Source organism: Sparus aurata, chromosome 12, assembly GCF_900880675.1.
Source record: "Sparus aurata chromosome 12, fSpaAur1.1, whole genome shotgun sequence".
Classification (NCBI taxonomy): Eukaryota; Metazoa; Chordata; class Actinopteri; order Spariformes; family Sparidae; genus Sparus; species Sparus aurata.
Genome location: NC_044198.1, coordinates 20,035,675 through 20,107,763, shown reverse-complemented (window position 1 = coordinate 20,107,763; position 72,089 = coordinate 20,035,675). Strand labels below are relative to the sequence as shown.

Genomic DNA, 72,089 nt, shown 5'->3' with positions numbered 1-72,089 from the left:
CAAGAGTGTATAGGCCAACCCTGTGATGCCGTGACACAGAGAACAATTACACTTCTTTAGATTATCGTCTTAGCAGAAGGTCTCTGCTTCCCTTCCACCTTCTACTTTTAGCTTTGGAGGGCTAAATGTCAGCGTTCATCCATTCCTTTATTCTGCTCAGCAGGTCCGAGGCAATTAAAGAGCCAGATTAAGGGTCATATATGGACAGAAATGGAAAATAATCTCATTATTATGTTTTCATCTGTATATAATCACCTGAAACTAAGGATCGTTGTGTCAACGTTAACTTAGAATGAGCCTTTTATATCTACAGTTGGAGCAGGGCCTTTCTTATGGAGTCCACCATTTTGCACCGCCATGTTTTACGGTAGCCCAGAACGGATAAACCAAATACTGACTCTAGCGAGGATTACAAAAAAAACTACAGAACGGATTTCCACAAAACTCGGATGGAAGATGGGTCTTGGTGGAGGTATGCGCTCTACAGAGTGCCGCTCTAGTTTTCTATTTCACACCTCTTGTCTAATATCACTCTTGTGTTTACCCTATTTCGGTACCTTTTACTACTTCATGCTTAGGATCTAGTGTTTAAGTGACATTTAAGTTTCACCACTCACCTTTTTCTGTGTGTTATAAATCAACTCTGTAAAATCTGCCCTCTGGGTGACCGCCTCCTCACACAGCTCATCGCACTACTTCAGTGTGCAATACTGGTCGGTGGTACTGGTAGGTGTTATCAGTGGATGTGGCAGTTTACCAGGATGCGTCACGGTCTATTCACACTAGTCCAGCCCAGTTCTGACAGGAGCATGTTGTTATGAACTAGGTGCGGAGTGAGACAGTCTGGTCTGTGGGTGTCACGCTTAAGTTTATGCCAGCTCCTGGGTGAGGGGGTTACCGTACCGCTGGCCTCGAAAAGTCCGGCAACATGGCTCGACCGCCTCTCTATCCAACTTACAATCCACACCAGGGCCATTTAACAGGATAAGTGATTAAGGCTGTGAGTAATTGAATTAGGATTGTGCGGCCTGGAGCTAAAGCTGCCTAGCAGATACTTGGATGGAATAAGATGAGGAGGTTCGTGGGTAGAGTAGAAAAGGTGAGACGAGCCCACACATGATCTAACCCACAGCCATGACCCATGTTTACAGATTTGAGTCATTAATCAAAGTCACTTTGAAACTTTTGAAACTGTCAAAAGTACATTTCACAGTTCTTTGAAGTATTGAATGTCTCTGTGTATATGTACAATGTGTGTGTGAGTTCAGAAATACATGAGGAGCTACAGTCTTTTCAGTGTCAGTGTAGAAGTGCCTTACGCCTACATTCTTTCTGATGGCCAGTTGGGAGAAACTCTGCTGGTTTCAAAAAGAATTTTAATTGTATGTGAGCTTATGAGAAAATGACCCCATTTCTCACTTGATTTATTAGCTCGTGAGCTTAAGGTCTCAATCAAGGCATCTTCAACACAGCGTTGATTTAGTCAACAATGGTCCCGGTTAGAGTAAAAGAGATGAAAAAACATGGTATCCTTTGGGGCAGGACTACCTTATGATTGACAAGTCACCATGGCGTGTCCTTGGGTTCTCAGTCACATCCAATCCCAACCCTCTGGCTCCAAAAAACAAGATGGGTGACGTCACAGTGGGGTTCCACTTGATCCCATTTCTATATGATTGAGTTTGTAGTTTGCTCGAACTGGAAACATGACAGAATTATACTCAAAGATGACCAGTTTGCACCCTAAAGTCATTTGAGCATCGAGTCAGCTGGCGATAGATGTGCTCACAGTTGTTATTCTACATGGCGGTGAAAACACAATTGAATGTTTGAACAAAACAAAACAAAAAAACAACAAAAAAACATTTTGCTTTCTCTTTGTTAACTTTCCAGATTTGAAATTGTTAGCAGCAATCCAGAAATCTGGGTCTGATGGATGTTTGCTGGCGCAGGGTTTGTATCATTGTTAGCGCAAAGCAGCAAAGTGCGTGCGTTTCTTGAACATTTCCTGCCAAAACTTTTATACTCTGAGATTTAGTACATTTTGAAAATTGCATTAGCACATAGTGTGGAAATGGGACACAGTTTAAGTCAGGTCTAATCGCTCGCACTGCCTCGAAAAAAAAAACGTAGTGACAGGCCATTATTAATGTAGAACTGCCCTACTTACCTACACACACACACATGCAAACACACACAAATGTGCATGCAGTTGAACCGCTCACTGGCAATCTTAACGTTTCACCGAATTACTTTGACACAAGTTTTGTTTCTCGGGACAAAAAAACAAAACAAAAAACAAACAAAACAGACTGCTGTCTTTTCTTCTTTCCTTCCAGGCTAATAATAAAGGGGAAGGAGCGGATCCTAAACCAGCACACTCTGCAGAAGGCAGGGAGAGCCCTGGACATGTTGCCAGTCTATCACAGAGCTAACACAGATTGACAGATAAACACACACACGCTCCCATTTCGCTCCTGTGGGAAATTTAGAAGCTCTAAACCACCTGATTGTATGTCTGTGGGCTGTGGGAAGAAGTCCAGGCCTCTCGAAGAAACCCATATGTACAGATGGAGAATACACAGAATGCACCAGTGGCTGCGGATCAAACACGGGACCTTGGAGCTGCGAGGTCAAAGTGTCACGCTCTCATTGACCCGTTGTCATTGATTCCTGCGGGTTAAATCACCTTTTCACTTGACCTTTTTTAACCTCGATGAGAGTTTTTTCAAATATAATGTATACCCTGGGTCTACCCACCCAGTAAGGAAAGGATTTATGGCACGGAGTAGGGTGCATGCCTACATCAAGGCCCAACAGTTTCTTTTTGCACTTACTCTTAGATACCATTCACCTAAATACGGCTGATTTTTCTTTTCTTATTCCCTGAGAAATGAGTGCAAAAAAGGCTTATCTTGCAATGTTAAAAGGAGAGAGAAAAAAGTTGGATCGACACCAAAGGTTAATGGGGTCTATTCTGGGCCGGGATCCATCCAAGTTTCGTGGAAATCTGTTCAGTAGTTGTTGTTTAATTTTGCTGACAAACCAACAAACTGATGGACATGGGTGAAAAGGACCTTCTTGTCTCTGTAATTTGCTTTGGTCCAGCTCGACTCAACTCGGCAGGTTCAAACAGGAAGAGTGGCACAATTTAACCGGGCGCGGTCACAGGTGGCAGTGGACATGCCGTTTTAGAGTCTTTCAACACATTTGTTTTGGTTTTCCAGACTGCACCTTTATTTTTATTTTTTGTCCACCCTCAGCAGTTTCATCATCGTTGTTTGCAGCAGCAACAGGCAGCTGTTTTCACCCTCAACAACAGACAGAAGTCAGCAGCAAGCTAGTTTAGGAGCTAATTCAACTATTTCAACACTCTTTAACAGTACACCACAAACATTTTCGAAGATGATAGATACGTTTCCAAACCTTAACCACATGATTTTTTTTTTTGCCTGAACCTAACCTGACAATAAGCGCAGCGTTGTTCAAAATTAATTGAAATAAAAAAAAATTCATCAGTGTCCTATGAAGCCAAAGATAATCATAATACTGAGGTGCATCAAAAGGCTCATGTATAACGTACACATACACAAACGTGCAGTGATCCTGTCAGGTTTTTAATGTGTCACCGCAAAAGGAGGACATGGACGTGAGGACAAAAAGACAGCACGCCCCACTCATTATCTTTCTCCCCGTCAGTCTGCGAACACTCAACACCGAAGCGAAAAGAAAAAAGGCGACTATAACAGACAAGAAGAAGAGAAGCGGCACTTCTGCCAGAGCTGTGTTGACAACTTTCCAGGAGCTGATTTAGCGACGGAAGCTGCATCTGTTGAGCTCCAACGACAGCCATTGGGGCGTTTTGCGCTGCTTTAGCTCTGATGTGCTGCAATCAACTTTTTTTTTTTTTTTTCATGTAGACGGAGTAACCTAGTTTGCTCTGCACACCGCGAGAGATAGAAAGCAACCTGGAAGCCCGCAGCCCCTCAGCTCAGGCACTGTGACGGATATTAGCGCCTGTTTAATTGGCAAAAAAACAAAAATCCTGCGCCGAAACATCCCGCTCTCCTGCAGCAGAGCGGCTGAGGAGAGTGTACTCAAGAAAAACACACCGAATCAGATAGACATGCATATCAGTTCCTGTCTCCCGCTCCCACTCAGCCTCAGCCCCTCTGAAGTATAAATCAGTAGAGTGCTGCTTTTTTAAAAGAAGCCAGGTACCGCGCGAAGGCAGAAAACACAGACGCAGGCCTTCAAAGGCAAGAAGTGTTTGGACAGCTTGTGAGAGCAAAAACGCTTGCTCCAGGGAACGGGTCACTGCGCTGTTCTGGTACGTTTATGACACGAACGAGGGGACATGTATGAGCCGAGAGGCTGCCTGTGCATGTGGAGTGCAGGTGTGTCATGTATAATGTATACGTGCAGAGGAGGTCACCGCGGAGTGACGCTGTCTGTCACACACCGTCCCTTATGGTTCATCCGCCGTAGACTGGCTTCCCGCTCGGTGCATTTTCTCACACGTCAGCTCTCGTCACGTGTGATACGGACACTATAAGCTTAGAGAAATAGTAAAGGTTCGAAAGGCTGTAAATACTGTATGTCGCCGTGTTCCCCAGCCTGCGCACTGAGGGAGAACAGAGGTGCGGCGTCCGATCGATTCCACTGCACTGTTCGACGTGGATGCTCGCCACCAGACACCTGCTCGTCACCTGCCTCTGTGCCTGTCTGAGTTCACTCATTCATTGATGTCGGTGAATGGACGCGTGTGTGTGTTTACGCCCACGCGCGCTCGCAGGTTTGTTTGTCAGGAAAAAGGGGTTGAAGCAGGAAGCGCTTTGTTAGTCCCGCTCTCTTCAGCTGATCAAATTCCCACTTGGCAGCTAGTCCGAGGCCGAGGGGAGCTGGCATCCACTGTGCAGGTGAAAAAAAAAGCGGTCAGGAAACACATCAGAAGGGAACTCCACCCATTTTAAACATCAAATTGAGTATCGGCCTGTGAAAAAAAAAGTTGTAAAACATCTTATGTGGCTTTGGAAGAGCTTTGTTGGGTCTCAGGAAATAACTCACATCATGTCATCAGGGTTACTTTATCTCATCTTGGAGAGTTTTTTTTTGTTTGCACAAGAGCTGTGTTGCAAACTGTGTCATAAGCCAGCAATGTGAACCCAAATGCAGACACAGACACGGGGGAACGATGCAGTTGGAATGTTTATTAGAATACCGGAGATGGGGGTGAAGAGGTAGGGCAGATGAGGTGATCCTGAAGCACATGGGAAACGCTTGTTTAACAAAAACAAAGCACAAGGAAGATCATTAAAAGTGTAGACTTGGAGACAGAGAGGCAAGAGCCGACGGGATGCAGGTAGATGACGGGTTGATTGTAGGTTGGTAACCATGACTGGGAGCCAGTGGGGGGTGGGAAGTAGGAGTCACAGCAGAGACAGGGAACGGGAAAAGACATGAAAGAACACAGAAAAACACTGGAGCACGACCATGACAGTGACAAACTGGGGATGTAGATTCAAACTTGCAGGGGAGGAAGGTCCAATCAAGAGATTCTGCAGTTGGTAAGTAAGCCCATAACATGGACAAGAATACTAGAAAAGCCCAAAGAGCAGTCCATTTTCTGCTTTTTAATGGTTCATCAGACATCGGGACATTTTCCAGTCATGTTAGTGGCGATACCACTGCCATCGGGGGCTGCCGTTGCCATGAGGGGGCGTGTACTTGGTCCAAAATGGTGTTCGGATGGGTTGTGTGTGTTTCCAGTGGCATCCACATGAATGCCTGGACCCAAAGTTTCCCAGCATGACACTGCATCGTAGTGATGAGATCAACGTTATTCACATCAGCTGTCGCTGGTTTTAATGCCGTGGCTGATCGGCGTATGCTCGGCTTTGTCGCATCATAAAATTGAAAACTGAAGATAAATAAACATAAAGCTGCAACGTAAGGAAACATCATTTTTCAACATATCGCTGGTTTGCAGTTACTGTAGTAACTCATTTATATCAATAAAGAGAAGCTAAATAACAGAAACATCTCTCAACTATAACTTTATTGTGTTTATATATCGCGCCTTTCATGCAAAATTGCAATACAAGGTGCTTAACAATAAAATGATTGATAAAAAATACAATAAAATTAAATAATACAAATAAAATACAGTTAAAATAAATGGTAGATATGAGAGTAGTAATATGGGAAACGCGAGAGAAATACTCCTCCTCCTCCACCTCCATAAAGTTAGTCTTTATTGTAGGAAGGTTGTGTTAGAGATGAATAAAATTGTGCGCTGTGTTATCTCATTCGAACACTCGTCGGTGGGACATTTGACGTTTCTCTGCTTGCTGTCTTTCTTCCATTGTTGCTGTTTTGATGTAAAAGATGTCACATAATGAAGCTTCACAACTGAGCTGGGAGGTCGCCAACCGATCGAAACACAACCACTGACCTTGCAGAAAAGCAGGTACTCAGGTAAATGTGCAATAATATACAAATGAAGAAATAACCCTAATGCCATTCCAACATTTGACAATATATCACACGGAGCATTTCAACGGCCTTTTAACTTTACAATACTGTGTAAAATCAGCACAGCCTCCACATTTGTGTCTAATGTGGACAAGGTTAAAGCTGCTCATTTGCTCGAAACTTGTGAATGCGCTTTTCATGTGCAGGCCAGCATTTGTTGGAAACAGGCATTCAGTTCAGAGAGCTCTTAGTGCACGGCCGCTGATGGATGTCACCAGAATGGCAGCATTACAGAGGAAAGTTGTGGTGCGATCTGGATGCAGATCACCTCCAGTGAGAGCCAAAATAGCCGTGTGAGTGATAAATAGATGGAAATAGCCCACAGTGTCCAGTTCACAGGCCGGCTGCCCCACTCTTTGATCTGCGGTCCTAATGAGCTTTCAGAACAGAGCCAGAGATGAGAAGACGGGCCTTTTCAAATGGACCCCTTGATTCTGGGGGAAACCTGGGGTAAGAAGTGCTATAAGCAGGCCTAAGATGTTGCCTCAACTAACATTAGTATTCCCTTAAGTATTCCTCGGCTGCATTAGTAAAACCTGCCCACCCAACTCTCCAGAGCAAGGTCACTTTCATCATTACAAGCTAAGTTATAGCCTACAGAGGGCTTACAGGGATTGGAACCATACATCTGTTTATGATACAAAATGCTTTTTTTTTCTCCTTCTGTAAACATGAAGCTTAATAATGTCAATAATTCCCTTTGTAGAGATGGCAGCTCCCCGCCCACCCCTGGGTGAGTCGAGTAGTTGAATTTGTTGTGAAGGATTAAGTGCTAAACCACCGGTGGGCTGAGACATTGCCAGGGGAAAAATATTTGTTAAACTGCAAAGTGCTTGTGTATAGCACATTCGGTTAAAAGCAAAATCCCTGTGTGAGAATATGCAGCTGGATATGCAATCAAAAAGAATATTTAATGTCTTTCCCCCCTCGTTCAAATTCCGCATGCAGTGCACTCTGGAATGCTCTTGCTCTCCTCTTTGCCGGTGACAGGCATATATTAGCTCTCCACATATTAGCCTCGCATCACTCACATAGGACGGATACCTGAGCGCCGCCGCGGGGCCGCGTGCCGGACATGGCTGCAAGGAGGAGGAGGCGGCGGGAAAAACACAAAAAAAGATTCTCCAACAATGCTAAAAGAATCATTTGGCTAATCACAAGGCCGGTTATTTATGGACAAACACATGAAATTAAAGTCGGTGATTGAAGTTCCCGCTTGAAGGCGAGGCAGACTCCTTTTTTTTTCCACCGATGATGAAAAAAACTTTAGGTATCCAGTCATCTCTTCCCTACGTGGGACTCATTGGGAGTGCTTAATGATTCCCGAGCCCCTCTCAAAGGCTACAGAAGCGGCAGGACATCAAAGGGGCGGTTGACAGACAGACGGATTCGGGGTTGCATGTTAAGAGTCCGTTCCTCTTTTAAAATGAAAATAAAACTGAAACACGCGCACAGATCAACCGGCCCCTCCTCGCAAAAAAAAAAAAAGATCCCATCATCCTCCTCATCTCTCAGTGGAGAAATACTACATCCACCTGAAGACATACACGTTGCTACATCCATCTTCAAGTCTTTTTTATTTCATTTTTTTTTTTTTTTTTTTTTACATTTTTTTATCTTGTGCTCTTCAAACGGCCCGCGCGCAGGCATAGCCAGGCGTGTTTTTTGCATCATTAGAGCTGGTGGGTGTATTTGAAGACAGCCTAATGACAGCTCGGCTCTCCGGCTCAAACGAGAGCCATTGCTCATTTACCCGGATAGATACATAGATAGATGGGGGGGGGGGGGGGGGGGGGGGGGGGGGTCTGTAATGATGTAGCCTTATCAGATATGCCCCCAACACGAGCCAAATGACATGACATCAGACTTGCGCCATTTAGATTACAGCCACGGATGCGGTATGTGACAACTGTTAGGCATGCTAATGTGTATTTTTCCGAACAGTAAATCAATTGGACGTCGGCGCGTACATGCTGCCATCTCGCAGGATGAATGGTCGGAACGATCAAGAGGAGCAGTGAAATAGAATGAGGAGTGTTTGTACGCAGTGATGTGATAAATTTACTGGCGTTTCCGTGATTCACAATGGACGGCCTCAGAGATGCGCCGTTCCTCCCTGAGCTTGAGATTCTGGCACAGCGCTCCGCGATTCCGCCTTTCTCTCCATTTATCTCTCCCCAATCTGCCTCCCTGTCTGCCTCTGTTCTCCGTCCAAACTCCGATGCAGATCGCACACCAACGCAAACTCAGGAACACGCTACATGAGAGCTTCGATATGGACTCCGGCCAGGAATCAACACTCCTCTCTCTGTTCTTACCCACTTCTCGCCGCTTTAATGTATCTCCCCCCCCCCCCCCGCCTTCAGGTCACATCCTATTTACTCGGCCGGTCGAGGTGCCCACATAATGTGTTTCCTTGTTTGGAAGTAGACACCGCAGTGTCTGCGCTGACCCGGCCTGTTATAGAGTATTAACAACCAAAATGCAGTGGCCCTGTTTTCCTTGGCTAGCACCGGTTGAAATCACAACTTGTTGACACTTCATAAGGTCCCCCTAAACCCCTGCGTCTGCGGCAGCCCATGGGCGATACAGATTAGACCGTAATGTGGATTGATCCCTGCTCCCTCTCCCTCCCACCTCTCATCTTCACACATACCGGATGTGTGGGTGTGCCTATGTGTGCCGCGGAATTTGTGTACAATTTGTGAGCGGACCCCGGCTGCCCCCACATTCGCCGAACACGCAGCCTGTTTTTTCCCGCACCCTCCCCAACCTTCTTTTTCAGTTTATTTCCCCCTCCCCGCTTTTATTCTGGCTCTTTCTGTGAGATTAATTCCTCTCTCCCCATCTTTGGGCTGTCAGCTCGGGGTATGGAGTCATTTTTTAAAGGCCGCCTTTCCCGAGGACGGGAGACTGATTGAGTTGTGGCCTTTTTCTGAGTGGGTAAAGCACAGGATTAATGCGCAACTCCTGGAACGAACACATTGGGGGGAGAAAAAAAAGGTGAGGAAAAAATGGGAGAGTTGAATAATGAAAGTTTATGAACAAGGGTATTATGTACTATATTATTAATTCTTCATGAAAGACACGCGTGAGCTGTTCATGGGACGACAAGTGCTTGAAAAGGAGCTGTTTTTTTTGACGAGTAATGAAGGTGTTTAACAACCTTTTAAGTGCTCAGTAGAACAAAGCAAAGCCAAACTACTTACCTGTGTAAATGATCATTCTCTAAGCCCCTCCCCTGTAATGCAAGTGTCCAATCATAGCTTGGCAATTGTAACTATCAAGCTTTTGATTTCTCTACATGCTGAAGTGATGGGGTGGGACTGTAGTAAGAAGAGTAAGGAACAGTTAATCTGCTGTAACATGAGCTGCATCATGGCTGACAGGTTTCTACAGTAGCTACCCAGGCCATGCAAAAACTCAAGTAGGTTGTGGGTTGAAAGGTTGTATAAAAAAAAGAAAATCCAGTTCAATTAAAAGTAAGATGGAAGTACTAATAAATGGTACAATCTACTGTTTTCACAGCTGTTCATTCGTGAAGCAGCCATCTTGGTTTTTTGAGGTCGGGGTTGGTAAGGTGCGTCTGATTTTCGGGGGGCGCTACTGTTGGAAGTGCAGACCCGGAGCTCTGAACTCCCGACTTCCGACTCCAAATGGACCGCACCCTAACTTATTCACCGGGCAGATGTAACCACCGTAGCAGGTAACTACATAAACCACATATCTCCATGGAAGCTGGTCCCCGGGGGCGATGGTTAACCAGCGCCAACTGGGCCCTCGGGATGGGTTCAGCGCAGAGTCGTGGTTTCACTATGTTGTACTTTGTATCATATTCAAGTCCTCCTTTATTCATGTTATATAAAAAGTTCATTTTGATCAATTCATGGATAACATTAGCTGAAAACAGTTAGCTACCTATTGCAAAAAAAAGTCTTGCAAGGGAGAAATTAGAAAATTCGGCATTGTCTGTCCCTATGCTGAAATCAAGGGCAGGTAGTTGGAAGAAATTGGATGGTAAATTTGTCACCACCGGTATCAATTTAAATTTCACAAGTGCTGCGGCAGAACAGAGAGCTTACCGGAAAAAGTAAAAGTAATGTACGGGGTTAACTATTGGCTCAATGTTATTATATCAGGAATTTTGTGTAACGGATCATCTAAAGCAAAAATCTAGACAGACAGCTTGATGCATTTTGCCGAATGGAAACGGACAAAACGTGAACACAAGCCTGTCGTGTTTGTTTTTTTTTTTTGTATTTTTAACGGCCAAACTCCGGCTAAAACACCCGTTTGTTGTCTGCGACAGCGCGTCAATCCCGGCAGACGTATTAGATCATGTCTTATATCTCAACAGTAACAACTCATGACGTCCCCATCTTTCACACCGCATATCATTAAATTATTTTTTTTCCAAGCAGCTGCTCATTCAGAAACCCACCAACACGCCGGCTGCTCCACTGTCTGAGGGAAAGTGAATCTGCATTCACCGAGGGGTTTCTGAGAACCAATGTTCTCAACAAAGGGAGTGAATCAGAGGTTGGGCCTGCACTTTCTCATGAACTCCTCCCAACAGTCTCTCGCCGCTCCCTCGCCGCTCCCCTCCTCTCCTCTCCTTCCCGTGGCCACTCAGAGCTGAATAGCTGATTAAGCACACATTGATTAGTGCAGACTCATTAGCATCCTGTTTGCGTTGACCCCCCCCCTCCATCCCAACTCCAACATTTCCAAGCAGCGCATACGCACACACACACACACACACACTCAGGCAAACACAGACTGTGCCTCTTTCACTGAGCCTGGTTGCTGCTCTGACTCAAATGGATTAACAAGCACAATATTTCTGCCGGGGACAGGAAATCACTGAACACTTGTCAGGAAGCCTGCGATCGATGGAATTCACATCATTGACCCCCTCTCACCGCATGCGCCCCCTTACCCACCCCTGCAACCCCCCCACAGTGTCCCCGACCTTTTCCACGCAACCCACAGCCACTCCTTCGCATCTCCTGATCCTCATCGCCCCGTTTTATATTTGCATTTCTTCACATATCCAATCAGGCGGATGTCGAACTCCTACATAACCTCCTCACTCACGCAGAGACACACACACACACACACACACACACAGACGAACACCTGCCTGCACACATTCATGCACACACACACACGCGCGCCAAAAAATGAGCTCATCTTCCTCTGAAGTTAAACTGCTCGCATGTATTTTTTTTCCCTCAGTCTTCTCATCTTCTCATTTCCTGCAGAGTTTAAGGCGTCGCTGCCAGCTCATAGCTCGAGCACCATAGGGTGTCTCCAAGGTTAGCTTAATACATTACAAGAGAAGTAGAGCACCGAGCGCTGAGGCTGTGTTTGTGTGTGTGTGTGTGTGTGATTATGCATCGGTTTGCATATTTTTTTCTATTCACACAAAAATAAAATCTTAAAAAACTTGTTGGTGAAAGAGCGACTTATTCCCAAAGGCACGCGCACTCAGTTCAGCGGATGATGTAAGATGAAAATATCTCCGCTGGAACAGATTCAATATATACCAAAATATGTGTGTTCGGGTAGCCGTCCAATTATGACACAGTTTTGTTGAAATAAAGAACAGAGAAAATAAACGTGTTGCTGATTTCTCCATCTGCCATCTGTTGCTGGAAGATTCACACAGAGCGAGAACGAGAGAGGGAGGGCTGCCTCGACTATTGAGCTCAATGCATTTTGCACCTGTTGTATTCGATTGTGCAAATCTCTACTGGATTCTGAATTGGCCACATTTGATTTTTGATTTTTGATTTTTTTCGTGGAATTTAGTACTTTACAAAAGACAGCCATGAAGTACGAGCGAGCATGCCGGGAGTCCAGGAGCAGGAGAAACGGAACATTAGAGGCTCACCCCGGGCGATACAAATGACGCTGAAAGGTATAACAACAGCAACAATAAAGCGACATGATTCCAGTGTTCTCGTTGTAAAAAGGTGGCGCCTTTTTTCGCCCCTTATCGGCTTAAGAGGCTGCGCTCTGTGCTGTGTGAGCTCTCGCCCCTTTCATGGAGGTTTCTTTTCTGGCTGCTGTGAGCTTTCTGGAGTGTGACAAATAACCCAGCAGGCCCGGAGCCCACAGCTCAGTAAGCATTCCAACAATGCCATATTACTGCATTAATATTTAAGGTCTAATGTTTCCCTAACTGGCATTCAGACTGCTGGCTGAGAGCCTCGCTCTAAAAGCATGTCAAGCCCGGCGCTCAGTGGAATGTCATGTATGTTGTTGGCGTGTAAAAAATACAAGGAAAAATGACTTCATTGTGGAGAGTATCTCCTTTGTAATTGCCATGATGAATGTGTGAAGCTAGTCAGAGATTGTTCTTACATACACAGATTTGCATTGCATAATTATGATTTTTTTTTTTGTTGAGTAAATTAGTGTTTTTCAAGACTCATGACATGTCTAACTTTCTAAAGAAGACGCACCTGAATCTTACTTCCATAAATGAAAAGTTAATTGCTGCTGTCTTGATGCGCTCAGCTTCTGATATTCTCATAACTGTATCGCATGGAAACAAATATAAATAAACATACATTTGCATTTCTGTCTGCCGATTGGAATGGATTTGAAAGGTTTTTATCGCAAAAGTAAAAGCAGGATGGAAACACACGATAGCTCAAACGGAAGCATGTTTGTCTATTTTCTGTTTGTGGTCCCAGTCAAGATGATGTCTGTAATGCATGATATCAAAGTAACCTTGAGAACAAAGAAAAAAATCTCCAACGGCTGCTGCAAAACTTAACCGTCTCACTTTAAAGTCTCGGCTTTCTCTTGTCCTAAAGGAGAGAAAAGAGACATGGGGGGGGGAGAGGTGGAGTAGATCTCCACGTAATTAGAGGTGGAAGCTGGTGATAGGTGGAGTTCAGGTGTGGCTGGCCTCCTGTATGAACTGCACGCCTTCCTTCCACAGCTCAAAGACATCGACTCCAAACTCTGATGGTGAAACGAGTCATTTCGCAGCGGTTGTGATGCTCAAAAACACAACAAGCTTCACAATGTAAGCTTGTTGGAAGAAGTGTTTTTGGGCCTGTGGGCATCGCTGTGTAACACAATTTGGCCACTGTGTCCAATTGCAGCCCAGTCGCTAGGACATAATGTTAGCAGTTTTGCAAACCACGTAAACGTCCAGGGTTGACATTTATACACATGTTCACATTATATGCTTATTAGCCACCTTCCAAATAAGGAGGTGGGGAGGACGTCCTGGGGGCACCTGGGGACATTTCCAGAGCTTTTTTATTCTGACCAAAAGTGGCAATTTTTCAGGGCAAGTCGGACCAGTTCCATTCATGATTGCGGCGACCAAAACAGGTATTTTAAGCCAAAACCATGATGTTTCCTAAACCTAACCAGGCGTTTTTTCTGCGTAAATCTAACCAGATCATAAGCGTTTTGAGATTCAGTTTTAAGTTATCTGGAGGATTGCAGAAACAAACTTAGCCAACATTTATTCTGCCGATTGGGCTGCGCTCTTCCCGTGGGGCAGTCCAGTACAACACACCCACTTTGGTTCCTACTTTGGGAAAACCTGCTATTCACAGTTCCACGTGAACCAACTTTTCAGGTTCAGAATAATTTCTAGTTAAAATGCTCTGAACAAGTTTACTATTAAGTGTGAATGAAACCACTTCTACGCTGGTGAAAAGCGGGTATTTGTTGAATCAGTAACAGTGTGACAACCTGTTGAGGGGATATGTCCCTGCTGTCCACACAAGGTGGACAATAAACAAATGACTCACCACTTCACTACAACATCATTGAGCGTTTTCCCCTCAGATAAAGATGTTTAAGGCATGCGATCATAAGCACTCCGAGGTGCAAAAACAGAAGAAAAAACATCTTGTACTCTGCCTCCATCTGACCTTGACTCACCAACAGCCTTTTGAACGTGACTCCGATGCCACCTTCCCAATCCTGTCATTATCGCCCTGAGTGCTGCATGTGTGTTCACAGGTTTATTACCAGGCTGATTATGAAAACATTTATGATTTGTGAAAAAAAAAGAAAAACTCTCCAGAGACATGTATCAGTCACAGAAACACATCATCCTCCGGCATACATTACAGACCTTATGGCAACATGTTTTTTTCGCGCTGTTTACAACCTCGCCAGTTTTCTTTTTTTCTTTTTTCCCCCCCTTCAGGCTTCTGTCTCTCAGTCTGTGGATCTACCTGCACGTATACCCTCCACACAGGTGACAACCGAGCAATTACACACCTGGTGCCAAGACTGGTTCATAGCAGAGGTCGCGACCATCGACAAGCATGTGTGGGAGGGGTCTAATATTATGTAGGATTACACAAACAGGCAGGCAGGAGAGCTTCGGAAAGAGAATGACACAAAACAGGAGCGGGAGCTGGTGTGATCGAGTCGAACCTTGGAGGCTAATTTTGTGGGATGGGGAGGAGGAGGAATTTTTGGGGGAAGAGCTGCCGGTGCACTGCAGCTGAACCCGGAGCTGCAGATTCGCAGGGGGCAGTCTCTGACGTATGTGTGTGTATGCGAACCGCCCGTGTATATTTTTGTGCGCGCGCATGTGTGTACAGGAACGTTTGCCATAGCTGCGATGGAAGGAACAGATGGGCGGGGGAAGTGGACTCCTGTGCCTGAGGACTACTGTGGCGCTTAGGATCAGAGTGCCGCCTACGTTCCACCCTGGGCCCCAGTTACCCACTACAGCACATGGAGCCCGTCCAGCACCAGCCCATCATGGACCAGCCCCCCACGCCATCTGTCTCCTAGGACAGACAACCCCCCCCTCTCCTTCCTCCTCCTTCTCAGCGCTGTGTCCTCGCCAGCCCCGCTCCTCCGCCACACCACCCCCATCCCGCAACCACGAAAACAGGCCCGACAGCTACACGGGCGTTACGTGTTGCTTTTTGGATCTCTGGGAAGACAGAAGGAATTTGGAGAGATGACTCAAGGAGAGGAGACGGAGAGCCAAGCGCATTTAAAACCCATACATTAAGTAGACGGAGTGATGATTTATTTGTGACAAGCTCGCTCCTACACAAATCGCCTCGGATAATTTAGTCTTACAGCATCTTTGGAAGTGTTTGCAGGTGGCACGGGGGAGAGAAAAGACAGAATTTAAACAAGTTAACATAAGCTGTGTCCTTTCACTTTGCATGCCTAATAACCACAGGTTAAAGCTAAGATCCAATTACATAATCAGATTTTTTTTGTCCAGCACACCTCACCGTCAAGTTGCCTCCCGGTGTCACCTCGGCACCATCTGTTAATATGATATGAACCTGATGAATTAATTCAGTGTCATGGGCGTCATTCGGTACAAGCAAAAGCCAAATTGATGAATTTGCATCTAAATTTGGTCTGTTATAAAAACCGGGGGCTTCTGTTGACAACACGGGCCTGACTGAAGAAAAGACAGAGACAGCAAAGCGCTCGCAAAATCAACCAGACACTGTCATTTTTGTAAACACTGAGACTACTCTTCACATGAAGCAAATCCAAATAAGAACATCTATTTTTACTTCTTCTATCTTTAGATCAGTATTTGTTCACATAATACAATAACATTAAGAATGTGCACATGTGGGATGAAAAAACCCTGAGGGCCCGCAACACTGAAATTAAAGAAAGCGGTATATGCTCGCCACAGAATTACAGTAAGTAAAGTAAGAGAGCGAGAATACGTTTTTTAAACAAGAAATACTAGAAACCAAAAGACCAAGGCAGAAGGCAAAAATAGAAACAAAGCATAACAACAGCTTTAATTTGCTTCCTGTTATTAAACCTCATTTACATGTTACTGGATGTTTTGCTTAGTTCTTGTTTGTGTGCTTTGAGTCTGACTGTGAATTTTCACACACTGGGACTTAATTTGTTTTGACGTGACTTTGAGAATTGGGGACTCATGACCTCGATACATCAAAAGTAACTACTAATAAACTGTATATCATCAGGTCACTTGTTGAAAAATGTATGCCTGCAAACAGGGTTTTCCAGGTACTTCATCCCCGGGTGGTGCTCAGTTGACAAGCAACATGGAAAGACTGTAAAGTAGCCTAGCTCGTAAAAAAAAGTAGAAATTATGATTTAATAAAATACATATTCGTGTAGTCAACTATAACACCCCAACACTGTAAGTGTATCCTATATAAACAAAATTAGCCTAGCTATAAGAATGCTGGATAATTGGCCGAAATAGTTCGGTAAAAGTAGGCTAGCTATAGCAAAAAAAACCCCCAAAAACAGTTAAGATAGATAGTTAAAATTAAAATGGATAAAGAACTAGCTAAAAGTAAGCAATGACATTCAAAAATGTTTGATAAAAGCTGGATAAATTGTTGAAACAGTCAGCTGAAGATGAGCAGTAAATTGTTGCAATAGTTAATAATAGCAGGCTAATAGATGATTGTTTGAAATAGCTAGATAATGGATAACATTACAAATTTTAAACGGAAAGTTTGATAAACAGCTGAAATAGTTAGCTAAAAGTAATTAATACGCCAAATGGTTGAAATGGTTAAGTCAAAATAGCCTAGATATTAAAAACAAGATTAAGATTAAGATTAAGATTAAGATTGTTAGCTAAAAGTACTGGATAAAGAATTAGCTACAAGTACGGGATGCAATTTCAGGTTTTTAGCTAAAACTTGGTTAAATGGTTGAAATATTTAGCTAAAAGTACGATTAGCAATTCAGATACTTAGCTAAAAGTAATAAAGACACAGCTAAAGTAATGGGTAACATTTCAAATGAATCAAATTAACATCAAATCAAATGACCTAGCTAAAAGTAGGCTAATTGATGAAGTGTTTGAAACATGTTCAATAACACAAAGAAAATGCACATGTGGGATGAAAAAACCGCTCAGGGCTTGTAAAGGAGGCAGCAAAACAATGAAATTAAAGAAACCTGTACAAGCTTGCCACAAATTAACAAAGAGGATCTGAAATTTCAAATAAGAAACACTTGAAGTAAAAAGACCAAAGAAGATGAAGAAGAAAAAAAGATAACAATAGCATTTATTTGCTCTTTTCACACTCTCATTATACCTCATTTACATAATATTGGATCTCTTATTTTATCGTCCTTGTTTGTGTCCTTTGTGTCTTTGGTGAAAAATGACTTTTGCTCTGTGAAACCTTATTTATCTTGACTCGAGCAAACACAGACAAAGAAAAGAACAGAAAAGGAAACAAATTTAGCTTCTTCCGTTTGTGTTTTTTTTCTTTCGAAGTGCTGGTTGGAAGCGTTGTTTCCTTTGTGCGTTAATCTTGACCGCTCGTGACAAAACCCGGCAATAAAAGCGAGCATTTAGCGTCTGGTTTAGCCGCATTGATTCGGCCAGATGAAACCTTTGGCCTGTCTTAATCACCTGTCAGCTCTGCCAGTAGCCCCCCCGGCCCTCTAACCGAGGGGGAGTGTCTGATGTCTCCAAATGCCCGGCCTCTCTGGTGTCTGCGGAGATAATGAGACAATACTGTACTGAAAGCTACGACACCATGCTGGGTGGGAAGGTTGGTCGGGGTGCAATAAGGACCGATAATGAGGGACAAACTCTTGCAGGCATGGGGGTAGTGGCGGTGGGTGGATTGTGTTTGGAGGCAACCGCAGCGGGAGGTTTTTAACGCCAGCCGAGAGGGAGGCGGAGGAAGAGGGGAGACGGAGGGGAACAAAGACCGGCAACAAAATGCCGCGGACAAGTGAAAGGAAAAAAAACACACAGCCCACAATGGATTAATGAAGACACCGAACAGCTGGACATCTGGTACACTGTGTACATTACGTTTCTGTAGCAATCTCAAAGTTACCGCACACCAAAGGACTGACGGAGCGAAAAAGAAACTCGCTAACAACTCTTCGGTCCGATCTGCTAATTCATTTGAAGGGAGCAAACCCAGCTCATTAAGAAGAAGGAAAAACAATTGACATAAACACTCTCACTCTCTTCGCCCTCCTCCTGTAATGACATGACTATTATGATGGTAAGGGGGTGTTAATTTAGCCCAAGACAAACAAAGCTTTTCTAACTACCCCCTCTGTGTTATATTAATATAGCTGCGAACGCTCTCCCTTAGGAGTCACCGACTGAGCTCCCCCCCCCTCCCCGCCTGTACCGGATCTCCCACACACTGCCTTCATTTGTGCCTCTGTTACTTTCTCCACCAGTCTAATTTCTTGAACCTGCTTTCTTTTTGTTTTTTTTTTACACCCGTCCTCATTTCCCATTCATCCTTTAATTTTTGCTGTTTTTTCTTTCTCCCTCTCTGTTCGTCTTTTCAGGCAACGAGAGATGATTTCATTCATCTTTTTCACCCCCCTCGATCCGACCTGGTTTCATCCAATCTGCGTACGAATAAAACAAATCTACAATTGAAAAATGCGTGCAGGGCATACGCCAAAGCACTATTTCGCTTGAAGGTGAGAGCAGATCCATATTCAGGTGTCCCTAATCGTCAACGTGACAGAATAAACTCTTAATGGTGTAGTTTCGTTGGATTTAGGCAACAAAACAACAAGAAGTTGGGACATCTCAGGCTGTGTTTTTGGTGATTAAAATAGGCATTCTAAGCCTAAACATCATATTTTGCTAACCATAACCACAAGGTTCTTGTGCCTGAACCTAACCAGGTTACAAGCACAGCAATGTCACAAAATAACATTTAAAATTGCCCCCTAACGAAAAATTTCAACATATCAAGGTTTAACAGAAAGGCAAGTTGCCCGACATTTATTTTATTGATTGGGTTGATTAAAAAAGACATTTGCTCATTTTCAGACTCATAATTGTATTTTTTCTGTCACCACTAGAACAGGTGTAGATGCTTTAATGCTAAAAAATGCGTCTGTTTTCTTATACTGGCCATTGTAGCGGCACTTTGTCTGAGACGCTCTGTGTGACAACGTGACCTAATGATGTCAAGAAGTCACAGAATGTAAGGCGGGACTTCCGGAGGCACTACAGGAGTAATACTGTCTTTGGGAGACAGGAGACAGCTCCTGTTGGCTTTTTCACTTTTGAGATGTTTATACATGCACAAGAATGTACACAACACACTGAAGGAAAGAGAAAAAAAGTACAATAGATCCCCATTAAATCAAGTTAACATTGACTTTTGGTTTCACACAGGGCATGAACACTGGTCTCCTGTGTGAAAGTGAACCACAACCTCCATCCTATTTGGACTCTCTTGCTCTTTGTATTGCATCACCTGAAATGTGTTACGCGTGCTACTTAGACGCATCTGTTTTCCAAAGAATTTAATAGGATTGATTGGTGTATTACCTGCACACAAAATTGGACTTTGGCTTATGTACTGTTGAAATTTCAAAATCTAGAGTCGTTTCATTTGTAGGCAGATTGTAGTGACAAGGCTGCTAATTACATACAGACCAACCAGATCTTTACTTTTATAAAATGTTGTCAGTTTCAAACCGTTTCATTGGAGCTGTATGTGTGCCGCAATAAACACACACAGGGGCCTGCGGGGCAGCAGAGTAACATTAATTCATCGGCCCCTTTGGGAGGGCAGCGTATTGATTGGACTCGGTGTGGTTTGTCACAGGTGATCACGGTGATTGGGACACTGCTCAAGCGTGTTATCCAGCTCTGTCCTGGAGGAGAGCACTTAAACAGCGCAAACTGACTGGCACTAATGGAGAGCACCACTCTTATTATATGACTCACTTGTGTGCACTGTCAAGTAGAGCGAGAAAATGACTGACACACAGAGAGACAGCATAACCAACTGAATGGAATTGGGCTTGCAGACAGTGAGTAGTTGTGTCAGTTGGGGACAGATAACATGTGAAATCAGTGCCTCCGAGCAGACGACCTTGGTCGAAGCGAAAGTTTATGCTCGTCTGCACAATAGTGGAGGGCTCTCTCTCCCTCAGTGTTCACCTACATCCTTGGACCCTGACCTTGCCTTCCCGACATTCTTACCCTTCCACTCCCCAGACCTTCACGTGTGAATCCTGCTGGGCTAACACCCTCCACACTCCTTGTTTCCCATCCCATGTCCATTCTCGCCTCTCTCAGTCCATGTCCTTGTTCGCATGCACCCCTCGAGACACCTGTTTCTCTCCCGACAGGACCATGCAGCACTGCTGGCTCTGTATGTTTCCACTCGTGTGTTTTAAATCCCTTACGCTCTCTCTTTTACTTCAGAGCATTAGACATTTTACATGGATTCTCATTAGCCTATAAAAATTCAAGCGACGACTGAAAACGCGTCGTGTTGGTGTGTTTAAAGGTCCAGTGCACAACCTTGAACACAACACCTCTCTGTGTGTTATTGTTTTTATCATCACTGAGCTGTGTGTTGAGCTGATGTGTTTTGTTTTTGCGCCGGTCCAGCCGCGCTTGCCGTTTACAGACATAGAGTATTGTGTGCGGTAAAATCACAGACTCATGCAAATGCAGTCTTGACTCTGGTGCTGTCGCTAAAAGTGGCTCAAGTCAGAACACGCAAACACACACACACACACACACACACACACACACACACACACACACACACACACACACACACACTAAGTGCCTTTACTCTCCTCCTGCCGGCGCCTGCCTCTCATTTCCAACTCCGCTGGTTACTGAAGCAAATATTAGCCGATATGCACATTTCCTTGATGGCCTAATGTACTTACATCCTCACTTGACATTGTACACAACGGGGTCACTTTATTGAATCCTCTGTGCTGCTGAGAATGGCAGAGGTTGAAAAAGAGTGGCGGGGGGGTGACGAACCGATGCTGATCTGGATTCAGGACCTTTAAGGACATTCCAATATTCAAGATCTCATAGTGTGCTGTCAAACTGTAGCTACTGTAATGTTTAAAATGTACATTATTTTGTTTTACAACATTTATTTTGTATTGTTGCGTGTTTTGTTTCTTAAGCTTGTAACCCACTGGAGACACTGAGGTCACGTCTTCCACATCTCCCTTAGAAAAAATGTTCAGCATCCTAAGGGAAGTAACATTTGATAGTTTTGCAATATCCCATGGTGGGCGTTTAACTGCCTGATGCCAGTATCACTAGACACAGGTTAAATGTGAGATTGGGGCGACTTGGACTCAACCTTTACACATCTGAAGTCTTTGCTATCGCCCTGCACTTAATATATTTTCAAATTCTATAGCTAACAGTTAGATAAATGGTTGAAATAGTTGTAGAAAGATAAACAATACATCACGGAAGTAGTTAACTAGCTGAAGATAGATAGCTAGTTGATAAATGTTTAAATAGCTAGCATAAAGTAGGCTTAAGAATAGCAGTTAAGATAGTTAACTAAAAATAGGCTAATGTAAGAAGACATAGCTTAATCTATGCAGATAGCAGGTCAAATGTTTTGCTAACAGTTTGATAAACAGTTAAAATAGTTAGCTAAAAATAAGCTAAAGGCCTAAATGGTAAAAAACTGGCTAAAAGTGGGCTTATTGATAAATAATTCAAATAGCTAGCTGAAAGTATGAATGGCTAACAGCTAAGGTAGTTTAGAGAGGTAGATAAAAAGTAGGCTCAAAGTTTGATAAACAGTTGAATTAGTAAGCTAAAATGAGTGTTAAATAGTTGAAATAACTAGCTAAAAGTAGGCTAATTGATATTTTTTTAAAACAGCTAGCTAAAAGTATGAATAGCAGTTTAAGATAGTGAGCTTAGAAGTAGGGTAATATATGACGACATAGCTAAAACTAAATGTCTAAGGTCTAAATGTTTAAAATAACTAGATACAAGTAAGGCAAGGCAAGGCTAATTGATACATGTTTTAAATGGCTAGCTAAAAATAATGAATAGCATTTCATACTGTTAGCTAAACATTGGCAGCTCATTTGTATGACAATATCCCTGTAATAATTGTGATAGTGTTTAGTAACATCCCGTTAAAATCAAATTTAAATGAACACATTTGAAACACGACAGGTGTGTAAATGTCTTGAAAGAGTGGGTAGGCTAGGTAGAGATAAAAGCAAACACATTCTCATGTTTGCAGATGATCCTAACCCTTTTATTGCAGCACCTTAAATATATTCACATGCATCACTTTTGAAGGGAGGGGAAAGAACCCCTCCTCTGGATTAACACCTAAAAATAACTCAAGATGCTCATCAGATGCTAGAAATAGGATGAGACTGCAGATTCTTTGCCTGGTGGTCACAATTAACGCTGAACCCTCAATATCGCCAGGCGTCCTCTAGAGATCTATTAGAATTACCATGAGCAAATTGGTCAACAACTAGACACATCCAACATCAGGGGGGTTAGCGGAGTATGACCCTGCAGTCTCCCTGCTGACTGACACATTCCCTCTCAACCTTTGGCACAGTCAGCTGATCGAACTCAGCACCTCAAAGCCGGAGTAAGCATTGTATAGGAGCGGAGACGGGGGGAAAAAACGCCGTCTGCATTCCATCAAACATTCATAACCTGACCTGGCACAAGAGCGGAAACTCTTAAAAACCCTTGAAACTGTACTAGAGGGTGCGCATTAATGTACAGGGGGGGTGGAAAAGCGTAACAGCTTTAAAATATTAACCTCTTTATAACAGTTTGATGGCTTAATCGCCAATCAATACCATTGTGCAGCGGCAGTGGCTGGTTGGGAACAGGATGGTGGTGATGAAAAATGCATGAGGCTGGGAGCTGAGGCGGGGGGCCAGAAAATTAAACCCTGCCCGCCACATTTGCTGAGTTGCAGCGGTGGTGTGAGCTGGGATAAGTTTGAGTGGGGAGGTTTGTGTGTGTGTGTGTGTGTGTGTGGTGGTGTGTACGTGCATGCAGGGGAGCAGTTTCCCTGTGGTGCGTTTTGCGCCCGAGTGAAACAAATAAAATAAAAAAACACTCCGGCGTCCGACGACGTGACAAACAAACCACGCGGATGCTATTGTTTTTTTTTTTTTTTTCTTCCCCTGCAAAGTTTGATGAGAAGCCATTTTTCAACGTAACTCCTGTTTCGTTTCATTCATCCCATCCCACAAAAACATAAAATACTCCACAGGATAAAAAAAAAAAAAAAAAAAATTACTCAGCTGTCACTGGGGGAAAGAGCGCAAGGATGATCAAACCGGGAGGGGACACGATGCGACTCTTCTGCTCCGTCGATGAGCCGAAACTTGGTCACTGCACTGTAGGGCTCCTGCTGGCAAACAAATGTTAGCTTTGACCCTAAAAAATCCGGTCTATTTTTAGCAGTACCCTTAATTCCTATCTTGTTAGCACCAGAAGGCCTCCGCTTCCCTTGGGTGATGAAAGATTAAAGACCCCTTCTGTACAAATTAAACCAACAAAATCATATTTACACTCAAAAACAGCTTGTACCTCATGTGTGGTGTCTTGTTTTTTATAATTTACGTCAGTTAAAAACGGGCTGCGTCTGTGAAACGAGTTCCTAAATGCATAATCTTAATGTGTTCCCTTCAAACTCGTCAAATTACTCCCATTTATTTTATGGTATTGTTCATGGATACACCTTTAATGAAAGTCATTAAATGTTATTAAAACTAAATGAACTCCTTTTAAAAAAAAAAGACTCCAGTGACCCATCTCTAGACCTTCATCGTTTCTCTCCAACAGAAAGATAACAGCCCGGTAACCCACGAGATGCTCCACCCTTAACCATCTTGTTTCGGGTGAAGACGTCGATCCGACAAATGCTGAGCCGCTACACCCACACGCTTCTCGCCTCTCCGCTGGGCGCCGCGCCCCGCCACGAGGCTGTGATCTCACCTGTCAGAGTGAATTTAGCGGCAGGTGAGCTCAGCCGGTGGCTACCTGCGGACTACAGCCTGGTTTTCACGCTCCAGTTGGCCGTCTCCTGCTGAACATGACGCCGGAGAAAGGTGGACAACGACCCCCCTCCTTCCAGTGCCGAGTCAATGCAGGAGAAAGCTGCCGCTGGAAGGGGGAAGGAGAGAGGTTGGAGAAAGGAAAGAGGAGAAGAGTATGTAACACTTCAGCTAGGCTAACCCTGGGAGTGTTTTTATAAACTGGCAGGACAGCAGGTGGCCCGTTGTAATCTGACAGCGATGTAATTGTCCCTGCTGGTAATGTGTGTGACACAGAGCATGCGAGAACTCTCAAAATGAATTCCACTATCAACACTTTGAGAATAAGAGACTAGTCGGGGAGGTGAGAGAGGAGGAGCTGCAGCTTTCTGTGGCCTTGAACGCTCCGTCAGCCGAGCTTTTTTTACTCCTCCCTCCGTCTCACTCTGCCTGAAGTAAACCGGGCCCTGCCCTCGACACAAAAAATAGCTTTGCCATTGATCAGAACGCATCCTGGCAAACAGGCATAACCGAAATAGCGTCGCCATTGATCTCGAAACGGAAGACTAATCAATCTTTATTAGCTCGGAGGAACAGCAGAAACACAGCGAGGCTTCCAGAAAGCCTCCGCTCCCTGACGATCACATTCGCGTCGTACACACTCACAGCTCAGACGCCGGGCCTGAGTAACCTCTTCACACTCAGTCAGACAAGCAGACAGAAGCACGCGGGGAAGTGTTTCTAGTCAGCAGGAACCGGCTGTGTTGAACAGCGGCACCTGGCTTAAAGGATAACACTTCCCCTGATCCCTCGTATCTACAGGGCCAGGCCAGCTGAATACACCATCCCATAACCACAGAGAGGGGTTACCCACGGCAACAGCAGCCCGGCGTCATTTCTCTGAGAGTGGATGGCAACAAAAAAATAAATAAAAATACATCAATACTCTCCATGATATAAGCTGCCCTCGCCGAGGGACTGGGGACCCATCTGCATCTGATTACAAGCTGTAAATCCGGCTGAACCTTTTTTTACCGTCTGCACATATAGCTCAGCATGTTTATCGATCTTACTGGACACTGTGATACCTCGTACAAACACCCATAAAAAAAAAGAAAAAAGAAAAAGACTAGCACTACTTTTAGCTGCTGAAGTTTCCATAAGCACTCAGAGGAACTTTTTTTTTTGCACCTAAAACCCAAGGGTATAGCAAGAGAAGATAATTATTGAAAAAAAAAAAGAGACGTATTTGTCAAGTGACTGTCGAGATGCAAAAGCACAAAGGAATTTTCCAAAAGAAATCATGTCTCCCTCATTATACATACAGGGAAACAATTATCTTTTTTTTCAAAAAAGCTGAAAAACAGAAAACAAAGCAGTCTGGGAGAATGCATGGCACCCCGAGGGCGAAGAGAAGAGCTGGGAAGTGACAAAGAGGCGGAGAGAGACATGAGGGGGGAGGAGGGTGCCGCATTTAGCCTGGTTCCTATCTAATGTATGGGAAGTTTTGGTGGCAGTAAATAAGAGAGTGCGAGGAAGAGGAGGAGGGAGGGAGGGAGAGAAAGTGAGGGGGGGGGGGAGAGTTTAAGGGCGTAAACAGAGATGTCTTTGATCGTGGCAGACAGATGTTGAAGAGAAGCTGTCTTTTCTGTGTAAAGACACCACCTGAGCTGGCAGGTAGCCGTGCCCAGATGGCTCTTTGTTCCAAACCCAGTGCTAATGAGCAGATAGAGAGAGACGGAAAAGGAGGGGTGGGACTCTGGCAAGGGCATCGAGGAGGTGCGAGAGATTTTTTTTGGGGGGGGGGCCTGGCATGATGGGGGTGTTTTTCAGCTGGCACGGGTACAGGAGTGTTAGTACTGATGTACTGATTACATCTCATTTACAAGCCTCCAGTGTCCTGACTGGACAGCAGGGAGCTAACACCTGTGACTCGCTGATGATCTCATCGATAGCCAATCGCTCGGATGTGCAGCAGTGCGCTGCAGTTTTGCATATTCATTACACAATCCTATGCATCAATAGATCAATGGGAATGCACGCTTCCATATGCATAGAAACCGTGCGGATGTGTCATACATCAGTCACCCTGCAGAATAATCAAACAGCACAATCGTCCCCTGGGTCAGTGAAAACTGTGGATGGGGGGCAAGACGATGACACCGCAGGTGTTATCTGCTTACATCCACTTTGATGTTCAGCTGTGTGTGTGTGTGTGAGAGAGAAGGGGGGATTGAGTGATGTGAAAACATGCAGGTAGAAATAAAGGTATGAATGTGTGTGCTACAACCACAAATATGAATTCACATTCACAGAAGTAGATTTATTGAAGATGTTTGAGCCAGCGGATCAAAATAATGGCATGAATTCATTTAAAAGATTCTTCAGCAACCAAGCTATGCTACTGTATATAGTCACATCACTGATTTACATTCAGAAGGAAAAAACAGGATATGAGACAGTTTGGAAAGAAAGACTGAAGTTGATGGTCACTGACATCCAGCCAGCGCCGGCATATCCGTCTTTTTCTCTTTAAGGCTACGTTATTTAAAGGTGGTATGGATGCATTCATGTCACAACACTGCTGTTGTTTGATTCATCTTCCCCCTCATGTGCTTACCAGCTCTTTGTAGCCAATGTCGCTAACACTAACTCTAATGCCACTAGCAAACCTAAACGTCGCTAGCACTGGCTAGTTAAAATTATGGCAGTACAGTATGCTGGGCACATCATGCAGATATCAGCCATTATTATGTTTTTCCCCCATAAACTGGCAACTACTAAGAGTCTAAATGTCAATGAAACACGGATACCTTGTAATGTCAACACGATTATACTATTGGCTGACAAGTTGGACCCGACCATCAGAATTCTTACCCAACAAACATTGTAAAATTATGTACTAATGATCATAATAATGTCTTTAAAAGAGATATTTTTAATCTGCACCTTTCAACATACTCTGAATACGTGTTATTTTTAGATCAAAGCTATTAGATATTAGTGTTTTCTGATGGACTTGGTCAGGTTGTCATTTGTATGACTAACTGTCCACGTACCTCCTGGCAACAGAGGAAGTACAGAAGGAGCCACAGACAAAGACAAAACCAATATCTGAATTTAAATGACAAGCACATTTTTTTTGTTTTTAGTTCATATTTTATTTGACATGCAGCAAAGCGTGACAGTGCGCCAAGATCAAACTCTCTTTCTAATGAGGGATCTGGACTAAACTGTAGTAGAATGAAGTCATACAAACCAACACAGAGGCAACATTTACAGTAGGAACAGGCTGAGGAAAAGTAGAGAAAAACATATACTATTTCAGACTTTCTTCATTTAAATTGCCCGTGACTTTTAGTTTAAAATAATTTGTCTGAAGTTCAGCCCAAGCAGATGGAGCTGCCCACATAAAAGTCCTCTCACCGAGCTCTATATGTACCCTCGCTAAAGACACGAGCAGGCAGCCCTGAGAGCACAGCCTGCAGTTTGACATTGGTGGTGTTAATATGAGGACGGATGTAACAGAAGCTGTGAGGTGGTGGCCTTTAAATAGATAAGGAGTGTCCACAGATTTATGTACTGTAAATAGGAACATAATGCAATCAGCCAAACATGTCAAATTTCAGCTTAACCCGAAAAAACGCTCAAGAAATCACTTTGTCCCTCTCGTGTTTTATGTGTGAGATCTTGTAGGAAGATGTGGATCATGAACCCTTGGTGTGGCGTAAGTCTGCATCTGTTTGTTTCTCTGAGTTCTGACTTTCTTGGGGAGAAAGGTAAGAGTTAAAGAATAGCACCCACTATCCAGTAAAACCAAGTCCAGACAAGCTCCTCTCACTGGATTACAATTCGCATGTCGGCGCCCTGCTGTGAAAAGGTCCTGCTGCAGTCTGAAGAACTTCCTATGTGAGTCGTGTGTTGTGCAATGGTCCAATCTCAAAATGAAAATGGTGTGAGATGTTGTCCGAACATGTGGTCAGTTTCATAAGACAAATAAAAGTCTGTCAGTTTGTGATGTTACATGATTTCCAGGATCTGACAAAGGTGATTTATGACAGATCTGAACAATATGTGAAAGTAGGTCTTCTAACATATGTAAGGTGTAAGTAATGAATTTTTTTTCAACAAAGACAAACATGCCAGAAAGGAAAAAATGTGTTTGTATGGTTAGCTTTAGGAAATGCTTGTGATTCGGGTTGGGAATAAAATGCCTGTGCATTTGTGCTCATGGTTAAAAGAAAACGTTGTTGGACGTTGATTGGAAACGAGCAATCTCTTGTGTCTGATTCCCAGGATTTGTGGACCTCTTCATCCACCCCAAACCTCCAGGTTTGACGGGGCCATATTTCCATTTTTCAACTCTGCTGATGGAGGAAGCAAACAACGTGAAGAGGAAGAACACCGAGGTAAGACAATAGTGAACGGACGGGTAGTCAGTTGATGGAGAGCGCTCCGGTGTTGTGTCAAAGTCCCCCCGTAAGACCAGCATTCTTTCTTCCTGATCAGTAAGAAGCAAATCCTGCCGACTTATAACTACAACCAGGTGCATAACTCTGCCTCTACATAGCGCTGAGATCAGGGTTTCCAGGGAGATCAGTAGCCAGGCTGTTAGCAGTAGTCATGTTGCCCATGCTGGCACCAACAGTAGTGCCAGAGGGAAACGCTAACACAGAGGAAAAGTTGAAAAGTAGTCTATTTCTGCTTTAAAGAATCTGAATGCTTTTATTACTACTGATGTTTTTTATTTTTTTGTTTTCAGATCAGTGAGGACTCACATGGCTAAACAAACAGATTTGAGACCCTCCATGTTCTCTCTACTTGGTTTTAGAGGATGGACAGTGACTTTGCATTGCACCAAAGATTGCACCAAAGTTTCCACAAAACTTACTGAAAGTGTGCCAGTATGCAAAACAGCAGCTGTGAACTATCCTGATAGATAGCACTGAAAAACCCAGAGGGTTAACTCTTCCCCTCTTCACCTGCGTGTGGTAGGTTTAAAAAAATTCCCTCCCCTGCTGCTCGCTAAGCTCTGTATGGTCAGAAAAAAAACCTCCCGAGACCTGAATATTTCAGATTCTAAAGTAGATGTTTTTTGGCCCCCAAAAACCTGCCGGCGTGTCACCGCACTTGTGAAAACGTGGAGATCATTCACTCTTTAAAGTTTTACCTTAAGTACAAGCTCACCGATGAGCGCGATGATGGACGCGAATCAGAAGTGTTGAGTCATGTTGTATCGAGCCACGCTGCTTCGGCGCAGATTAGACTCCAATCAAGCCGAGCTTACCGGCTGCTTGAAATGTTTTTTAAGGTGCATCGAGTTGTTGACAGAGGAGCAAAGGTGTGTGCAGGATGGCTCTGGACGGAGAGACAGAAAGAGTCGGACCGAGAGACTCCTAATCGATAGCTCCTTAATGGTCATCTTTTACGGCCGGACGGTCGCCACTACCGACGCCGGTGCTCTCCTCCCTTGCACTCGGGGGGGAAGGGGGGGGGGGGGGGGGGTTGCGACGGGTAGTCGGCCTGCCTCTCTGAAGGACGTCCGGAGAGTTTCAAAGGCGATAACAAATCAAACTGTTCCCTGAATCTAATATCAAACAGGCCCGGTGTCAGCATTTATTAGAGAAATCAGATTCTCCCCCTCCCTCCCTCCCTCGTCTCCCCCCTCACACTCTCCCACTTGCAGTATTCCAACACACAGCGGCCCTTTGAAGTCGAAAGAATGCAGGATCGCAAATTACCCAGGAGACGCAGCTGATAGTCTTTGAAGCCCTCCTTTGATAGTGTTGTTTTTTTTGTGTGTGCTCCCCCTGCATCTCTCTCTCCCTCTATCTCTCACTGGCTTCTTCCTCCTCTCTCCACACACACCAGTATGGCTTGCGAACGTTAATCTGCACACTGGGTGAGATCTCACACACACACACACACACACACACACACACATTATAAGGCTTACATTTAGTCAGAGCAATAACAGTGACCTCCTGGAAATGGACGGAGGAAACCCCCTAAAGCTTCCGAGTGTAGATTTATTTATTTCATTTTCCAATAAAAGTGCTGGACCACTCCTCCCTGAGGAGGAGACGATGGAGGAGGAGAGTTTTTCCATCCACCTGCCGGCGCGAGGATTGCCGTAACTCAAACTCCGGGCTCGTAGCATAGCTAGCTCCCTCTCTCCCCAAAGAATGACAGACGGAAAAGTCTGCGAGCGTGATGTAATTTTCCTTTCAGCAAATAGTCTATTCGCATCCTCCGTCAGCATCCAAGTTGTCATGGTGGATTTCTGTTTACCCCGGTCTCTCCTCGGTACATCTTGGGGGAATAAATGTACAGGCACTCCGAAGTTGTTTCTCCATATAAGACAGCCTGACAGCTAATGCGAAGACGAGCGCTATCTGCTTAGGAAAACTGACAACAAACTCCCACTTGTTAAATGGCTGTTATTTTATTTTGGGCTGACAAGAAGAGCCCTGATTTTCCACGGATGACAAGGAGGAAAACGTCATCTTAAAGTTGCAGTATGTAAGAATCGGCCATACTCCAAGCAAATTGTGGCCAGCATATGACCAGAGTTAATGTGAACTCCTGCTAACTGTAGCTGCCATCAGTTAGCTCAGTTAGCAGTGCAGCTGGTGGGTCAGAGCTAGCTGGTTAGCATTCTAACATCAGTTGATATCCCTGCAGAATGATATATCGACATCTTTGACATAATGTCAAAACTCCTATTTCTTCACATTCTGTCTGTAATTTTGTTTGACTTGTTGAATGCTTTAGAATAAAACTTAGTACTTGCACCTGTAATATTATGGATATTACGACTGGATTCTATTCATATTTACTTTACGTCTCAACAACTAATTCATTCAAGAATGATCTGGTGTTGTTCAGAGTGTCTGCTTGATCCCACACTTTTTGTGCTTCTACAATGGGTGGGTAGGTTACGTAGTTAAATGGTTTTGTTGTTTGTCCCCATTAAGTGTGTTGACTGTTAATATTTCCCTATTTTTAAAAATATTTGCTGTAGATCTCAAGTCTGCACAGGGAGTTTAATTTTGAATTGAACGGATGTCCTGCGTCATTCCGCTGTCTGACTTCCTGTCTGGCTCCATCTGCTCTGTGCACAGCTTGACCCTGCTGCTGTCAACTTCTGTCAAAAATAGCCTCGGCCTGTATTCTCTGCGGAGCAACATGGAGAGCCATTTCTTGGAACACCTCTGAAACGGGCCGTGGTGCAGCTGGTGGGAGCACGAGCATTGTTTTGGATGCCACATGGTTCGGTAGCAGGGGTGATCGTGGCCGTAACGTGATGCAGACGTGGCGTGGAATCTGGGTGTTGGAGTGTTTGTGAAAGCCAGTTGAAACCGTAACGTGTTGTTTTCCACTTCTACACCTGTTAAATGCAGAATAATCGGTGTGCGTGCAGATGATTTGTTAAAACAAAGCTGGGCAAAGTAAAAAAAAATGTTGCATCTTTTGCGTCGAGTACATAGTAAAATGGTGTAATTCATTCTTCAACGAGTAATATATAGCAAACAATTGATTCATTCAAGATCTGCAAGTGACTATGTTAACTCCCCGGGATGTCTTACTATTCCTTATTCATAAACTGTCGAGACGTTTTAAAGCTAAAATCTGCTTGTCATGTTCGGTCAGTGAGACAGACGTCATGTTACCGGGGAGAACGCCACAGTAAGACGGCAATGACAAAGCGAATGCACATCAACAGCTGTTTTTTGGCCACAAATAGAGGCACCAACAGAGGACAACAACAAACGTATCTCACAAAGTCAGCCGGTGTATTTTTAGTACAAATGAAGCCACCCACAGGTTGCAGGTTTCATGTGCAAAACAGCCCATTATTTTCGTCTTATGTTATCGGCAGACACCCTCTCATGAGAAACAGCAGGATTAGATCATCTGCCTACGAGATATATGTTGCAAGTCCAGTCAATACATCCAAGGACGCCGTGACCATCTATGTTTCTAATCTCTGGCTCTTCAGTGGGCACTTCACTGACTGGATCGTCATGACTCACTTACACACAACATTGACTCATTATGCAAATGTTCACCGGGCTGAGGACACTTTTAAAGTTGATGTGAAGAACTTCTTTATCTTTTTTTTTTCCCGTAAAAATGTCAAATTTCTTTCAAGTTTTTTTTTTTCTCCCCTTTTCATGTCACAAGATCTGAAAGTTTAGTAATAGTTCTGAGCATGTATAAAACTGATACTGCACTCCTCCTGTTCCTCACTTTTAATCACCAGGGAATTCACACACTCCAAGTACAGATAATTTCCTAAAAAGGTGATGCAACCATTTTGAATCCAAGTGTAATGACAGTCCATTGTAGTTGTACAACGCTTTCATAAATCTTAAATGGTCCTCGGCCTCGGCTTCATTAAAGACGTGTTACTCAAGAGCTCCTTAGTGTGCATTTGTGTTTGACAGCTTTGGCCGCGCTTTGCTTTGAGTGACGTTCCTTCCTGCGAGCGTGACGTGCACTTGAAGGGCAATATGTCATATGGCATTGATGATGATGATGGCGACACACAAACACGCGAGTGTCTCACACCGGTTTGGGAGCGCACATGCACTCGGAGCCTCCCTGAAGTAGAGCGCGAGCTGCATCGCTCTGGTGGTTTGGGAGCCTCACGTCCACTTAGATAATTAACAGTGATCAAGGGTCGTCCTGCCTGTCATAGTTGCCTCATGTTACTCCCTGTTCAAAAGGACTCAAACTCACTGGCCTGAGCTGAAAGGAAAGCTACACACGGGCTCATATTCACATCCAATAAGCCCCAGTGTAAATGTGAGTATAGGTTTTTGAGGTGGGGGCTGGAAACTGACTTATTTAATATGAACAAGGAAAGATCAAGCGCCTTCCACCCACATCCACAGAAGGCTTTGAAAAGGAACCCAAATTATAAAACATGCCCCGACTGCGCGGCTCATTACAGCATTACATACTTAAACCCTGTTGGAGGCGATGAGATTTTTACATCTATTTGTTTGGTGCCTATTAACACACTCAAACACATATACTCAGAATGCACATCTCTTAAAAAGATCCTCACCAGATGGCTATTTTGGAAGGTTACTCTCCGCCATAGTGCGAGTGCAACCCGCCAACACCGCTGTGGCTTTTAGCACTTCTCTGCTAAATCTCCAAGGAGAGGAAAACAAACTGGGGCCGGAAAGTGAGGGAAGAAAGAAAGTAGTTCAAGAGGGCACAGAATATTCTATGACAGCCAGCGGTGCCCAAACTGCTATTTTGTCCGCCCCATCAGATGAGCTCAAGTATCCTTATATCTGCACCACACTCCATTGTATCGACCTGTCCTTCTGAATAACTCACTATGTTAATAAGAGACCAAAAGTCATAATACTGTATATCATAATAGCTTGACACATGGGGGTATGACAAAGAGTGCCACAAGGCCGAACGACATAGCATGACCCAATGGGGTATGAGGAAAGCATGACTTGAGGGGCTATGAGGTAGCATAAGATGAGGGGGTATGAAGAAGAATGGCACAAGGGGGTATGATGTAGCATGACACAAGGGGGTACGACGTAGCACTACAAAAGAGGGTATGATGTAGTACGACATAAGGGGGTACAATGTAGTACGTCATAAGGTGGTACAATGTAGCATGACACAAGGAGGTACGACACAAGGAGGTACGACGTAGCTCTACACAAGAGGGTATGATGTAGTACGACATAAGGTGGTACAATGTAGCATGACACAAGGAGGTACGACACAAGGAGGTACGACGTAGCTCTACACAAGAGGGTATGATGTAGTACGACATAAGGTGGTACAACGTAGCATGACACATGGGGCTAAAAAGTAGTACATCATAAGGTGGTACAATGTTGCACGACACAAGGGAGTACGACGTAGCACGACACAAGCGGGTACGATGTGGTACGGCATAAGGTGGTACAATGTAGCATGTCACAAGCCTGAACACAAATATGTAAATATTATTTTTTTAATGAAATCATAATTTCTAATTATCTAAATGAATTGACAGTTTTTACCTGCTTGTACCCCGTGGTGTACGCCTAACACTGGTTAAGAAACACTGCATCCTCCAACCCTGCTGCTTACTAGATTAGTCTGTCACAAGATTTGAGTTTGTAAATTCACCTCCTGGTTCAGCGGCCTCAGGCCAATTTCATCATGGCTGAACACTACGTGCTTAAAACCACAGAGCCACTGGGACACCCTGTCTTTTTTGAGGGTTTTAATTAAGTTTTTTTTTGTGTTGGTTTTATTGATGTGGGGTATTTTGTATGGAGGGGCTGTAGGTGTCATGTGTGTTGGGACCAGCGACGGTGTCAGCAGACTCTTTTCTGCCTGTTTAATTGAAGACACACTTGAGCCTGGTGGCATGTTGTGAGCCTCTTAAACACAGCCAGATAAAAGTCACCTGGACTACCATGTTGGTTTCTCTCTCAGAGTATCGAACCCACCGAGCAAAAACAACAAAAGACAACTTTTCAACGTAGTCAAAGACGTGAGGTAATTATCAGCTTCATTACATTATTACATAATTTAATCATCAAGTAGGATAATATCACAAGGTTAGTTGACTAAAACATGGTACTTAGCTCACTTGGTAAAGTACACGTCTTCTTCAGAGTACTGAGTTTGAGACCAGGGGTTCATATCCAGCCTGCATGGAGTAAAATTTGGTATTCATAAAAACTTTGAACCACAAGACGTTCTTTAGGAATCTGTAATTGAAGTTGAAATTACATTCTAAGAACTCTCATTTGAACCCTGTAAGAATGTCACTCTGAAATCATTAGCAACGCTGAAAAGGCGTCATTCTGGCTCTCCACTGGACATCGTTTCAACGTCGGCAAAAACTTCTTTTGGATATGTTCTTGCTCAGTGTGACTCTCCCAACGTTGTCATCTACATCAATTTTTTGGCTATTGAGCTGGAACAATTATTCATCTAATCAATTAATGGATTGACAGAAAACTAATCAGAAAACAAATATCCCCTGGTTCCTGCTTCTCATTTGGGAGAAATGCGGCTTTATTTTTAAATCTCACTGTAGGTGATACATGAATAGCTTTGGACGATCTGTCAGAAAAAACAAGACATTCCAAAAAAAAAAAAAAACCCTTAGGATTTATTCACAATTTTCTGACATTCTATACACTAAATTATGGATTAATAAACATAAAATAATGAGCAGATTAATGACTGAGGAAGATAATTTATTTAGCCGCCCTAAAACTTTTATTTATCTTTGACTCTCATTGACGGGGTTCTGATCTCACGAGATATGCTAAGGTCAATGAAAGAATTCAATGAAACAAATGCTGTATGCAGATTGGATAATAACATCAGAGGCCGACACGACATTCAATTATTCAGCCGCTCTTCCCTGTTGTCATTGACTGTTGTAAAGGAAACAAAAGTATTCTCCCCCTGGCTTTGCTCTCTCTCCCTCCACGAGCCACATTAAAATAATGCCACAATCCCTGCCGCGTGCCTCTCAGGGCTTCGGCGGTGGCAGCAACACACATTGCCAGCTCATAGAAAACAGCACAGCACACACACAGGGGTGCAGCGTCTTTTCATCTCCACATTATCGGTGAGAGACTGCTAATGAGAGCTGTCGTATGTGCCTGTAACCCCATCAGTTTCATCCTATTGAGCCGAGTGAGCTCGCAGCCAGTTCTCTGCTACTGTGGGACTTGTAAAAGAAACGTGTGTGTGGGTTTGAGTGTGTAATTAGGGTTGAAGAAGAGGGATGGAGGGGTTAAACTGAACACTATGGAGAACCGAGGCATCTGGGAGAACGGATGAGGGGAAAGGCTTCTCTCTTTGCACAGTGATGCGGCGCAAGAAAGGCTGAATTCTTCTTCTTTACTCCTTTTCTTTAGCATTTCATCACCCTTTTAGCGTTGTAGGCCCGGGGAGCGAGGAGGAGGAGGGAAGGGAGGGGAGGACCCCTGTGTTGGGACGAAGGGATTCTAATCTTAAGACTGAGGGGGTGGAATTAATATACATTAGAAACTGGGAATAGTGGAGGAAAACAAAGGAAGTTAATTGTCTGATGACCTTGTTTGCTGTTATTTCACTTGTGTAGGGGGAGTGTTTTAAGACAGACTCGGGGTGGTTACATCACTCTGAAAACTCCGGCCAACCTCCGCGTTACTGTGTCAGGCTTGCGCACTGAATCCTATCTGGATTTGTTTTAAACGTGGCCACTCGTACGCCACCCCGAAGCTTCTGAAAAAACCAACAGTTTGATGAATGGTTGAGATCCACTTTAGGCATCAGGATAAATCAAGCAGACAGTTTGAGCGCTGCAGGTATAGCTGGTCAAAAGATAAATTAGGGCTGCGTATCCCAACGCAAGCAGCCTGCATATGTTAGGTGTTCAGTATAGCCAAAGAGTAAGACAAATAGAACGACAATAGAAATATATGTCTACGTACTGTGTGACGGTGCTGTCTGCTGAAGTTAGCATGCTAACCAGCTAGTCCTGGCCTATCCCGTCTCGTAATCTCACTTTGAGGTGTCAGATATCAGCATCAGATATTAAAGTACGGTCAGCTGGTCGATGTATGTGAGCAGTGAGTTTGCTACATGTTAGACGCTCCTATCAGAAACAGAATAAATCTCTGGTCTGTCCGAAATAAGTCCTTACCTCAACGCTCGAGACGCTGCTTTTTCCAGGCTGAACGTCTCTCTCGGTCCTTTCCATGTCTGGTCGTCCCCAAAGTCCTGATTAGTGTCAGTTGAGCCGAGCTCCGCTGCGTCTGAGACGTTCGTCATCTTAAGGCTGCAAGCTGCACAGCTAACAGAGCACACTAGCTACAGGCAGCTAGTAGCTACGTTCATAAATAGCTATAGTACAGAGTATGGTGAGCAGCAGTTAGTGGTTGCTCTGATATGCTGGTCCCTATGTGTTCGGAGTGACCTTTGACAGGCGGCCAACTCACACATCGCACATTTAATCTTTATGTTGAACAATCTGTTCATCATCGCCTGTGTCAGTGCTCACTTCATACATCTGTTCCTCCGTTGCATTCTGAGTTGACCTCTTTACCTCTGCGGTTTGCACACTTTGTTTGAACCGCAGAGCATCCCGAACGTGTTCTCAGCTCGGGTTTTCTTGTATTAATCTTTCTGTTGCTCTGTAGTTTTCCCGGTACCACAAAAAAAAAGAGAGGCCTCCTTTGGTGTATGTCTGAACTTTTGCATAAATATTCAGTCGATACACGATTGTTTTGCCAAGCTGTCAGGACAGCGAGACATCATGCAGGACTGTTGTCGGCAGTGTGCACAGCACAAATAAAGCTTATCATCTGTGGAAATTAAAACAAACACCGGCAGAAAAAAAGAAGTGGTGAGAGAGACAGAGAGAGGGTGTTACATCAACAAGTTATTACAGTTCGGTGTGGAAAACATGCATCATCTTGCAGTATTGCAATTTAAAACCTCATCCATATTAGACAACACATTCAGGGAAAATAAGTTATTAAAGTTTGAATTCTTTTTAAAGCCACAAACTTGATTATCATATGTTGCAAAACTCAGCAGATTAGAGGAACGTATTCTGCATCTAAAAATTCTGCGACAGTTTCGTGAAGGCACAAGTTAAATATTAGTTTCCTTATTCAAATCCAGCCTGATCAGGAATAATACCTCAATTTACACATTAATGTGTGTTTATTTGTCATGGGGAGCAAAACTCAGCCTGTGACAGGCTTCTGTGGCTCTGGAGAAGCTTTGTCAAGTCTGAGGAAATAACCCTGATTAAGTCATCAAGCCCATTGAGCTTATGCTGTGTTCACATCATATGGGACAGATTGAAGAAGTGGGAAAGATTCCCATGTCAACAACTTGCAAGTCTTCGTGTCATCAGAACTGTTGAATGATCACAGAGTTTAGGCAGACGTTACACTTCAATTTATTGGAAAAATCCAGATCACAACATGTAAAAATACATGGTTTCCTCGGGAAAGAAAGGGTATGAAAAAATGTCATCTGAAAACTATCAGGTCAGACAGATCTAGTGGAGTAAAAGAAAGTACACCATTTACATTTGAGATGTAGTGGAGTACAAGTAAAGTACCAAACATTTAAAAAAAACTTTTCCCTCCTCATTGTGTTTCCCTGTTGCATTAACGTTGACAAATGTAGCGTTAGCAACATGGCTACTGCTAACAGCCTGGCTACCGTCCAAAACAAACAACAACCGTTAGAATTCTAATTTGATCTAGCAAACCTGGTCTAAGTGCTATGAAAAGGAAGACTAAAACACCTGGTTGTCCTGGCGTTATAGGGAAACACACATCAACAGGGGAACAGACTTTGACACAACACCGGCGCTCTCCCTCGGGTGGATGCCTGTCCATTCACTCTTTGTTACCTCGATTTCTTTCGCCCTCCCTCATCACCGACTTTGCCTCCTCCATCAGCCGGGATCATCTTCTTCACAGTTACCCAGTCAGTCGACGTGCAATCAGTTTTTACTTCAGAATGATAAGTCAAAGCAAAAAAGTTGTCTTTTGCGAGGACGTGATGAAAATATGTGGTTACATTCCACTGAGAAGAAACCACGAACAAACCAAAGATACGAAAGATAATATTTGTCCGCACCACTTTACGGCTCACACCTTCATGTGTCTGAAGGTGCCTGAACATTTTCCAATTATAGTGTAAAACTTTGGCTTGATTAGTAAACAGTCCGACGCTTTGTAAAAAGTTGTAGTGCGCTGCGAATACTCATCATCATCATCGTCATCATCATAATCACCTTCCTCTAGTCTGTAGGCTTTCCAAACTGAGACAAAGTGTGTGATATCAATTTGGAGAGATAAGTCACTTAGTATTGGTGACGGACTGCCGATGCGGCTGCACTGGGGGATGCATGCTAAAATCCAGCCAAAAGTCTTCCGCCAAAGAGAAAATATCGCTTTAAGTCAAGATATGACACAGCCTATCAAAACTCACTAGGCCAAGTTTGACAAGTTGAAGTAAGATATCCAGCTACGGTACCACATCGCCACTCGCAAGAATGCTGGACTGTGCATCCCGCTCGGAACGAGGCGGGGGGAATTACAAAAAATCAACAACCCAGAGACGATATCAGGCCCGCTGAAGAAGATGCAGAAACAGTCATTCATATTTCATAAGCGGAGCCCTATGCACACCCCCCCTCCTCTTCCCTTCCTCCCTACCTTTAACGTTTGCTTATTAAATACGCAGCTGTCAAAGCGTACCTCAAAGACTAAGCGCATGCACGCAAAGCATGCACACAAACACATGCAATTATTCTCAAAAAAGTGTGTGGGGTAACACGCTCGCCCGGGGTGCAAGAATCACACACACACACACACACACACACACACACAAACACACACACACACACACACACACACACACACACACACACACACACACAGCCTCTCTGTTTCTATTCCCTCCCTTAGACAGGTACCTTGACTTTAAACTCATTACTTCGGACAAGGTTTTTAATGGAGGCTCGAGCCAGGCGCGCAAAGGTACAGAAATGAATGAGATGGGGACACGGAGAGGGAGAAGGAGAGAGGGAGAAGGAGAGAGGGAGAGAGGGAGTGAGGAGAGGTGAGAGTAAACTTTTATTCCTAATTCACACCCACACACACACACACACACCCTCACCTCACTTGACCAGAGACCTGATTCTTGTAAGGAAGTGAGGGGAACCTTCTTAACCGCGACAGGCCGGCCTGAGGAGAGCCCGGGGGCCGCAGACGGAAAACACGTAGCCCCGGCTCAGAAACATCCTCTCTCCAGGTTTTATTCGACATGTAAATCAAACTTTGGCGGACCGGCCGGTGCTTCTGTAACGCAGCAGACATTCGCCACCGGGGAGTCATTGACAACACTGACGCCTGGGGTGTAATAACGACAATATTGCACCAGCGAAGTGCTAAATGACAGTGAGCTCACAGACACAGTGGTAGAAGTGGCGGAGAGGCGCTGATCAATGAGAGATCGATGCGACCCTGCCAGGTAATCACAAACCACGGTGATTAACAGCGTCCAATCGATCGCTATTAACCCCTTGCATGTACCAGTTAAGCAGACAATCAGCGTTGATGTGCGCGATAAACGGCGGAAATTATCGGAAGCTCTTTAGCGTCCTTCTGTCTCTGTGAATGTCACCAGGCAGAAAGCTTATATCTGTGATTCACTGCGGTTAACCCTACTGCCGCGTCTGGCCTGACTAATAGCACGTAACGGCTGTCAACACAACTCTGTGCAAAAGGAAAACTTCACCCCTCGCAGTAAAACTCTCTCAAGTATAAAGAAGGAGCGCGGGCTGACATGTTTCTGTCCTTCCGGATAAAAAGAGATGACTGGACAGAGTTCCACAGATTGACAAGTATAAAGAAAGTAGCCGGTTTCGAATGTTTGTCGAGATGCTGTTTCTCCCTTCACACCCTCACACTCCCATACAGCCATGCGAGCACACACCCACACACGGACACGCGCAGCCGCTCGATCCTTCTCACACTCGTGGGTGTGACACAGCCACATGCGACACGCGAAACCCGTGTTTCTCCTAATGTAATCCAACAGATTAACCGAGGGAGAGATGGAATATTGAGAAACCTTCCTGCACATTAAGAGACATTTAAGGAATCTCATAACCATCCACAGCAGCCCGAGCCATCGACAGCTTCCGTCCGTTTCGGCGTCCGAGGAACCAAAATTCCCTCCGACAGCTGTTGTTAACGGGCAAAGTGATGGATGAGAGTGTTCAGACGCGAGCAATTTGTAAAAATCTGACTTTCATTGCAATTGATGAGGGATGAGGACACCACAGAGCTGGTTTCTCTGGGTGCATTATATGTTCTGCACCAGAAGAGGGAGCTGCTTGTGGGGGAAGCCGGGGCCTAGCAGCATCCAAACTCTTTAAAATAGGTCAGAGAAGTCTTTCTCCCCCTCACACCTGGCTGTTCTCACTCCTTCCTCACTCCTTTAAAATCCAGTAACACAATAACGCCCTTTGCTTTCTCCGCTCCCTGTTTTATCCACTTTAGCCCTCACCCCGACCTAGAGCACTTTGGACGAGCCCCCTCCTCCCCCTCCTCCTCCTCCTCCTCCCTCTTCTCACTCACACTCCATTTCCCCCTTCCTCCACCCTCCTCTTCCTCCCCTTGTCTCCCCTCCTGTCTTTATTGCACGGCTCAGCACAACTCCCAAACTTCAGCCATCACAGAACTCTGACAAATATTCCACACCACGAAGCACTCTGACTCGCTGCTTACTTTGCTGCTACGCTAACCTTGAGCTTGTGAAGGATGCATAAGGCAGGATGGATGCGTGTGTGTCTCTCTCTCTCTCTCTCTCTCTCTCTCTCTCTCTCTCTGTGCGCGAGTGTGTCTGTGTGTTTCATCAAATGAAGATCAATATCACCGCAAGGTCACTTTAAAATTCAATTAATAAGAAAGTGAACATCCCACGGGCCATCGCCACCCCTGGGGGGCAAAACCCAACAGGGCGCAATCCCGGGGGCACACAAGTGGAGGAACAGCGGCGAGGCGAAATGGATAAATTCATATCTGTATTATTAAGCACAAAGCCTTGTTTGGAGATGGGTTTGTCTGGAAATGAATGTCTCACCAACTCAATGTTTTATTAACGGTCGCGGAGCAAGCCAGCAAAAGCATATTGTGTCTTGCGCCACCATCTGTGTGTATTTTCCTTTGCATGTGTTTGTGTGCAACCAAATGTGTGTCAGTGTGTGTGTGTGCGTGTGTGTGCACGCCTATCCCTGTCATGCACGGCGCGTCTGGCTCATTAAGGTCAGGTACAGTAGGGTGATGCGCGATCGTACCGGTTCAGATCGTGAAAATGGAGTTTTTCTGCTCTTGCCGAGTGACCAGTGAATGTGCCGCTTCTTGCATCCACACAAGGGGGGGGATGCATTGAAATATGCATGTTGAGCCACCGCTCAGTCTTAATATTTAAACCAGCCTGGAGGTGAGGCCCGCTCTAACACAGCCTGACAGACCGTGTGTACAAAACACTGGCTGCCTCCCATATAAACTCGCTTACCGCGCTCGTGCACACACACACACGTGCAGCAGAAGCAGCGACAAACAGACAAACAGGAGAAAATAAACACAAGCTGGTTTTTAGGCAGAGCCATAGATGAATCTGTAAAATGTTTGTCCCATCTGGAAGGAACGCTTTTATTAGGCGAGCCCGAGCCGCAGGGGCTGCCGGGAAGTCCGCGGGGCCGGACCGCCGGGATGTGACTGGCGCTCGTTTGTAGCGAAGGCGTGGATGTGGAGCGATGGCGGGAGGGAATGTGACCCGCAGAGACCCAGGTGATCCGAGCGTTAATTACCGTCTGCTAATTACGAGAGAGACGCATCATTAAGCAGAGTGAGCCACCCGAGGGCTTGAGGACTCCCTGTCTCTCCTGTACTCCTCTTCTCCTTCTTTCTTCCTGACCCCGATCTTCTGTCCCAATTAGCACTGGCCTGCCCCCCCTCCCCTTCCTCCCAACCACCCACCAACCGACCCAACCACGCACGCGCACACACGCACACACGCACACACACACACACACACACACCCTCCCCTCCTCCCTCCCCCCCCCGTGTGTTTCCATCAACACTGCTGCAGCCGCTGTCTAAACACGGGCAGCCTTGGCGGGACCTACCGCACCTCCTCACACACACACACACACACACGGCCATTAAAGGAGACAGCGCTAAAGAGGCCGCGTAGACACCTCTGTCTTCTCGCGCAATGACTAATGTGGCGTCACAAGCTGTCATCCATGGCTCGCTGAGTCTTCCTTTCCATTCTCCCTCCCTCATTGTCTTGAAATCTCTCTCCCATTTCTGTCTGTAATATGATATGTCTGTTTTTTCTTCTCCCTCCCTCGACTCCCTCCCTCTACTATTCAAGTCAGTTTTTCTTTTTCTTTTTTTTTTTACTGTTACACATCGCTTGAGTGATAGCGAAGTGTGTGTGCTCGCGCTTCAAACAACTCTGGAGTGCGAGCACTTGGAAAGAAGCAGCCCCTCAGACTGTTTGAGGATGAGATGCAGTAAATGACAGGTTCGGCTGTTACGCAATTCTCCTCCCGGCCCCCCTGGTCCCTGTCCTCTGCCTCTCGTCTTGCGTGAGATACGTGTTCCCTTCCCCGGACCCCCCTGGGGTTTGAGGTAGGACAGGATCAGCTGCCGAGGGGTCAGCTTGGAACCTTTTGGCCAGCCAGACCATCTGGAACCCCGCGACCACTAGGTCCGGGGGCCGCGGCTCCACCACCGGGAAGGCAACGACGAAGAGAAGTAAGGTGGAGAGCGAGGGATGCAGATGAGTGAAAGAGGGATGCAGCGGGGAGGGAGAGGGATAATGAGGATGAGGCAATGAGGAAAGTGAGGGAGAACGATGGTGATAAATGAGAAATGACGGAGATGAAGGGAAACAAGGGAGGAGCGACTTTTAATGAGGCAGAGAGCACACTTCGTTGTGACATGGGGATGGTTTTTGACTAAGCACCGAACAACCGGCTCCACCGCAAATTATTTAGCGTGGATGTTTGCGAGCGTAATTCTGTGTAGCTCACAAATTAAGGCCTCCATTATTTAGCGCTAATCCTCGTATCTCAAAGAACAAACTGGAGGAGCAGCCATATAGAATAGCACCTGGGGGCATCGGAAGTGTACGTATGAAACATTTAACAACAACCTCAATATCACTCAACACAGACACATAGAAGTCTCCTGGATAATTCAGCAATGTGGAAGATCTTTTAAGTCAGTCAGTTAAATTTTTTTCCCCCTTTTTTTTCCTACTCGCAAAGACTTTTTTTTCCATTCTGTTTCAAATGTGGAAGGAGCCGCCATCAGTCGGTCTGTTGGGGTCCCCTTTGAAAACTCTCGCACCAACAGAAAAATGTGTATAATCCAGATATTTTGTTTTAATGTCAAACTTTTTAAAGTACATAAAACAATGAAAACGAAATAACTTCAACACGCAATGCAAGTGGGAATGACGTGGTGGGGCCAAATCAGGTGGGCTTCATAATGAGATGTCACTGCAAATCGTCCCGTTGTTTTCACTGCAGATGCCATGTTTTGAGACAAACCTCTGGGGTAAAGTTGCTGCTTTTTCCTACAGTTTTCTATAGTGAAAAGCAAAACGGCCCTAAGTGCACTTACTGAAGGCAGAGTGCGAAAGGGGAAAACTTGCTGATTCATTTCTGCATCGCTCTCGTGTTTTTTTTGACTCTTTACCTTGTTTTCCTGTGTTTTTGGACTAATTTTTCTCCCTGTCCGATTTGTTTTCCTGTTTTTGGACTGTTCTCCTGGTTTTGACCCTCGCCTGCCTCACAGTCCCGTGGGCTTTGGTACCATTTTGTGTTAATAGAATCACTGACCTGCACTAGCTCTGCCCCTGGTGTCTGCACTTGAGGCCTCTCCTATTTTTTTTTTCAGATGCTCTGTTAAAGCCAGTAGGCGAATTGTAAATTTTTTATGGTGGGGATGCCCACCAGCCCCACTGGAGAAAATTTGAGATCCAAGAAAAAGACTGATGGACAAAAAGCGAAGTTCAGAGAAAGAAAAGTTCCAACTCAAAGATGTCTAGTTAAAGGAAATTTCCTCGAAGCATAGGTCCAGAACTCTTTCAGTGCCATGTAAAACATGTTTTCTGTACCCTCAGGTCAGATCTGAGCGGGTATGTTTGCTCAAAACATGCTCTGTTCAGTCTGGTGGTGGCGCTTCACATTGCCACTTTTAATAAGCTCCACAGTCTCAGATATGAGGGGGATGGTGTGGTTTTGATCTGCCTGTGGGAAGATGAAAACGTACGAGTCCCTTCTTGATTAAAAGCTCTGTTGTTGGTGTCTATTTTCTCTCGCTATCTCATCATGTTAGCAGACTCTCGTCTCCTTCCGGGCCGATAGTGCTGTAAAGGCTAGAACAATGGCGATGGTCTGCCTGTTGGTGTATATTTTCATATATATTTATAACAAGGGGTATCACTTACTGTACGTCAGTGAGTAAAGGAGTTGCTCATATTGACACAGATGACTGTCACCCGATTTTGCGGTTACCTTCTATTCAGCTCTATGAAGCATTTAAGCATCTTTCAGCTTATTGTTTTGTTTTGGCAGCTCAACACTGTTGCTGTTTGTGGTAACTCTCACCACTCGCGTTAGTATCATAACTCTTTAAATTTACTGATCACAACAAAGCGGAGCATTTAGCAGCTAAAGGAAAACAGACATTTCCATCAGGAGTTGGTGGAGACCAAAAACAGAGCTAAAAGGAGAGCAGACTTAAAGTCACATGTGGCCAGAAACACGACTCAGAATAATGCCGCTCTATGTCTCTTGGACGTGCAAACAAGCAAATGTTTGCTATCAAGCTAGCCATACCAGCTTCATAACATAATAACATGTCTATGTTGAGTTTCAGCTTGTTTCCATTGACGGCAAGTGACAAAAAGTTGAACCTCTGTGTGCTTGAAGCGGGTCGTCAGTTTAAGTTACAGACTCCACTTCTGAAATAACATTAGTCACTGTTGCTCTCTGTTAGTGGAGCAGAGACAGGTATTGAGACGAGACACTAGAGAACGAGCATAAAGTCACATCCTTTGGACTATCGAGGAAAATCTGACCTGTGTCCTTCAAGAAGAAATCCGCAGCATTAAACTACTTAAACAAATCTTCCACAGGCTTGTGTATAAGCATCTGTGAGAGACGGAGGAGGTCTCAATATTCACATCACGTTACAATCCGCTCACATATGGCCAATAAAAAAGTGATTAATACATGTAAATTGCTTCAAATCGTTACATGGAGCCCCTTTAAGTTAAATGTTTTAAATCAATCGAGCAGAGTCTGGTCCCGGTAATTTGACTTGCAGTTTGTCGGCTGCACCGCACGTCTCCAAAGACGTAAACATCCACAGGCACAAAGAAGCGATCGTATAATTAGTGTATATCATGAAATGTTATGATGCTAACAACCCACTGAGGTACAGGCTCCATTGCACAGGTGAATACACGTCATGTTCACTCTGGCGAGACATGTAAATTATTCGTCTGGGACTGACGTGTCCACTCTCCCCACCAAGCAGACGCGCATCTTCGTTACGGAAACTTAATCTAAACGTAATACTATCTGCAGTTCCACACATTCAAAGCAGCTCCCATTAGCTGAACTCTAATTTAATAAAACATTACTCATCCATTTTTTAATACAATAGATCTGACAGGCTGTTATTTATCTGCGCTCGGTTAAGTCTTTCTGTTTTCCTTCTGTATCATGAAAAAAAAATATCCGCATGAAAATTGAGAAGCTTCCCCGAGAGGCACTTTGTGTGTGTGCAAGCTGCCAAAAATATGATGAACACACCGATCAACGCTACGAAATGCTACGACGTCTCACTGTGACAAAAAACAACATTACTGCAAAAATATACGGTGCAAAATGAATCGGCGCAGAATTAGTCAGAGACATGTGTGGAGTCCATTCGACACATGGAGAGGAGAGAGACAAAGTGGGCAAAGAGCAGAGACAGAAATAGAGGTGACCGGTGTCCCTATCACAGCTGTGACATCTGTCTCGAGACGAGCCAGGGATCCGCCGACTGTCTCCACACAAACACTCATCGATAAAGAACCTGTTAAGAGTTGTGAGAGGCTGAATTTGTACCATAAAGCCCCTCATTCTGATGCATTATGAAACACTCATTTCTAAATCTAATGATGTTTTCCTGTCTATTTTTTCCCCCTTTTCTCAACACGCACATTTATTAAAAAAAAAAAAAGATCTCCAGTGTGGATGATGGCAAAAAAAGGCAGATGTTTGTTCTATATTAGGACAATTTTCTGTTTGCTGACTGTAGAGGATTAACAAAAACTACTTAATTTTGCTCCTTTTTCTCTCTTTTTTTTGTGTTCGGAGATGGATGGAGAGCTTTAGGGCAGCAAACTGAAACCTAATGTATTTACACGTAACCAGCATTCTCGGGTTAGGCAGCTCCGGGTGGATGTTGATTTTGTTTCACATGCAGTTTAGAGACATCTCATCATCAGCCGTCGAATTAGAAACCTTACACTTCATGCGCATGTAGACGAAAACAAAAAAAGCGACCCAAACGCAAGACACACAGGAGAAGGAAGGCGAAAGGATAAAAGCTTTAATGAGCTGAGGTCTAAAATCCCCAAAAACAAAATTTTAAATTGCGAGGAATAAAACAGCAGGCGACAAAAAGCAAGCCACAAAAAGGCAGGCAAAGGGAAAACATACGAGTAATACAGGTGAGTAAAAAACGGAGGATAAACCAGGAACATAGAAGAACAGTCACAGCACGAAACCAGAACACTGTGAAAACAGGCGAGCAGGAAAAAGGAGGGAGAAACAGACAAAAAGAGGTGGAGAGTTAAACGAGCCACATCAGGTCAAGCTGAAGCTTATAAAAACAGGAAGCCAATAAACCAAAAAAAACCTAAACCGTGACACATGAACTGCTCTTAAACAATCAAATGTTGCAGTGAAATATTCTCACAGTGAGGCGGAATTTCATGAATCCCTGAAGGAGAGACATTTATTTTATTGCTTTGTGCGGATGAAGCCAAACTTTCACTGACGGGTGACTTTCAGAGGACAGAGACTCTGAGTTGTTTGTCTACCGGAGAGCGAGCGAGGGGACCGGAGCAGCGGCGGGGCGGCGGGGGCAGCTGACCTGTTTGCCTCGCACTACACATATTCCTGTCTTTAAACGCATTTGCATCATATTAGAATTCCATTTGCGGAACATTTGAACATCTCTGTTTTAAGTCGCGAGCAGGCTAATGCAGATTCATCCCCGCAGAAATCAATCCCTCTCAAGATGTATGGGACTGTGTCGACAGATGCTATGCTAATGCTTGTTCTGTAAATCGCATGCTGATGCATAAATTAGACCACGGCTCGTGTTGATCGGGCAGAATCTGGGCTACGCAGGGGCGAGGCGAAGGAGCCGGGCTCGTTCGTACTGCAGAGGCAGTACAGGTCAGTCAAGGATGGCTCGATAGAAGGCTTAATATTGCAACAGAGAACATGAATAAAACAAACCTGATACCGACAGTACCACTCCCTCCATCCATTACTTACAACAGCAGGATATCAGAGTGGTCTTCGGGCCCCGGGAAACCAGACACCCTCACAGTTAAAGCACTCATTACGCCCTGGAAGTTAGGATGCACGTCGTGTAAACACAGTGACTTAAACGGAGCTGTCAATCAGTGGCAGTCCTTGACCCCGGTTGGCTGATGAGGGCTCTCTTGAGGCCGGGCTACCATAGCTGTCCCGGGCCGGGTTTGGACAGTTGGCTGTCAGAGTTAAGCTCATCAACAATGCAGCACCATTACAACCAGAGAACAGCTGGAACATCAGGAGGATGACATTGACAGATTAATGTGCGGAGGAGTGCATTCATAAGTAGCCGCAATTACATCCAGACTGGCTGTCAAAATAGTCAGAAGAGAATCAGAAGAGAGACGAGGAGGCTTAAGTTCCTGCAAAAAAAAAAAAAAGCTTGATCGGTTATCATATACTCTGTCTGTGCGTGGGCAGACGGGTGGGAGCGCACACGCACAGGCCCGATGATATTTAAATGTTGACAGCATGCCGAGCACTTGTGTCCTCCGTCACTCTGTCTCCATTTCATCTCACTCCTCCAAACACATTGCATGAGATCAACGTGCATCAAGCCTCCCCGCGCTAAATGACACAACCGTGCACCGGCAGTATAATTTGTCTGCTTCTTGGGAAAAACGCTCTAATTCGTGTAATTACAGTGTTCATCAGAAGTCTGTAATCATATTCGACCGGGATGTAAAAATAAGTGGCTAAATAACGGATGTGTAATTCAAACCGTTACGTGTGAATCGGGACGAAAATCCACTCGCGAGAATTCTATTATTAAACCATTATGTCACAGTTTATCCTCTCACCTGACTCGCTTCCTTTCAATATGCAACTCCCCTTGTCACGGACGTCCTTGTTGGTGTGTGTGTTCGCTCGTGTGTGTGTGTGTGTGAGTGAGGTGTCAGCATTTTATCAGGAATCGTTCGGCTGATGGCCTGTCACCCCACCTTAAGGACGTGGCGAGGGGAGGCGAGGCTCACCTTTGCCACGGCTGACATTTTAATTTGTCACTGCTGGCCGCCCCGGTTTCCGTCAATAGTACATCAATGCATCAGAACAAATGCAGCGGGGACACAAGGGGATTTCTGGGTTCGATATTATTGATACGCAACTCTGATTAAGGCTTCGCCGCTGCGGCTGCAGAGGTAGCTGTCCCGGGCCTATAGGTGCGTCGGGAGGAGAGAAGAATGAGAAGAGGGAGACGCCAACAGATGGAGATGCACCTGAGGAGATAATAGAAAGGTCAAATCTTCAAACGTATGAATCTCCATTAAAGTAAAGGAATGTGAGGTCGTTAAAAGGCCAGCAGGAGAATTTCATACGTTTCCCAAAGCAATGCTTCATTCGGAACATTTTTATACTCAGCACGGGTTGGATTTGAACTCGTGGACGCTTAGTTCACGTCGACGCCGCACTGACTCAGCTCCAACCGGCTAACACACAGTTCAAGGAGGGCGAAGTCCAAATCATTTACTCTGACGGTGCAAACTTTTTTTCTGTTAAGTTCATAGGATGATGTTTGCTGTTAAGAGAAACACGATTCTCCTCGGCCTACAATAACATATGAAGTATCTATTTCAGATGATGTGAGCATTCTTCAACTGTATACAGCCATGATAGCGGCTGTTAAATGCGAATGTCAATACCTATGCGCTCACAGTAACAATGTTAACATGGTGATGTTTACGCGGCAGGAGGGACAGCAGGTTACCCGGTAATCAGGAGGTCGATGGTTCCATTCACCGCCCCCACCCCCCCGGCTGCACATCGAAGTATCATTGAGCAAGCTCTGCCATCTACTAGACTGGAAAGAGCGCTTTAGAAATGCAAGTCCATTTGCCACGTTAAGCAGGGTATACTTAATGGGCTATTAAGACTTAAAACAAGGGCCAGCAACTTTTAATTTTGAACAACTCCTCGGGAGCAGTTGTTTCGGTCCAGTTGGCCAGCCCACTCTTGACGACGGACGCTCTGTTTAAAAAGGTGCACGTACAAAACAGTTACTGGCGGTGTTTCAAAATAACCTCAACTTACCTCGGTCTCTCTTTTTGTCGCCAAATGTCTCGCCTCTTGCGCCGGCCTTGTGGCGTCCATTCAACTCAAACCCTGAAACTAATGACAGCTGCTGACTCAGAGCCACCAGACCTCGGGTGTAATGTATGTTCTGACTCCGCTTCCTTCACCCTGCCTAAACCAAGAGACTAATCAAAAAATAAACTCCTCACGCTTTATCTTGACAGGGTACGAGTGGCGATAATTCCCAGGTCCAATGACTCTGCAATAGTCATCGGTATTTATTGGCTCAAGCGTTGAAGTTCCAGACGTTGTTAGTAAGCAGTTTTCCATCCGCGCCTGTTAAACCAGCACTTTCAGCTGGCACCGGGTTTGAAAGAGAGAATGAAGTGAAACCGTGACATTGTCGCTGACCTCTGCCTTCCAGTGTTTTCTGTTGCACTTTTAAAAAACTAAAGAAACAACAAAAACAACAGAGCGGCAAACTAATTTACTGTCAATGGGATGTGTTGATGGTAAAGTTTACCCTTTAATCTGCATATACATACACATTTTTGGTGTAAAAATGGTATTCGTGTACTAACATTTTACTAATTAGCACTTAACACAAAGTACAGCTGAGGGTGATGAAAATGGCTGAGCACCAAGTGGAATAAAAAATAAATCACTGTCTGTTAGAAATAAAAATAAATGTAAAGAAACCTATATATTTGGAATTGTTTGCAGCTATTTCCTCTTCGTAACAAACTTCAACCGTGAACCATCACCCCAAAACTGAGGTAGGTACCGTCACACCCCTACTGGATCGAGAAAATAAGAATCACCTGAGGTGGCTTCATGCAGGAATCTACGTTTTCTGGACAAAATGCTCTTGTTAAAAAGTCCTCAATCCTTTCTCTAAACTCTCTTAACTATCTCCCTCACACAATGATACACACACACACATTTACACACCTTTTTTTCCAGCGACTGGGACGGTCATTAAGCCCTCATAGTGGCGTCCGTCAGTGCGGCCGAGACACCTCTCCCAGACGTCAATACGGGTTTGGCACACCTTGGCCCGCGGTGCCCTCTGAGACCCCACCACTGTCCTGCACGTGTCAGCAGAAACAGAAGCCACTGTGTCAGGCTGCTGCTCCCCTCCCTCCCTCTAAAGCCCTCCATCCATCCCTCGCTCCGTCCGGTCCCAGGGGCAGCGGGTCAATCCTAATTGTATGCTAATCAGGGCACTGCGCGCGTCTCTCTAACTGCTGACAATCGATGGGTGACATCAAGGTATTGTAGCCAATGCAAAAGAGAGCCTCTGGAGTAAACAAGGAGGACAGGATGTGGATGCAGAAGCAGTGCCTGTCAGTCTGCCTGAATAGACGTCACACCCGGCGCTTCAGTCGCATTTTATTCCCTGGTAGATCTTTCGCTTTATGGCCGAATGCATTAAGATGTTTTAAATTGTTCAGAGGAAGGTTGTTTTTTTTTTTTTTTTACTGCACGAAGCTGACCCGTCATCAACCCACCACATACAACAGAGACATTTTTATGAACAGACCTTTTTACTCATCGTCGATGAAGCGACTGGGTGCATGATGCAGCAATTGCGAGTGAATGACGCTGCAGACTCGAGGTCTCCAGCCGCTACTTCTGCAGCGTCTCTCTCTCCGCTCGCCTCTGTTCTCTTAATGATCAGACACATTATAATGACTCTCCCCCCACAGCTCCGATCAATCTGTTCCGACTTCCAGTTAAACCAAAACTGGCACTTCTAAATGAATGAAACATGGATAAGCAGAGATGACACAGAATCTGATGAATAAATCTCTCAATATGGGATGTGGGCTTGTAATCAGCCACTCTGTATGGGCGAAAGTGTTTGTGTGTGTGCGTGTGTACGTGTGTGCATGTGCGACTGCTTACGTGAGAACATGGAAGTGTGAATGTTTTGCCATGTGTCGCCGACGAGAGCCGACAGAAGTTCACCAACTGTTGCGCAACTTTTTATCTTGCTGGCATGTTGAAAAGTTTCAGTACTGGTAGCGATACCTTGACTTGTTGAAATCTTCTCTTCCTGTCCTGAAAAGATGTATTAAATATCCACCTGATGCTTACGTATGTCGCATTCACCAGTTGATGAAAGAGGACATGGAATAAAGAACTGATAATAGTTTTTTTTCCCAGGGTTTGCCAGAGTTGAAACTTCCCCGGACTCTAATAAAAAGCAGGACGGAGCTGCTAACAGCACCTGTAACCCAACGAAAAACGTGAAGTAAATCGACAGACAGACTGCTAATCTTTTGACTTTGTACGTTTAGCTAAGGTTTTAAGCTAGCTGGTCTACATTGCTGAGATTTCAAGCTATCTGTTCTTTACATTTTGACGGACAAATGTTGCACGTCGCAGGAACAGTTTAGGTCATAATTTGACAGCTTGCATGAGTTTTTCTTACAAATGAATCTGGCAAACCTGGGGACTTATTCAGAAGATTCACGTCGTCATCTGCTCATGTTTCTTCCCCCGTCTGACTTTTTTTTTCTTAGCAATGTTATGATAATCATATTATCATTGACTAGAGGGTTTGCCAAGACTATGGAAATAAACTGCAATAAATAAGTTATCTCAATGAGGTGTCCTTACCGCAGACGGCGACACAATCAGCGGGAGTTGACTGTTTCCTGTTGGAGTGTCCTAACCGGCTGCGAGCGATGCGGCGTGCCGTTTTTATCCTGATGCCCTGTTTCTATTTTCATACCTGCGCCTCGCATCGAAAGCTCCACATGGAGGAGGGAACAGTAGAAAGCTTAAAGTTCTTTGAAAGTTTAAATGGAGACTAATCTATGAAACACTGTGTCCTAACCAGGGAGCTGAGCATTTCTGGTTAGAAAACACACCATCTCTCCTTGCCTACGTCAATTCCAATGAAGAAACACCTTAAAAAATCACAGTATAAAACATGACTTTTCTGTTTAAAAAGCGCAAATGTAGGAAGGTAGTAATGGTATCTCTGAGACTTGAAGTCCCCCGTCTTCTACTTGAGTGCGTTAGGTCTCCGATCTGATCTTCAGCGACACAGCTGACAGGTTTTGTGGTTTGTTTGTTACGGATTTAGTGTCGACAGTGAGCATCCGACATCGCACTGAACTGGACGCTTCATTGCCGGTAGGACACGATGTTAGCGGTCTGTGAATGCCACGCTTCTCAAAATACACAACTGGCACAGGCGAGCGCGGAATTCACAGGCTGCCATTAACTGCCAGGGAATCGGTGAGGTCTGTTGGTGTTCGTGGGGTTGATAAATCTGTTTTTTCATGCAGTGTTTCCGTCATCTCAGCTGCCTCCCTTTCCCTCCCCGCGCCTCCACCCATGAAAATCTTTTTCCTCTGTTACCCCACCATCTTTTCCATTCCTCGCACATCTCCTATCCCACACAATTATCTCCCAAATCCCCCCCCTTCTCTCCTCTTTCCTTCCATCTCTACCTCTCCCTCTCTTCTCTCTTGTCGTTTATCCACCCTCATCTACCCCGACAGGTCCCAGGGTTCTCTCTGCCTCCTACACCTCCCTCGCGGACTTTCCCCCACTTTCCCCCTCATCCCATCCCAGAGGCCCACCGTTAACCGGGTCAGTGTAATCCCGCCATACGTAATCTCCCGCTTAATCCCCTCAATCTCTCACGATTAAACACAAAAAGATGTCCGAACGAGAGCTGGAAAAAAAAAATGATGGCCCATTGCGCAACCAGCTCCCTGGTTCGCTCTGGAGAGGGGGGGATAGTGGAGGGGTGAGGAAGAGGAGGAAGGTAACCAAACAGAACGATTTATCTGGAAGGGGTTATTTCCAAAATCTGTAGAAACCGCTCTCACCTGTGTGTAAACAACGCCGCTTGTCTCAACCCATAATTGGAGAATATATGAGTTAAAGTTTGCTGGGGCAGGAGAAGGACAGCTGAGGTAATGGAGTGAGTGGGAAGCAGCACGTCTGTATTCAAGTGGAGGAGAACAGGGTGTCGTGAGGTTAACAACGCAGAGATCTTCACCATCACTCAGGAGTCTTTCATCTCTCTATCCCTTTAACCCCCCCATCCCTGCTTAAGGAGGCAGCTCGAAAGAAATCCCTTCATGACGCTCTCTGTTCAACATCTTTATAATTCTTAGTTTAAAGAACTCTGTGTTGTAAAAACAACAACACAAGGTGCTCAGGCCGACTTAAAATCTTGTCGAAACCTCAAATACTGCCCTTGAAGAACAAAGGGGCTGAACTTTTTTTTGTTGCAAGTCGTGATGGAAAAGCTCCCCAGCGCGAGGGCCGTCTGTCATCCCACAGCAACAAACAAGGTCATAAACTTCATCTGCATGAATACACACACACTGTCACACACAGTCAGACTCAGCTTTTTTGTGGTCATATGTGTGCCGCCGCCGAAGAACTGGCAGCGGGCCAGACCACACGTGTTCCGGAGCCTGCTGGACCTGGACCCTGAAGGGGAGTCCGGTGCCATGTGACGTGCCCCTGTTAGGAACGCCTGGATTGCCTGCTGACGGGGGCACGGCAGAACCGACCCGACAATGCCACTCCGGATCGATCCGGCAAGGACAAAGCAGCTGCTTTGAGAGAGAGGGATGAAAATGGCCCCGGTGATTGGCCCGCTGACGACTTCTCACCACGCCACCGGGGAGAGAGGTGACCTTTTTGGCTCTGAAGTCTCTGCCTCCAACCCATTACAGCGGGGGTGGAGTTTATTTATAGTGCTTACAGCTTAAAAAAATTACAATTAAAAGTTGGTGTTATTCTATGTTTTTCATAATGCATCAAAAATATTGCCTCCATGGCCAAGCACTGTACTAACACTAACCCAAAAGTTAAAATGTAATCATTATCTACTCACCCACATGCCGACAAAAAGTTCTTTCCATTTCTGGAGCTTCACAGCAAAACAGGGTTCTCCTAAACAACTGAAGTAGACGGGGATTTAAAAAAAATTACCTAGTTAGACATCGTTAAGGACACAGTGGAAGGTCCATAGAATGCCAAATAATATGCATACAAATAAACTAGAATAAAAAACAGTGAATACAGAGCAATGCTTATGCAAATTCCTATAAAAAAGAGACAGATATCAGCAAACTGCACCCACATACAAACAGGAGCGCCAGTGGCTCCACAGTCTGGATGAAAATCTGACCGAGATCATTTCGGGGTCAGCCAAGGCCTGAATAATACCATTTTCTGAAACAGACAGCTTGCACATATATTGGATTTGTTATTATGGCGGAGCAGGTAGGCACACCGACACAAATATTTGGCAGGCAATACACCGTCTTGGAAGTTTAGGACGCAGTCCCATGCTATTATTATAGGCCACATTAAGTCTCTGCACGCTGCTTGTTCAGTACGAAAACCAGAAGTGGGCAGTAGACAGCGTGATACAAAATGCTCTAAATAAAAGTATCCTCACAGTAACCAAACACACGCTGAATTTATGAGCGAGCATATTAGCTTGGGCATGCATCTTACGACACTACCTGTGGATGTATTTAATATTTGATAAATCACTGGCAATATAATGGCCGAGATATTAATTCATGATATTACTCTCATTAGTTGATGACAAAATCAAAGCAACATTGAGAACAAGACATCTGAATCTGTTGTTAACCAGATCTTTCTGAGCGGAAGATCACCAGATCGTCTGCATACAGTGTATATAAGGTGATTGACTGGAAGACTGCCAACCACACAGTGCGTAATTCATGCATTTTAACTGTTGTGCCAGATCAGCCATGTACACGTTACAGAAAAGGAGACAAAGCAACTTGTTTGCATTGTTGGTTTTTAGTCTTTTCATGGGAAGAATGAAAAGTATTACATAGAATATTGCCAGCTAACAGCAACAGGTCTTTTCAGAAACAGTGTCGCTCTTATTCTACATAATCCTCACAACTGAGTGGGTGCATCTGATATTGTTATGTTGGTGTTGTTCCCAGAACATTAGAATTAATATTTTTCCAGGACAATCATTTCAAGTTATGAAATAGAGAGGAAAAAAATAAATAAATCTTGAGCAAGCTGTTGGGGCTGAATGGTTGTTTCTGTTGCTGATGGTTGAATTTAAGACTCTCACTTCGGAGACCGGGGTCTGCCTCCTGTCTGGCACATGTTATCATACCGGCCTCTTAATATTTTTACATCACGTTTGTTTAACCTTTCTTAGCTAGTTTGAGGGAACTGAAATTCTTGGTTAGGTTTAGGGAACTGTGTGTGTGTGTGTGTGTGTGTGTGTGCACACTTCAATTTTGGGTTTAACTAGCCCCTTTCACAACGTTAACCACGTGTTAGTAAAGATAACTTCTCCCAAAGTGTTTATTTTTCCCGTCTTTAGCCCCGAGTTGCTGAGCTGTGACTTTACAAATACGTGATCTTTGCACATTAAAGGTAGGGAAGACAAATATGGAGATAGATAGATAGTTTATATCTCATTCCTAGGCCATCTAAAACAAATGCTTTGGGTCGGTATTCGGCCCAAATTCTGACCCAGAGTGTCGGTACTTGACGACCTGCGAATGAGACTCAGCTATCAACCATCTTTCTCCAGAATCGCCTTCCCTACCCTTCAACAATGTTCCTGGATGAACACCAACGGGGTGATGATAAAATAGTTCGGGTGATAATGTTTCACAGTGTAGGTGTCCCTGTTACTCTGTAGATTATTTCAGAGTAACAGGGACATTGTGTCCAGAAGGAGATATTATTGTTGGAGCGTTTCCATGCTGCAATCGGTGAACCAACCCTTTATAGAAACATGTTCTGTAGTTGATAGCTAAGGCGTTGGCGTACAAATCTAACTCCTCTCACTTTCTCTGTCACCGCACTGATAAAAAAAATACAGACGAGCAACTTCACAAACAAACAAACATTACACAATTTGATGGCTGCGCTCCGCTCTGACATTCGTCACCGGCGTCTTTAATGGGGAAACTGGAGCCACGGGGGCAGATGACAAACTGTAAGACTTCCGCTTCTCTTCTTTCACACACTTATGAGAATCCGATACGGCTGGAGCAGCGCCTGGCCCTCTTCCCTTCCTACCCTCAGCAAGCACTCCATCCACGGGGTTGAAGTTAGGAAAAATAGAGAGATGGTGAGAGAGAGAAAGAGAGATATGTGTGTGTGCGTGTGTGTGTGCAACATCAGGACTAAGATAAAGAGATGGAAAAAGGGTTAGTGGGTTCAGCAGAGAGCAGGAGAGGAGAAGCGTGGGGAGCCCAGGGGGGCAGCATGCAGGAGGCGAGGAGGGAGACTTGCAGTTTTTTTTGGGGGGAGACATGATTTCGAGTGGAAAAAAAAAGATGGAAGCGTTTGAAATGAGAAGATCGGTTTTAAAAGAGTGAAAGAGAGGAGGAGGAGGAGGAGAGTCAGAGGAGAAATAGAAAACAGCTGGCTTAGAGGAATGCGGCGGAGAAGGAGAAAAACCCCCTCATGTGAAGACGAACCTGCATAATTCATGTTCTGCTCCTTTTAGAAACAGCAGCTTCATCAGGACAGGGCCGCTTGACTGTAGCAATGCAGTGTGTGCGCGCGAGGGGGGGGAGAGAAAGTGTGCGCTGCGCTGAAGTCTGCTCGTAGCGGCTTGTTTGTTAGTTGTGCGCATTTTTTTCTCTCTCTCTCTCTCTCTCTGTGGTTGTACTTTTCACCACACTGGCGCACAGTGCGCCTAAGCACACAGATGTTCACGTGCATGTGTGTGTGTGTGTGTGTGGGATTGTGTGTTTAACTGGAAGTGGAGCCGTGTGCCTTCACCTTGCTCTGCTCTTCACCCTCACTCTCCCTGACTGCACTCTACAAGGCCATTAGAGCTCCCTGAGGCCCGCGGAGGCTGCTCGTCTCTGTGTCTGCTTTCATGTGTCAGTGAGTGGGCTCAGATGTGTGTGTGTGCGCGTGTGTGTGCACAGATGTGTGTGTGTGTGTGTGTCAACCCCACAGAGTGCATGGTAAAGTTGAAGGGTGGTATGTTTCTTTTTTTAAGACAGTATGAATGGATGTATGTGGGCGTGCATGCCGCGTGTACCTTTATGCTTCGGCTTTCATTATCAGTGAGTGGACAAAGACATTTTTTCTGTTCCCGTGCGAGAAATGTTAATACCCAGGTGTGTGCGCAAGTGTGTGTGAGTGTGTGTGTGTGTGAAAGCCGTACAGTACAAACCCCATGTGTGTGAGCCACTACTCCGGCAGCCCGTGCATACAGCGCGTGCAGCTGCAAACAAGCCTCAGTGGGGTTGCGAAGGGACTCAGCAGGCAGCGCTGGTCTGATCAAAAGATCCCCGGGTCTCTGAAATACACAACTCGGGCTTTACCACTGTTGACTGCTAGATTAGCATGCCGAGAACAAACATCACCAGACAAATACACGGATAAAAAAAAAAAAAAACATTCTTAAGAAGAGTCGGCGCTCCCCACCCACTCTCCTCACAACCAATATGCTAAAATGTGACGACGGCGTTGCGGCTCGGCGCGGAGAGACAAAAGAGAGGAAAAGCAAAGGGGAGAAAACAGAGGGAGAGAAGAAGAGACATCTTTTCTGCTGGAAAGGGCAATGTATTAGTCACAGTAGTTATCTCGGAGATACAACAGACATCATCAGAGGGAATATGGGCAAATGTTCTCCAGCTCTATGAACTGATTACAGCAGCGCAACATCCTCTAATCTGCACAAGACCCCATAACACACACACACACACACACACGGACAGGAATGTGTTTGTGCCGCGCTGTGAATGAATCTCTGACCACATTACACATCAAAATCAGTTAAACAGTCATGGTTGGTACCACTCACGCTATAAAAACTATTGCATAAGCTCTCTTCTGTGGCTCTGGAGGAGCTTTGCCAAGTGTGAGAGAGAAATAAAGAAAAAAAAAAACCATCACTACTGTAATAAAACTGATATCATGAGAGCCTCTGCTGCTTCAAATCTGTCCCTCGTGAGTCCTCCAACTTTACGGAATTTTGATGCACAATTGTAAACAGCTTGAGGAGCAATCTGAACATGCTAAAAACGAAAGAAAAAAAGTTATGGTGGTGGACACACAAGCCAAAGGGAGTTTTGTCCATGAACTTATTTAAGCCCTCAGAGAGGGCATGAATGGTTTGAAGGATTGTCACTTTTACCTTAAAATAACAGCTTCAAGATCTTGTTGATGGTACGGTGTCTTGTCATAGAGCGAATGGTGTCTCTGTCTCAGCCCCTCCATGTTATAATTTGGCAAATAAGGTGAGGACCCAAATGCAGACAGCACACGGGAGGCAGGATAGGGGAACAAAAAGTGAGCTTTGTTCAAACAAAGCTGAAATACACACAAAAACCAAGAGCCAAAACTGAATCAAAAAGACAAAAGACAAAGTAGCAACAAAAAAGGGTTTCAACAAAGCGCAAAGAAATGAAAAAAACACGAGGAACAAAAAACAGAAACACACCACGGGGGGACACTCGGAGACACTGGAGAGGACACGGCTGGGAAAGACAGGGTAGCAACGTGGAGTGGCATCACGGGGGCAGACACAACGAACTGACAAACACATAAGGGAGAACAAAGACTATATTCACACACACAGACGAGGAGATCAGGTACAGGTGGAGTGAGGAGGGAGAAGGACAGGCGAGGGAGGGAAGGAGCAGAAAAACAATGGAACGAATACCAAAGCCATCGTCACAGAGGACTGGTATTACCTAGAGACACTAATAACTCGTAACGATTGCAGTGATCGCCTGTGGTGTTAATCTCATGCAAATCTGCCATGTCCGTACCGTGTAAAGTAAAGATTCCACTACACATAACATAACACGTTCATGTGATATTATTAGTCCCATGTGAACTGGCATCTCAGTGATTTGGGGTTGTAATCCCTCTGTATTTGATCACACAAGCAAGGATGGGATGTAACTAAGTACATTTCAAGTACACTTCATTTCTGTTTATGTCCAATATTTTGAGGTACTTGTACATCACTCCATTTTCTGCTACGTCATACTTCCACTGCAGTACATTTTGGAGGCAAGTGTTGTACTGCACTTGTACTCGATAACTGTAGTTATTAGTTACTTTGTAGCCTGCAGGCTCCAAAAGTCGTGATTTCTGAATTAACTTACTTTATTGCCAATCGGATTTTTAAAACATTTGATTGTGGTAATCATAAAAATGGTGAATATTGGATCTGATAATCGACAAGGTATATACTATACAGGTAAATATATGTCAAACTTTACTTTCATTTGTACTTTTAATACATTTAGTACATTTATTTTTAGATACTTCTACTTGAGAACTACACCCATGGGCGAATTTTACCAAAGTGATATTTTCACACAACATCTATGCTTTTACTCAAGTATGACTTTTGGGTACCTTTATAATCCAATACAATCCAATCCACTTTATTTGTATGCCACATTTTAAAAACAATAAAGTTACCAAAGTGCTGCACAACAGATACAAAACAGTAAAATAAAGAAAGTTAAAGTCAAAATACAATAAATAAATTAATTAAAAGCATATAAAAGGCAAACATAAGATCAGATAAAACACTGAAAAAATAAAAATACAATAAAAAGACAGACAGAGACCACACAACTCTCACGCTGTATTAAAAGCCAAGGAGTAAAAATGAGTTTTTAGGCGAGATTTAAAAGTGGTGACAAAGCAACGGAAGGTTGCCATATTCAAAGCATCTGTGACTTTGAATGAGCTTCAGCGTGATTTTAATGCGTCTTAACAAATGCTGAACGTGGGAAAAACAACTTTGAGCTATGTCATTAACGTGGTTGCTGACGAACAGACGACGTTTCTGTGGGACAATGTCAGAAAAATACGAGTAAAATACAAAATGTATAAATCACATGAGGTCCCCTGCTAATACTAGTCCCGTGCAAGGAGGACTCAGGAGTTACTGGTTGGTGTAATTATTCCTCTGTGAACTGAGTCCACGATGACTGTGAGAATGCCTGTCTTGGTCCAATTCCAGCGTAAAAGATGGACATACTTAAGTAAAAGTACTTATTCTGTTTATTAAATAATTCTATCCTTCATCTGATGTTATCACGAATTAGTCCGATCAAGCTGGTTTCTCCCACAAATCATTTTAGTGCTTAATTTGCTCTTTGCGTTTCCCTCAACAGCGCTCTCCTTTTTGAGTTGCAGCAGATGAAAAAGTCTTTGGAAACTCTGAAAGATGTTCTCTTGGTCTGACTAACTCAGACAGCTGAAGCCTCCACATAGCTTTGGCCGAACTTTAATGTTAAAATTTCATCAGGGGAGGAAAAGTCTTCACGGCCGGCATGGTCAGGAGGAACAACTGCACCGCACAATAACTCGGCCACGTGAGTGCAGCAGAACTTCAAGAAGTCTCATCGCAGCCTGCAACTGCAACTCATCCCACTGCCCAGCGTGAAATCAGCTATTAGTGTGGTTACACTTTCTTTCAAAACACTGCCGGTTGGCATAACCATGTGCGAAGGCTTTCCCCCAGGGTTTTAAATATGTATTTTGAAGGTTGTTTGGGTTTTAATGTTATTCAACAGAGTGACTTGATGAGCGGGGTGTTTGTGGGATCCCTTCCCATTACTCCGGATTATGGCTCGTCCAGGCGCTTTCATTAGGCTGGACCTTTGAGTTTTGATCTGAATGCGGATTAAAGGATATTTACCGCCGCTGCCCTCTAACCTGTGCAACATCTCACACCTGCTTTCATGCTGGACCGGGAGCAGCGGGGGGTCATGGGAGAACACAGGAAAGGCCCTCCTCTGAGTGTGTACGCAACGCCCATGGAAATGAACTTAAGTCCGCCACTAAACAAGCAGCTTTTTGATTCTCACTAATTATGAAATGGTTAAACATTCTGTGCGTGTTTCTCTCCTGTGCTTGAGTTGAGCCTCCGTACAGCCGCAGTCTTCCGCCGGCTCGTCAATTAGAGCGCCGGCCGAAGCGCGGCATGTTAATTCGCGGTAAAATATTCCTCCTCCAGCGCTAATTAGGTGCTAGCCGTGGTCGAGGAGCACCGTTCGCCGAGCGAGAGCAGTCTGTGCTGCATAGCAGTCCCCCGGTATCGTTTGGCTGACCAAAGCAGCCGCGATAACAGGGAATTATTTTAATTAACCGGTGCCGCCTTCTGCAGCTAATGAGCCTAGTTAAAACGAACCCGACATCTTGCTGCAGCATGCATGTTCCCAGCTCCAGAACCGCGGATCATATACTCAAAAAACAAAATGTGCGGATAAATAAATTACAAGGTGAATAAATAAGAAGAAGTACATGCATAGATAAACAAGCGCTTTGAATAGCCACAAGGCGTGGAAGGCATCAGAGTCTCAAGGGAATGTTAAACAGCGTAAGAGTGTGTGTGTGAGCGAATGGCGAGAAAAGGTTCAGGGATGGCGGCCATGACACGCAGGGAGTGACAGCCCACCGAGCGCCGGAGACAATCGTCTTTCGCTCCTGGGATCTTTTTAGGCGGCACACAGAAAGCAAAATGATGAATTTCCTGTGCGAATGTGGGAGAAGGACACTTTTTTTTCTTCTTTCTCCTTGCCACTGAGTCAGAGTGAGAAAAGAGGAGGCTTTGAAACTCTGCCCAGTCTCCTGCACAGAGCAGCAGAGGAGGGAGAAAAAAAAAAAAAAAGAAGCAGAGTTGGCCCTCATCGCAGTTATTACTCTTCAGTTGTGTAACAGCGACATTTGCCCCAGCCTGAAGAACATCCATCTTTACCATCTGAACCACCTGCATTCTCCTCAGAACTGCTGGCTACGGGTTTGGCATCTTCACCGACAAAAATATCTCCGTCACACGCAGGTGACACTCATTTTATTACCGGGATGCGCTGCATATGGATAGGGGAGCGGGTGTAGTACAGCGCGCGAAAGATGTTAACAAAGCTGCCGAGCTGGCAGGAGCAGGGACCTGCAGTATCGCACGGTGACAGCAGGTTTTAGTGTCTATGTGTGCACTCGGCGAGGTGACAGCGCGAGCAAACGTTGCGTTGCTTTGTAATTCCATATGTCTGCGCGATGAGGCCTCTGATACAGGACACCAGGCGGAGGTAATCACCAACAGGGCCCGAGCGCGGTGAACTACATCATCAACTAACAGCTCTGAGACAACCTGCACCACCCTCGTGTCCTCACACACACACACTGCAGATGTCTAACCTCGAATCAGCGACTCCGGCCTGTAGTGAAAGGCTGCTGTAAGTGCGCTCTCATTACCTTTGCGTGGGAGCTGAACTCCAAATTAGTCAGCGTGGCACATTCATTAGCCCGCTTGAGTTTACCTCTTCGAACCCGCTAATGTGCCGCACTATACTTCATCTGCACATCACACATCTTACCATCATACTTAGCCTCTCATCTGAAAACCAAGCGATCCCGGCGGCGGCGGCAGCAGTCAAGGTCATTTGATGAGAGCTGGGGGTGTATGTGATGTGAATTCATTCACCGGATTGATTCCTCCTGCACGTCCTAATGATCAAACCCTGGCAGACTTAGAGGATAGTCGGGGCCCTTCATGAGAGTGTGGAGGATAGTGGTGCAACGGGGAAATGAGCTACTGTAGGTGCACACTGTTACAGTAGAGAGGGCCAAACGAGCGGCTGTTTCACGGTGTGAGCTGCAGATCAGTAAGAGAGGAATAACCCCACTCGTCTTATTAACATGAGTTTGACATCTTACGGGTTGAGCCTTTATATAAGGCTCTACCAGGAACCAGAAAGGCTTCTCCTGTGTGGACAACCTGAAGAGAAACCTATATGGTTCTAATTAGATATTTTATGTGCGTACAGTAAGTCGTGTACTGAACGACTACTTCAGCATTTAGCAACAATAAAATCAAATATTAGCGAATATTGCGATATTTGCCACCATATTTGATATTTTTCACAATATTGAACGGCTGTTATGGCATCTTCTGGCTTTTATTTTGAAAATAGAACGCACATGGGACTGTTGTGGCAGAGGAGGCAAAGCACATGGATATTTGGGAGTGTATCACAGGTTAATTGGCCTGATGCGGCAGCATGCAGGCAGCACTTTAACATACAGACACGGAGTAGACTGGAGTGAAACACACCAGCTCGTGGCGGATCGGACGCAGACCAAACACGGATCTGGTGGGATAAATCCAGCTCACCAATTTGGCAATATTTTGGGTTTCAAAGTGAGAGAAAAGGGTGAGCCAAAGGATGTTACTGACCTGAGGGGATTTTTTTTCTTCTTCAGTTGTTTCATTTAAAAGACTTCTAAAAGCCTGAGGAGCTGAAACTTCCCAGTACTTTAATACTCCAGAAAGAAATGAGAAAAGAAAGAAAACATTTTTCCGCAAATGATTTTTTCCTTTCTTTCGTCAGGTGACTCTTCAAACATTATCTTCGGACTGTGAGTGGTTTGCAAGACTTGCCAGCTCAGGACCCAATGATCTCAATTATGTAAGTGGGTGAGAAAATATTGTTGGTAAATTGGATGAACCGGGCCAAGAAACAAGGAAAAAGAATAAGGAAAGAAACTCAGGAGTTGTTCAAATCACAGAAAAAGAGCGGGGAACAGAGAGAAAGACAAAGGAGAGGGAAAGAAAACTAACAATCTCTGAACATAAAAAATGGGCGCAGTGAGATGGAGGTCTTTGGTATTTCCTAGGTCGCACCCCCCCATAAATCAGACTTTGTAGCCAGAAACTCATTTTGGATTTAAACAGGTCTTTGCGCGCTATGATTGAGCAAGTGGGCGCGTATGTGTGACAGTACAACACAGCACTAATGAGATCCCAAACCAGCACCAAGCGACGCTGGAATTAGTGCCTTACGCACTGCCACCCCCTTCCTCGCCCCCATCACCCAACAGCCCCCTAATTCCCCCACAACCCTCAGACTGGCTTTATTAAAACCTGGACATGAGGCAGGATTGAAAAATGAGCTGAACTCAATCTTGGCTTTGGACGGACGGGGGCCGAGTATCGCACTCTGGAGGAGCGAAGGGAAATGACCTATGAAATACAGCCATGTCTTTAAATACAATGCGGCCCTTGTTACACACATGTAGAGTCTGAGTGTGGGCTGCGCGCACATACACGCGCTTACGTCCCACGCACACGCATGCACATGCCAAGCATCGGAGCAATTACGTGAACAGTGTTTCGTGGAAGAGATGGAACGCGGACAAGGTGCGGGTTTAATAACAAAGTCTTCGCTTGAGACAGATCTGAGCGGCGTGGTTCACCGGATTACAACCGAGCAAACAGTGAGCCATGCAAAGTAATAATGAAGGAGGTATGAAAAGGATACATTTTGAAATAAGGTAAATCAACACAGTCTCTCGGTGTCGGCTGCCAACTCACACAGTGGGCCTACCAGATGACAGCGGCGAGAGAAGTAAAGCAAACACTGTGCTGCTTCTTATCAAAGGGCTCCTGCTGCCTCTGACTGGTTTTAATGAGGAATTAGCAGTAAAAAGATAAACAAACAAATTCTGATTCCACCATTCGTCTTGCAGTGGTCTGCCACACCGCTCGCACCTCCTCCCCCCCTCCCGTGCCCATCAAAGACCCGAGCAGATCTGAGTGATGGGAGCTTTTTCTTCGCTCGGCGCCAGAGCTGTGAAATCTTATTGGCCCGTCGCGCCGCATGCCTTGCTGTGTTCACATTGATTTTTCTTTTTTGTTTTTAAAGGAGGTGACACTATTTTTCTGTGTTTGACCGGCCAAATTATTAGTTGTGGCTCACAGAGCAGCAGGGAGTGTGTGTTCCTTGTCATTAAGGTGCTTTGCTGGGTCATTAGCAGAGGAGCAGGGCTGCAGCACCGGGGGGAACGATGCATAAAGAGACACACACACACACACACACACACACACACACACACACACACACTCTGGATAAGCGTGGGAGGGTCACCACTGACTTCAGCCCGTGGCCTCGCTCTACAGATGATTAAAGCAAGCAGTGACAGGGAGAAACATGCGTGTGTGCGCAAATGCAGAAACAAACATACGAGCACACACACACACACACACACACACACACACACAAAAATAAAGATGAAATCTGCACAGTGGTGTCGCAACACACGCGTGCACACACACACATACAGGCGAATAAACAGCTTTTGATCAGCTTTCAGGAGAAAGCTGGTCCACAAAAAAAAAAAAAAAAAGCCTCACACACAGCGACAGTGGCAGAACATGTCGCTTAGTAACACAGAGAGATCATTGGTACTCTGCCACAAACTGTAAAAACACAGAGTTCAACTTTTGACAACAGATTAACATTTTAAATCGAAAATCTGAAGCTAATCCGCCGGTTGCTTTTTAATTTATTTTTTTAATTTAACCTCGCCCCTCTTCCTGTCTTTCTCCCTCTCATTAGTCAGGGGCACATTAGCTTTCCCTCAACTCTTAAAGCCAGAGAAAGGAAAAGGAGAGCCTGCGGCAAAGTGACCTTCTGGGGATGGAGGGAGGCCAGGGGAATTCTCTGACACCACTGATCTCCACCAAGTTCAGTCTCGGCTCAGACAAAAAACTCTGATCTGATGCCGCCATCAGTGATTGACAGTGGAGATGGAGTGAATTTTAAGCACCGTTTTCCGTGCGAGGGAGATCATTTGACTACAGACTGACACGTCTGGTGATGGCTGTTGACAAATTAACCCCTTGAATAAAATGTCACGAAGAGAAAGCTGAAGGTGAGGAAAGATCTTAAGTTTGATTAAAAGCGCGAGGATGCACGGGGGTGGGGGAAATGTGATAAAAAAAAACTCAGCCTCTAGTTCCTCGTAGAATTAACCTGAAAAAATGACTGCCTGAGAGTGTTGTGTACAAAGTGATGAGGTTTACTGACCTCGGGACTCCGCTCTTTTGAGAAGCAGCCGGGGCAGCATAATTAAAGGTTGCCGTTTTTGTTTTTCCTCGTTCCCACCACTGCAGCTATATCAAATTATGTGGCTATAGCTCTCGGCGACACTTGAGAGACCTCCAGTGCCCCGGTATCACCGCTAGACCCTGTCACTGTCAGCGCTTCTGCACAGAGCCCTGCTCAGCATGTCATATAACCTGCAGTTCACCAATTCTGTTTGTGTGGCCTCACGCCCAAAATAAACACAGGTGGATGGATGGATGGATGTCTGAAGCCACCTAGAAAAAAAAGATAATGCTACATATATATTTCAGATGAAGTAGAAGTTGTAATAGATCTTTCTTCAAAAAGGTATGATATAGTCAGTTTTATCCACCCTGGGAAATACATTATGGTAATCTTGTGCTCTGGGAGTATAAAACTTTCGTAATAGCACACTGTAAAGTGAAGTGAGTCAAGGTAGCTAACTTTGAGGAATAAGACTTTCTTTTTCTTTTCTTTTTTTGAATCACACTCTTTTTTATTGTTTCCTTTTAAAGCAATGACAAATCCAATGATAACTACAAACATCTAATATCATATCAGAAACTACATAAAAATATTATGAGGAATGAGACTTTCTAACAAGACTCTCCAACTTTAGATTTAGTTGATATTAGACTGGTGACCCTCTCACATCTGAGTAGCAGCAGCTGACATAAAGACTGAAACTTGGAGAAACAGCCATCCCAGAACATCACCAACCACCAACTTTAAGGTTTACTCATTACAAAGAGATAAAAACTAATAATTGTATCTTGTTTGTCTTCAAATAAGCCATAACTGTTTCTGACACGGCTAAGTTCCCACACCCGGAAAGAAAATGTTGCAGCAAAAACATGTAAAACACATCATTGTTTTTTTTTTTTATTTCAATTCCCATACAGAATTATTTAAAGGAAAAAAGAGGCGCTTTGAGGGGCTGGTAGGTGTCTTTTTGAGCTTCAGATCGAGCCAGGCCAGCTTTTTTCCCGTGTTTCTAGTTTTGTGCTAAGCTAAGCTTATCAACTCCTAGCTTGTTATGGAGCCACACTCCCTGAAATCTTGTTTTTGCAGTCATTTAACTTTCTTCCTTGCTGCAGTAATGTTGACTTGTGTGTCAGCACACAGTTACCTTACTGTTGGGTGTGGTTTCCGGTGCGGCAGAGGACACCTTGGACCACACCTGTCACTGATGGTGCGTCGTCGGAGGTGAGGCAGAATTGAAACACGGACGCAAAGGGAGCACTGACACGCTGTTTATCACCCTGATGTGTGGCTACTCTTTTCTCCCCTCAATAACTTAGATCTGCTAAAATGTACATAAACGGTAAACAAACCACACATGACCTAAATAAAACCTTTTCTTTGAAACACAACACGTCTCTCTGTGGTTCTGCAGTTTTCAATGGCGTGCGGGCAAAGCTACAAGTCTCCACAGTACATCTATTTTTTGCAGCCCAGGCACCAGATGCTACCACAGCTTCACTGGCCTTGGAAGACAATAAGGCCGAAACCTGAGGGTCAGAAGGCCTCTTGAAGTCGGCCCAGCGGATGATTAGCAGACAGAGCGGGAGGAAGATGTATCATCTGTAAGTGACTCTTGTGGTTCAGACAATCATGATGGTATTCAATTTAAGAAATCAAGAACATTATTCCATGTAGGTACAAAACAGATGTAGAAACATAAAAGAAGCTGTAAGAAGTAAACAACTTATTATCAAAGTAATATATTCTGTACAACACATGTATTTGGCCTTGAAAGGTATAACTTGTAAGAAATTGCATAGAATAAATGTTGATTATGTACATTTTCACAAACTTTACATTTCTGTAGGTATCAATTCTTCTGTTGTGACAACGCTGTGCTTGTGCTCTGGTTAGGTTTAGACACAAAATCACTTGATAAGGATTAGGAAAAGATGATGTTTTAGATGGAAATACTTCAGCTGCCACAAACATGGTAGATGGCCTACGGTATTATTATAAACCCTACAAAACTAGAGATATCTGGACTTCCTGTCAAAAGGAAGGAGTTTCCAAAACTCGACTGCAAACTGTCACGACGTCTCCTTAAACACATCCAGTGGTTTCACACTTCGAAATGTTGAAACACAGTCCTGAACTGAGGTCACTGGCTTGGCAGCCTTGGTGTCTCACTCTACTGCCATCTCCTTCACCTCCTGATATGAAAGTCAGGTAATAAACATCCAACGTATAAAAACGTGAACACATCAGTAGTTTGCAGGTTAACTGTCTGCATTTTATTCTGAACACTGTGCTGTGCTATCATATCCCACTCTTCCTCCTGGGTCCCCCTTTTTCTTACTCCTCCACTTTCTTTTTACTTGGTGTGAGACATCCCTGCAGGATTTCTGTGTTTTCCTCTCAGCTTGTTTAGTCTGAATTAAACTTTCAACACACGGCCAGACTCCACAAGAGACAAAGATTCAGGAAACCATGATCTGAAAGTCTGCCGGTCGGGTCCAAGGACCTGTGGCAGACAGAGCCGGAACAGAGCCGACCGTAGATCTAAGTAACGGTGCATTTGAGGTGGTACAACGGTTCCGTTCCAGCAACAACTCGGCCAGCAGTGGAGGTCAGGCATGGTCAGTACCTCCTGGTTGGCATAGATTCAGCTAAAATTTACACCGTGCCGACATCGACCTCAGTGTATGTGTGTGTGTGTGTGTGTGTAAATCTGTGTATATGCATGCGACTGTGTGTGAAGGAGAAGGGGGGGAGAGGCGGATGGGTGAGGGGGGTTGGGGGGGGGTGTTGCAGGGGTGCGCTTGATGTCTTTATTCTGTTGTCTCACTGGGGGGGAATAAAGCAGGTGCTTACACGGCTCAGCACTTCCCTATGACTGTGCCAGCGCCGGGAGCAACCACACACATCCAGTGTTAATCACCATGTTCCCTGCCATTTCACACACACACACACACACACACACACACACAGACACACACACACACACACACACACACGTATCCGCACACACAATGAAAAATACAGACACACTTGGGGCACCCCTACTGCCTGCAGGGAAATAGGAGGCTAATCCGACAGTGATCTAGTGACTCTGGAGAGAAACCACATGCGCAGAGGAATGTCACTGGCTTAGAGAGGGCTGAGTGTGTACTTCTGTGTGTGTTTCTGTCTCACACACACAGAATTGGACACAAATTCACAAATTTTTGACTTGGAACCATTTGATCTGGGAAGACTTTCTTCATTGACGACAAAATTGGAGTCTCAAATTTAGTTTCGCCGCAGTTAAAGTGGTTTTGTGTCCCTATTGGGGGGTTACGATGTCGGCGGCGTTTGATGGATGAATAAACAAGAAAGTCGATAAATATACTTATTCATGACACTAGCAGGTCTGTGAGGACTTACTCGGGCACAGCTGTGTTTTCAGATAAATGTTGATGAAATGCTAAATGCATTAAATTTGATATGGACTAAACCTTTGATTCTACTGGACGCGTCTGTGTTGCCTGCTGTGCGACGCCGTTGTGTTCCGTCCATCGCACGACTCAACAGCTCACTGGGAGTGTTTCATGCCTGTCTGATGCTGTGGACTTCATTTTGTCCTTGATATTGTCTTGCTTCTACTGTGGTTGAGTAAGTAAGCTATATAGTCAAATATACTATCATTAGTTTGTCATAGTTTATTGTGAATATTTCCAACTTTGTTGTGCTGTGGATCCCGAGTCGGCACAGGGTGTATTATTTTGAAAAATGACCGGATGCACTGTACTATTCTGCTGTCTCACTTCCTGTCTGGCTCAAGCTACAGCCGGTGGTAACTAAGGCATTGTCACAACACGGTCACTCAGCTGTAAGCTGCCATATTTGGACGAGAGGTTGGAGCTCACAAGGAAAACCTGATTGGAACTGACTGAGAACCCGAGGACACACTGTCATAGTTACTTGTCATTTACAAAGTAGCCACCCCAAAACCATATCCTGCTTCATCGTCAATTTGACTTTGAATAGGACCATAATTTACATAATGAAAATCATGCTGTATTGAAGAAGACTTGAAACTTGCAATTGAGATCATAAAACCATTAGGACGCTGTTTACTGAGGTAATAAATCAAGTGAGATGTAGGGTCATTTTTTCATAAGCTTCCAATCAATCAACCTTCTTGTTGAAACCAGTGGATATGATCCCAAATGGCCATAGGCAGAATGCAGACTCTTCCACATTGGCTTTACTTTTCAGACCTGTCCATATACAGATATATATATTTTCAATGATAAAGACCTTTTGGTTTTTCTCACAGTGGCAGATGGACCAATCAACCTTTGGCCGCACTGCTAGCATAGCTAAGAAGAAGTTTTCCAGGAAAGCAGGCATGTAACAACAATTATTTCAACACGCCTTCATAAAAGCAGCCCTGTGTGATGTGTGAGCATGTCAGTGCTCATTATTTTGCCAGTGTGGGTGTGTTTCTGTACACACGCCACACACGATAACAGGCACACTGTAGTAACAGGAGATGAAGGACAGTTGAGAGAAGGGGGGGGGCTGAGAAGCAAAATCAAACATCATAGAAATAGACAAAGATTATAGAGATTTAACCAGATAAAGAAAAATAAGAAAGCTGGCAAGAGTGGGAGAAGGATGGCAAGACGGATGAAGCAGATAGATGGAGAGAGTTGAAG

The 72,089-nt window shown here is 44.7% G+C and overlaps 1 long non-coding RNA gene across 1 annotated transcript; it reads left to right on the top strand.

Moving 5' to 3' along the window:
- The first annotated feature begins 12,171 nt into the window (after positions 1-12,171).
- LOC115592417 (uncharacterized) lies at positions 12,172-29,776 on the top strand. Its single transcript, XR_003986142.1, has 3 exons — positions 12,172-12,457; positions 28,612-28,724; positions 29,078-29,776. It is a non-coding gene; the product is annotated as an uncharacterized LOC115592417 (long non-coding RNA).
- The last annotated feature ends 42,313 nt before the right edge of the window (positions 29,777-72,089 follow it).